We start from the raw sequence: 71,435 nt of genomic DNA, 5'->3' as shown, positions 1-71,435 counted from the left end.
CGAACCCGTGTCCCCTGCATCGGCAGGCGGACTCTCAACCACTGCGCCACCAGGGAAGCCCTCCAGGCAAACTCTTATTGTGACGTTTTGTAGTCACAGGCGGTGAGGCCTGAGGTTTATGTTACACTGAAAAGGACAAAACATGCCTTGTGTTAAACATTTCTAGATATAATCGTACATTTGCTATTGTTAACTAGCAGAAAGTGCTAGAAACCTTGGGAGGCTGAGAGGTTGGGGTTATCTGGGGGCCTCAGGGGTATCTGGGGGCTTTGGGGGGTGTGGCGAATAGCCAAGAAAACCCAGAGAACTTTCCACAGAGCAAGTCCCTTTTCCTCTTTTTATCCAGAGCCTCCAACTAGCCATCTCTTTCAATTACCTGAAAGAAAATGTGCCTGATAAGTTACTTTTGTGTGAATAGGTTGCTTCTAATTTGGAATGTGGTCCAGTTGGTTTTAAAAGTGCATATTTGCTTTATGTGTCTTCTTGCCTGAAGTTTAGAAGTTCGGCATGCTGGACAAAGCATAGGTTCTGGAGTGAATGGCACCGGGTTTGTGTCCCAGCCTTGCCACTCTCTAGCTGTGTGATCTTAGACAAATTTCTGAGCCTCAGTTTCCTCCCCCAGAGAAATGAGACTAATTCCACCTACACCATGAGCAGTCAGTGAGGCACGGAGGAGCTCACGTTTGTCAAGAACCTAGCACAGCGCCTGAGACAAATTCAGCGCTTGGTGAACGTTTGTTCACCTCCCCCTTTTCTTCCTGGAGCCTATTTTATGTACAAATGTGTAAAAACTATTGCACAAAACAATGCAATGAGGGAAAAATTATTGTTTATTTATCCCGCCTTTGGTAGGAGCTAGTTTACATTTAAGTGGAAAGGTGATATTCTTCCCTTGATGTGCCTTGGGCAGGTTCCTCAGTGGGTTGAGGTGTGGTGTCACTACACAGATGGCAAAGGTGGCAGAGGTGTTTCCTAAATGCCTTGTTGAGAAACACATAGAGGAGAGGGTTGATGCAGCAGTGGGTGGTGGCGATGATTTTCATGATCTGGACACTTATGTTCAGGTTGTAACTACTCTCACAGCCATGCAGGGAGAAGTGTTCGTTGAAAGCAGACAGGAAAAGTGCAATATTGTAGGGTCCCCACATCAGAAGGAAAACAACCATTATGGTGAAAACAAGCTTGAAAAGGTCACGGTTCCTCGCCCCACACTTTAGTGTTTTCCTCATTCGCACGTAGCAAAATACGAAAAAAAACAGTGGCAAAAGAAATCCCAAAATGTTCATCTTTAAGGTCAGAAAATGCTTCCAGAATGTCTCATCAGCTGGTAGGAAGTGAGGTCTGGTAAAGAAGCACTTGTATTTCTGGCTTTCCATCTGAGGTTTGTAAAAAGCAAGTTCAGGCAAAGTGACCAGAATGGCTGTGACCCATGCCAGAGCACTTGTGAAGATGCTGCCAGGCACCTTCCTGCAGGCCGAGAAAAGCCTTCTCATGCGGAAAAACTCCTGGTACCTTTGCACAGTCAGAAGGACATTGAAAAATGCCTCACTGTACAGGCCTATGGAGTAGAGTGCCACTAGAATTTTACACAGGGGGTCACCAAGAACCCCCTCATGTGAGGCCGTGTAAACCCAGAACAGCAGGGTGGGCAAGAAACACAAGTTAGAAATTGCCAAGTTGAGGAAATAGATATTTTCCACTTGCTTGAGTCCTTTGTATTTTACCAGGATAAGCACAACCAAGATATTGTCCAGGAGGCCAGCCGTGAACACTATGGTGTAGAGGTAAGGTACCAGCTGGGCCGAGAGAATCTTGGGCTCGTATGGGGTGCATGGTTCTATTTCATTGTTACTCAGATTGTCTTCTATGAGGACATCATAATCATCCTCTGGTGCTGACGTGTAATTAGCCATCTTCAGGCTGCCCTGTGGAGAAATGAAAAATGATTTTCCCTTCATACAGCTGTGTGGTCCTGGAGGAAACGGCACACAGGACTAGAGCCCAGGCAGCCATACTTGCCCTTTTCTGGTGTCTGATTTTAGCCAGAGCAGGTCTACAGCTCAGAAGACTGAAAATAAACATTTCTTTAACACGTCCTATATCCTGAGAGCAGCTGCTATGATTCATCCCTTCATTAAGCACTTAAGTGTTTAGTAGTATGCGAGCTACCACAGGCAGACAAAAGTAAGCATTACCCTTCTTCATATAACTTCATTCTCTTGGTAGAAACAAGGCTTGCCTACCTGAAGCCGTGTAGGAAAAAACACAATTAAAGGGAACCAAGTACCGGGGTTTATCTTCACAAAATTGGTTTCAGTCGCAATTTCTGTGCATTTAAAAAGTTTGCTCACCTCCCGTAACAGCTTCCTGTGACAGGCAGAGAGGTCTGAGTTCTTCTCTTGAAGGATATAAATAAATGTTTGCAAAAGCGAAACCACCCTAAGCATCAACATGGACATAACTGGTTAAATACATCGAAGACTTACCACTGACCGAGCTCCTAGGCGGGGAGGGTATGGCCTCCTGACCTACCATCCGAGTTGCTGTGGGAACCGTCTGGGCCAGTTGAAAGGCTGGCTTCCTTCGGAACAACTGGCCCCTGACCCGTAGGGGCAAGAGAAACCACTGTTTATCCCCCTGGTGGTTGTGTTCCACCGGTCACACATCTCAGGGACTAACCAAAATAAAGCAACTTGAAAGCTCCCCCAGACCCCCAGAGAGTTTCTTAAGCTGCAAAGAGAAACTGGGAAGTTGTTTTCTCCTGCTGCTTCCACCCCCACCCCATACCCCGCCTTTGATTTCCCTGTGGCCATCCTGCTGCCTGCCCTAGATAAGGGAACTAAGTTACTGCTGCTTCTCAGTGATAGGGAGGGATAGGAAAGTGCTCTGACGTGTAACTGAGCAGGTGGTGGCTAGCAGGAGAGGAGAGAAGCGTCACATACGATGACTGTGTGTCCAGGCCCAGGGGCCTGATGCTCCCATGTAGCATTTCATCAGCATTAGCATATGGGGCTTCAAGAACTTGCAGTGAGAACCACTGCTTGGGTTTTCATTGTCCCTTTTGAGAGACGCTGTGTGCTTTGGCTGAGGAATGGGGCCCCAGTAGCGTCCGCTCTGGGGACAGTGGAAGCTACAGAGTGATGTCAGTTGGGAAGGGGGTGGTGCAGAGAGGGAGCCTCAGTACCAGTGCCTGGGGGAAATTGATGTGAGGGAACCAAGGAGTTAGGCAGGGTGTTAGGAGCTGACCCTGCTCCTAGAAGGAGGGCCCAGCACAGGAAAATTCCATGGTGAGGATGCAGAGGCTCCATCAAGTCACGTGCAGAGAATGTGAGGGGAACAAGTTCAACCCCTGTTTGAGGCTGGGATGGGGTGACGTTTAAGGCCAGAGAGAAAGGAAGCTGAGAGTCCAGATTTGGAGTGGTGGGAGGAGGGCGTGGGGAGGAGGAAGGGGATGGGGGCGGTTTGGAAGAAAGATGAACTGAGAAAAAGAACTTGAAATAACTGGAAAATCTGTATGAACTTCTCCTGGATCAACTCTTTGTACCTGTGATGGACCTAATTTGAGGACCAGTCTTGCATGTTGGCTTAGCGTTCATTTCGCTGGCTAAATGACATCTGTTAATGCCGAAGATATGTTTGAGGTGGTAGTCGGTGCAGAATGTGGACCTGCCAAAATAGAAATAGAACTGAGGAAACTATTATGGGAAAGGAAAAATAAACATTAAAAGGACCTGGACAAATATGTGATCGAGCATTAAATTTAACTCAGAGGGAAACTCATGATGTTCCTCCGTATGGAGGGGTTGGGAGGGGTTGGTGCTGGTGGGAACCTGGCTGTGAATGTTTCCCAGCAAGTCTTCCCCCACCGCCCCGCAGTATGGCTTCTGTGAGTGAGTGAGGGCCACCATGCCCTGCTCCTTCCTCCTGGGGCTCAGCCCCCTGCGGCTGGGCTATCTGTAGCCACGCCAGTACCCCCAGAACTTTGACGGAGTAAGTGATGGTGGCTCGTGGTGCTTTATTGCCTGATACTCACTGGTCAGTCCCAGGCAGGGGACTGAGGGTCAAGTCAAACTTTGAAACTTGAAAAACCCCATGAACATACACACTGCATTATATGGTTAAGTGGAGGAAAATGGCAGCAAGCAGGTGCCTCATCTGTGTCACAATCATGTGAAATTTGAAGTTTCCTAAAGAAGGCACTGTTTGGTAAATTCAGGATCACCCTAACTTCCTGATATTTGTATGGCCTTCACTTTCTGAATTATTTTATTTTGGCTTGATTCCCAGCATTCTGCTTATCCACACCCAGACCATGGGATTCTTTTTTTTTTTAATTGAGATAATTGACAAATAACACTGTGTAAGTTTAAGGTGTACCGTATTGATTTGATACATTTATATTGCAATATGATTGCCATGATAGTGTTAGCTAACAAAATTATCAACTTTTCTGGTGGTGGGAACAATTAAGGTCTATTCTTAACAATTTTAATGTTTATAATACAGTTTTGTTGTCTGTAATCACTGTACTGTGTATTAGATCTCTAAGACTGTGGGATTCTTGGAAATTCTAAATTGCTAGGAAGGAATGGTTTAAAGGTCTGAAGTTGAGGCAAGAGGAAAGTTTATTTACCATTCTAATATCTGGAACAGTAATAGGGTCATCATTATTGCTGAAACTTCACCACATGCTGTGGCTTTGGCATGTAGCTCACAAACCTTACCTTTGAGGGTCTGAGTTCCTCTTTATTACTATAATTAAATCCCAGTTTTTTTAAAAAAGTATAGTTGATTTATAATATTATATTAGTTTCAGGTATGTAACATAGTGATTCAGTATTTTTATAGATTACACTCCATTTAAAGTTATTACAAAATAATGGCTATATTTCCCTGTGCTGTACAGTATATCCTTGTTGTTTGTTTATTTTATACATAATAGTTTGTATCTTTTAATCCTTTACCCCTGTCTTGACCTTTCTCCCCTTTCCCTTTTACACTGGTAACCACTAGTTTGTTCTCGACATCCGTGAGTACCTTTCTATTTTGTTATATTCATTAGTTTGTTTTATTTTTTAGATTCCACATATAAGTGATATAGTATTTGTGATAGGATATAGTATTTGTCTTTCTCTGACTTATTTCACTAAGCATAATACTCTCTAGGTCTATCCATGTTGTTGCAAATTGCAAAATTTCATTTTTATGGCTAATACTCCATTGTATGTGTACACACCACATCTTCTTTATCCATTCATCTGTTTATGGACACTTAGGTTGCTTCCACATCTTAGCTAATGTAAATAATGCTGCTATGAACATTGGAGGGCATATATCTTTTCATATTAGTGGTTTCATTTTGTTCTGATATATACCCAGGAGTGTAATTGCTGGGTCATATGAAGTTTTATTTTTAGTTTTTTGAAGAACCTCCATACTCGTTTCCACAGTGGTTGTACCAATTTACATTCCCACCAACAGTGTAGGAGGGTTCCCTTTTCTCCACATCCTCACCAACTTTAGTTTTTTGTCGCCTTTTTGATGATAGCCATTCCGACAGGTGTGAGGTGATGATAATTTTATTGTGGTTTTGATTTGCATTTCTCTGATGATTAATGATGTTGAGCAGCTTTTCATGTGCCTGTTGGCCATCTGTATGTCTTTTTTGGAACAATGTCTATTCAAGTTCAATCCCAGTTTCAGTCTAGGAAACTGTCATGTTATAACTCTCATTCCCCCATACATGTAGATCACGCATTTATTCAATTCATTTATTCAACAAATGTTTGTAAAGTGCCTAGCTTGTGCCCAGCACTGTTCCAGCTGCTGGGGACACATCAGTAGGCAAACATCCTGACCTTCATGGGACTTACATTACAGACGAAAAGAAAATAAGTAAGTAAATTGTAGGGTAGTAGGAGCGAAGTTCTGTGGAGAAAAGCAAAGCAGGGAAGGAGACTAGGAAGGGCCAGGGTGGTTTGGGGGTTCACATTTTACGTAGGATAGTCAGAGAAAGCTGTGCTGACAAGATGAGCTCTGACAAGATGAAGCAGCAAATGATTAGATCCAATAATTTATACTCATTATCTCATTTTTTTGTTGTTACTAAGTTTTTATATTAGGGAGGTTGGAAAACACACTGGGAGATGACTTTATTAATAATTTTACAGGAGATGCAGAAATATTCTTCATGTTACATTGGCCCTCAGTAAAAAAAAACAAGCAAAGGATGCGGTGCACCCATTAGTAGTTTATTGCCTTTCAGCTTCTAACCCACCCTTCCTTGCCTTGCTTTGTGATCCTTGAGCTGAAGCCTATAAACATTTCTCCTTTGTCAGCTGCTGTAGAAGGCTCTGAGAATCACAGGAAGAGGCAGGGGCTTCTCATTCTGGTTCCAGAATTTTGTTATTGTTTTTTTTTTTTTTTTTTTTTTTTTTTTGTGGTACGCGGGCCTCTCACTGTTGTGGCCTCTCCCGTTGCGGAGCACAGGCTCCGGATGCACAGGCTCCGTGGCCATGTCTCACGGGCCCAGCCGCTCTGCGGCATGTGGGATCTTCCCGGACCGGGGCACGAACCCGTGTCCCCTGCATTGGCAGGCGGATTCTCAACCACTGCGCCACCAGGGAAGCCCTGTTTGTTTGTTTTTGCTCCTTGGGATGACCTGACAGTGCTGTGTGGAGACCGAGTGGTGCCCACCCACCTGTGGGTCTCACCGGTACCACTGCAGGCAGTTTCCTGCTTACCAGCCCCCAAGGGCCTCACCTTGGCAAACTTCCTGACCATCCAGTGGGTTGCAGTCACCCTCTATAACAGGTCTGAATCTCAGCCTTGGGAGGGAGGGCCTCTTCCATGTGTGTTCCTTCTTGGGTGCTCTGCCTCAGTCTAGAGGCCACTTCCTACCTCTGCTTCCTACTCCCTTAGACAGTTAATCCCCTTTGACTAGTTAATAATTCTTTGTAGTAAATGCTCTTTGATCAAATTACTGGTATGATTCCTGTCTTTTGACTGGATGCTGATTGATAGATACAACATTAAATTAGTTGAGCGAAGGGATGGGAGGGTGCTAGGATGCTGAATGCTAGCGTGATGACATTTTCAGAGGTCTGACTTTTTATTGAGAAATGGGTATTCAGACTTTAGAATTACAGTAATTTGTCTGTTCCTTAAAATGGCTTCATCAAATATCAGTGTCCTCAGATTATATATCTAACTAATTTTTATTAGCAAATATTACATTACAGAAAATTTGATAAGTATAGGAAAAAAATCTATGATAATGATATTCCCAGATAGCAGCTATTATAATTTTTAAATAGCACTACTTTTTTTAAAACATCTTTATTGAAGTATAATTGCTTTACAATGGTGTGTTAGTTTCTGCTTTATAACAAAGTGAATCAGCTATATGTATACATACATCCCCATATCTCCTCCCTCTTGCCTCTCCCTCCCACCCTCCCCATCCCACCCCCTGACGTGGTCACAAAGCACCGAGCTGATCTCCCTGAATAGCACTACTTCTTAGTGGAAAGTGTGTAAAACCTACTCTTAGAAAACAATTTTCCTCTGGATTCATTGTTTGGTACTGAGCAGTAGATTGAAGGGGCCCATACCTACGTGTTATAATTTTAGGGATTCTGAGAATGTCTCATCCTGCCCCCACATTTTCTCCCACATCTTGGCTAAGCCTAAAATGTCACCTTAGTGCTTAGTCCTCTCAATACCTGGGCTACCTGGGAGGGCAGCGAGGGGGAAATGATACTTCCAAAAAACAATTGTATTGATGACCAACCCTGAAATACAGATTTTATATGTACTTGCTGGAAGAAAAATAGTTAACTATATCCTTAAAAACACTTTCTCAATTCATGTCCGGTTTATTCTGCTTTGTGTTGAAAGGTGTAAAAAAAAGGGGGGGTGGACTTCACTCCAGTAGGTTTGAAAAATAGGTGGACTGAAAATATAAAGCAAGTTTCTTTACTACAGTGCTTCTCAGAACTCTTCAAGTGCTAATAAGCATTAGGAGCCTAGAGAAAGTATGCAGCATTTCCCAAAATGGTTTGATCATGGAATCCCCTTTTAATTCTTACGCAGTTACTTATGGACCAAGGACTCTGCAGGCTGTATTTCAAGAAATGTTGCCTCAGACATACGAATATTACTGTGTTGTGTGGTGGCCATGGGAATGAGCATAACTGACTGAGGGTCCCAACTTCCTCACTCTGAAGTACATCCTTGCATCCATGCTGAGGCCATGCCGGCCACGGGCTGCTCCCAGTCAGTGGCCCTATTAGGGGCACTGGGACAGGCCCATTCCTGGGAGATGGACTGGTGCTTCTCCCTAACCTCACTTCCTCCTTCTCTCCTTCCCTTGTGGTCAGACCTGCGTTGTGATCTGGCAGCTTTCCCAGCTTCTCCCACCTCCCTTTGCAATCTCTCTCAGAGACGTTTCCTCTAATACATTTCTTTTATGCCACGTCCCATCTTAGCGTCTATATTTTGAAGAACTTGGGCTAACACAGCCTTGGAAGGGAGACATCAGTCTTTAGAGAGTCTTGAGTCCTTTGCTTACTGGAGAATGATACGTTCGGCAGCATCTTAATGCTTCTCTCATCTTCTTAACCACCGTCTGCCTGTGGTCTGCTGGGATCAATCTTTTTGGAACACATAAGACCACTTGATGTCATTGTGCCCCCATCCCCACCATCTTCAGTCAGCACCTCAGGTCAGGTACCTTCTCACATTTCTCATTGCCATTCTCCTTTGTGCCTCTTCTGCCCTTACCTCACCTCACTTCCTAATGTTCCTACCATCTGTTGTCCCTTGAGGATGCTCCTTCTCTCTCTCACCTGCCTCACCCTTGGGGATCAGAAGGTGACGTCCCTGGCCCCAGTGCCACTTGGTGACCATTACTGCAATAAGATCTAATAGGTACATATGTAAGAGACTACTGTGGTCTCCAGCCACTACCCTCTACTACACCTCATCATTACCACTGTCTGCCTGATTGCCCCCTTCTTTTATTAAGATTAGTGTATGTGGATAAGGAGCTTCTCTTCACCCCAGTTTTCTCCATCATCCTGGTGACTTAATTGCCCATGTTGACCCCCATGCAGGGCCCAGGGCTTTCAGCTCATTTACTCAGCCTCACTGGCCTTCAGTTTCACTCCACTATCGTCCACACTCGTGGTCAGATTTCAGGTTTGTTAAATTGATCCACCACTGGACTTTCACAATAAAATCGCTCACTCTTCTGATCACAACGTCTCCCTCTTTGGTCTCTCTCAGTCCATTCACTCCTTCCGTAACTGTCGTCATTCTTCATCAAGCCCTCCAGCCTCTGCCTCTCAGCCCCTCCTGTGGTTGCATCCCCCTAATCTAGCTGAGATCTAATAGTCTATCTCATAGTCATTCTCTGGTCAGTACCCTGAGCTCCCTTGACCACCAGCCTTAGATCAATCCATCAATCTGCTACTCCCTGCCATTCTTTCTTTGAGAATGTATTTCTGAGAATAGCTGGTTAAAACCACTTAGCCATGAAGACAAGATCCATCACTCATTTATGGTCTCCCATCTCAACTGGCTTCCAGAGATTTTTCTAGTTTCCCTCGTAACTCTTCTGAATATCCCAAATTGTCACTTTCTCTCATTTTCCATTGGCTACTTTGAGCAATTTAAAACTCTTCCTGTCTCTTCAAATGCCCACTCCCGTCACCTACATTTGTGCTCAGGAGATGAGCTCACCTTCTACATTTTTCAAGCTCTCTCACCTCCCTGGTCCCCAGCTTCAAATTCTCCATTCTTCCTCTTCCACGGACAGAGTTACTCCTCTTATATTGAAGGCTGGCATCTCCTCCTGCACTCTGGATCTCATTCTGTCTAACCTCCGTTAGTTGTTTCCATGTTTTGCTTTAGCTTCTCTTTCTCTATTGGATTCTCCAAAATTCTAAAATGCTCAGGTATCTCCCTTAAATAAAGACTGTAAATCCACCCTTAATCTCACACATTGCTCTAACTACTTACTCTCCCTCTTCCCAGGCAGCCTTCATTAGTTGTCCAGCTGCTTCACGTTGTTTACTCCCTACTGAGTCCCCTCCGGCCTGGCTTCTGTCCCCACCGTTCCCCTGAGATTGGTCTCCCAGGGTCACCAACAACATCGTGTGGTGAAATGTAATCAGTTGCTCTGCTGAGTTGGGGCAAATGCCCCATAAATGAGGTGTCCAGTATCTCCCTTCCGCCCACCTGTAAACACCAACCCCACCAACAGAATTCTGAAGTCAGCATACAAACACAGCTACATCTAGGGCTGCCCAAGTTGAAGCAGTGCTTACCCCTGTAGAATCTCAAAAACAGTGTGGGGCTTTCTAGTAAAGATGGCAGAGTGAAGCAGGGTCAAGGACTCTTCCTCCTCCACTGCCTTGTAAAATGTCTGAAAAATAGTTTCAACAAAAATTCTAAAAATTTGCCAGTAGCGACTGAACAAGAAATAGGGTACAATCTTGTACCACAACTTTGAAATGTGGTACATTTGAACTGTACCTAAACCTAATCCTACTACAGGTATGGTACTGAAGAAAGAAGGGAAATCGTTAAGTCCTGAGAATTATTTCAGTACTCTTCAATTAGGAGACGCGGGGACTCAGAGGGTGAGTATGTATCCCTAGGAAAAGAGAGGGGAAACACCTACTGAGTAAAAGCCCCCATATTCCAGAAGGGTTTCTAGGATTTTTCATACTCTATGACAGTGTGCTGAGTTAGGGCAATAAGACAGATTCTGTTAGAGTGGAGTATACCTTTGTATACACTGAATGGGTTATGGTAATACTATTTTGTTCCTTTTTTAGGATTTTGATTCCTTATAAAAATACTTTTAATCAAATCATGATTTAATCAACTCTTTCAGAGGTCTAATCCTATAGTTGTTAGGCCGGCCAGCTGTCACTCATGGTGGTCCATTTCCTTGTGTGTTTTGTAGTCTCAATGTGAGTTCATCTTCATTGGGGATTATTTTCTCTGCAGCAGCTTTTTCGTGACCTGAAGTGGGAACACTCCCTTCCGGAGGAGTTTTGCATTTGTTTCAGCCAGGAGCACTAAGATATCAATGGCCTGAGATGAGGTTTCCTGGCCTGTTTTGGGGTCTCCCATTTTGAGGGTATTGTAAAATTGAACCTCAGATTTTCATGAGGTGCAGGTTTTGGATTCTCAGAGATTTTCCCCCTACCATGTAGAGCCTAGGCAAAAACAGATAAGCTTACTTATTGTCATCTGCCTCTGGGCAAATTTCTTCTGGTCTACCTTTTCCCAAGCGCTAGCTTTATGTCAGGACTTCTCAGTTCCAGATCCCCATCTCACATAGCCTAAGGCCTTATTGTCTGCCCACAGGTTGGAGTTACACTTAGTGGCCTTTTTATGTGTGCGGCCTTTGATTTGTCTACATGAAGACAGTGATCAGAATGATAAATATCCACTGAGTAGTGTTTCAATGCATATTTGTTGAAAAACATCATTCATTTATTCATTTCCCACGTATTTAGTGTCTGCTATGTCATAAATCTTCTTTTTGCTCTTCGGTATCTACTCTCTGCTTGCTTCCACCTTGATTTATGTCCAGGGAGCCTTATCTTGTAATAGCAGACTTCTCTATCCTCTGAGTTTCAGTTGCGTTTGGCCAATGGGGAGTTTTAGGCAAGAGATTGGAAAGTGAGGTCAAGGGATTTAGCTCCCTGGATCCTTCCTGGTGGGTCTCAGGGGTTACCTTCCTGGCGGGGCTGATGTGTCTCTTGACCTATGAGCAGCTTTTGTCAGACAGCAGCCCCTGCCCCCTCCCTTGCCCTGTGCTCCTTGTTCTAGCAGCAGGAATGGCGGCTTGCTCTCACTAGCATCGGGTACTGCACTATGTCCTGTGGTTTCCCCATCCCCTGTCTAAATCTTTGTAAAGAGTCCTTTTACCAAACTTTCCTCAGTTGCCCTACTTGCGTGTGCCACTTGTTTGCTGCCAGGACCCCACAGGACACATCTCCCAGGTGCCAGGAACTTTGCCAGGTCCCTGGAGAAAATGGCGAGCAAAGTAGACCCCTTTCTGCCCTCGTGGCATTGACTTCCCGGAGGGAGATGGTCAGGTGCATACCTGGTTATAATTCAGGGAGTCATGTGCTGTACTGGGGGAGAACACAGAAGCTGTGGGAGCTGTCAGCAGGGGCACCTGGCCCAGCCAGAGGGACCAGGCAGGGTTTCCCGGGGTGGGAGTCTTCTAAGCCCAAAGTCTGAATGGGAGTTAGCCAGACGAGGCGTGCATAGGCCTCTTCCCCTCTCCTCCCTTTTCCTCCTAGTGTCTTTTTTTTCAGGTCCTTGAGGGACCATCTACTTGAATGTCAGAGATGGAGCAAGGGAAGGGAAAGTAACACAATTCAAGGTGGAGACATTTTATTACTTACTGCCATCTGTGATTGAGTTTCTGTGGAAGAGAAAGTTGAAACCAAGAATCAGACTACCTTAGATTGCGTTCCTGGTAATCCAGAGCTCTCAGGGGTGGAGGTCTTGTTGGGGCGGCTTCCAGGAGACACGCCTGTAAGGGAGTGAGCGAGGCAGGACCAGGCAGAGGGAGGAGCCACCACGATGTGAGTACAGCACACACCTCAGCACAATGTGAGGTCTCAGCTGGTCCTGTGTGGAACTCCGGGGTGGTCCTTGAGCGCCATCCCACAGTGAGAGAAGGGCCCCGGCCTCTGCAGTCCCACATCAGCCAGTCATCGGCCTCACCCACCCCATGGGCAGGCAGGTCCTGGTGGCTGAGGGTGGTTCCCAGTGAGTGGGGAGCAGCCCTATCCCCAGGACTGAAGTGGGCATCTGGGCAGAGCGCTGCACAGGCTGAGGCTTCTGGTTTCCTGCACATTTCAGGAATGACAAGAAATGGAAACTGAAATTTTCAACACCACCATGTCGTAAGACCGTGAAACCCATGGGTACGGTGTACGGAGGAGGAGTCATGGGCACAGCGAGGCTGCACTGCCCACTCACTTCACCTGACCGTTCCCTTGGCTACTCACCGTTGTCATTAGGGTGTGAACAGAAGAGTGGAAGAGGAAGTGGCTCGTCCCTCCTTCCCCCCCCCAACATTCCCTTCTCCTCTTCTCCTTCCCCACCTCACTGGCCACACTGCAGCTTTCGTAGGGTCGGTCGTGTTGGACTGTCACTGATTGGATACTAACTGTATCTTAATTAGATAAGAATTTTTTCTTATAAACAGTGGTAAAAGGTAATAAACTAAGTAGCATCTCACTTTAAAAATAGTTCCTTTGGGGCTTCCCTGGTGGCACAGTGGTTGGGAGTCTGCCTGCCGATGCAGGGGACCCGGGTTCGTGCCCCGGTCCGGGAAGATCCCACATGCCGCGGAGTGGCTGGGCCCGTGAGCCATGGCCGCTGAGCCTGCGCGTCCGGAGCCTGTGCTCCGCAACGGGAGAGGCCACAGCAGTGAGAAGCCCATGTACCACCAAAAAAAAAAAAAAAGTTCCTTTAACAGAATTAGATCATGGCAGATTTTAATTGTAGGACTGGGTTTTCCATTCTTATCTTGCTTGGCAGCATTAGACATCACTGACACTTCCTGTTCCTCCCAGAGCTCTCTTCTCTGCAGTTGGCTTTGCCCTGCCCACTTTCTCTTTCTCTTCCTCTCGGGCTCCTTTGCTGCCTGTGTTCCTCTGGGTTCTGTCTAGAGCCACTTGTCCACCCCCCGTGGTGTTCACTTCCTATGACCCCAAATGTGGATCTCCACCCATTTTGCTCTGCTGGGTTCAAGACCAGCACATCCAGCGTCTCTCGACACTGCCACCTGAATGTCCTCCAGGATTTCTCACTCAACCTGTCCTAAAAATTGAACCCATCATCCCACATCCTGGAGCCAGTGGTCTCCATCCCTTTGGGCTGGGGCCCAAGCCTTGACCTCCACCACTCACTCACTCCCTAAATCCAAATCTTAATGAGTGGTTCTCCCTCGTAGCTTTCAAGTACATTAATTTCTCTCCACACAGAGCTCTTTACCTTGGTAGAGGCCCCCCTTGTGTCCCAGAAAGAGCACTGTCAAAACCTCCGCCTAGGGTCCCTGACTCCCTTCTCGTCTTCTTCCAGCACAACTGCCACTCGCCAGGGCCATTCAGGGTCCAAAGTATGCATTTACTCCCTGGCTTCAAAGCCCCCTCCTCCCCCACTGGTCTACGCTCCTTTAGCAGGGTGTGCAAGGCCCGTACTTATTTGTCCTCTACTCACCAGCCTCCAGTCCCAATTTTTTCCACTCCCTTCTCACTTTCCCCTGTCATGAAACCACTCACCATCTGTTCCCTGAAGCCAACTCTTCTCTGTGCCTCTGTTTTCTCATACACTGTTTCCATTGAAATTTTTCCATTCATCCCACATATATACACTTTTCCCTGTAATTTCTCCTCATATAATAGCCCCCTCCCCCCCCAGCCCCATACGCACACAAACTGGATCACTGAGAAAGATACCTGGAACTGCTGTGTTCTGAGGTCACCTGGCCAAGGGGGCTTGGGGGTGGACAGAGCACACATACTCACTAGGTCTGCACATGCTGTAGGGAAGCTGAGAGCATCTTTGGTGGGACCACTGTGGGCTTGTCCTGCATCATCAGGTGTGGAAAGGCTGTGGAAGTGGTGGAGTGACAGGAATGGGTGCCTGTGGATAGCCTGAGTCTCCTGTGGCCATGCAGAGTGTCCAGAATGTCCCGTGAGTCTGGAGTCAGCTGCAGCAGTCTGTGTGGGGCCTGATCCAGGGTCCTCCTTGCTGAGGCTGGAGGAGGCTTCTCAGCTGTGGCACTGCTGACAGCGGGGGTGGATACAGTTTTGTTGTGGGGGATTGTAGGATGCTGAGCAGCACCCCTAGTCTCTTCCCAAGCTGTAACAACCGGCATGTCTCCAGACGTGGCTGGATGGCCCCTGGAGGAAAGTCATGCCCTGGTTGAGATCCACTACGCTAGAAGAATCAACCATGGGAGTCAGGGGAAAGGGGAAAAATTTTTGGCAACGGAGCACCGAGCAGAAAATGAATTGTATGCATCCTAAATTTAGCTGAAAAATCATGGAGTTGGATTGAACATGCTAGGAAGGGTGGAATGGAACTTTGTGTTCTGAAACAAATGCAGCTCAGAATGAGGAAAAGTATGTCTGGTTATAAAATAGTTTCATTCATGCTTCTGAGCATGGGGCCTGATTTAACCCTGAGTTGTCAGAAGGCCCTCCTTGGTTTTCAGGCTTTCGCTGAGCCATCGTCACTGCCAGGAAGCCAACTCTGACAGCCCAGCACTGGGCTGGGAAGCCCTCCTCGGTACTGGAGCATGCCTCACTCTACGTTGTACAGTTGTCTGTTTATTTCTCTGGCTCCTGTCTCTAGACTCTTCTATCATTCCGTGAACACAGGAACTCGCGCCCCATTGTGAGTCTAGCACCAGCACACTAGTATCTCTATAAGTATTTTTGGATATATAAATGATTAACTTAAAATGCAAATCCCCCGAATTAGTGACACTTTTCCACTGTAATCTGTTAGTTACCCTGCGCTGGGTGAAAAATGGGAGAGGACGTTTTGATAGAGGAGGAAAACTATGTGGTGGGGGACGGCACTTTAAGAGGGGCAGAAGGGTTCACTTTCCAAAAATGGTATTATTTTGTAATTAATATAGATCCCTTAAAAAAGCAGTTTCCAAAAGGACAGAGAAACACTTTGGGGTCTTCCCTGGTGGTCCAGTGGGTAAGGCTCCGCGCTCCTAATGCAGGGGCCCGGGTTCGATCCCTGGTTGGGGAACTAGATCCTGCATGCATGCTGCAACTAAGAGTTCACATGCTGCAACCAAGGAGTCCGCGTGCTGCGACTAAGAGCCTGTGTGCTGCAACTAAGACCCGGCACAGCCAAAATAGATAGATAGATAGATAGATAGATAGAAAGAAACACTTTGTAGCGAAATGCCTGGTGTCTTGGTCACCTTGGGTTGGCTGTAACCAATCACTGTAGATGGGGTGGCTTAAACAACAGGCATTTATTTCTCACACTTCTGGAGGCTGGGAAGTCCAAGATCAAGGTGCCAGCAGATCTGGTGTCTGGTGAAAGCCTCCAGAGGTCCATCTACTCCTCGTATCCTCACAGGGGAAGAGCAGAGAAAGAGCAAGCTCTCTTGTCTCTTTTATGAGGGCACTAATGCCAGTCATGAGGGCTCCACCCTCATGACCTAATTACCTCCCAAAGGCCTCACCTCCAAATACATTGGAGTTAGGATTTCACATTGGGGTTACATTGAGGTTAGAATTTCAACAAATGAATGGGAGGGGGGTGGTGGTGGTCACAGACATTCAGTTCACAATAGCTGGTGAACAAATATCTGTGCATCTGTGGATGAAACCTTCCACTCAACTGGAAAAAGAAGGGAGCCCCTGGAAAGTGTGGTGTGGAGAAGTGCTTCTGCTGCACGTGTGGGAGAAGCAGGGACTTCAACGTCTGCATTGTCTGTATTCCTGAAGGTGCCCTATGTGCAAACAGAGAGCCACTCAGGCTTACCCAGCAATGAAGGGAAGTGCTGGCCGATTCTTGGGGTTGATCACAGGAGAGGAGGAATCGCCAAGCATCTGGCCCTGGGAAAGATGTGACCTGGGGCAGTTCTGTGTTGGGACAGCCTCCGCCTGCACCCCTCACCAAGCAGTTATTGGTACTCTCTCCAGGTCACTGCCTGCTGCTCTGGGGCCCAGTCATAATCATCATCTCTGGGAGCAGGGTCTGACTGGCTCACCTGGGTATCTTACACCCAGACTTCAGTGTAGGCAGGTCGCTTCTCCAATTTGTGTCCACTGCAGTGCCCTTGAAAGACAACCAAAGGCTGGCAGGGGGGCTCTCTGACTGGCTCAATACTGACATCACAGTAATGGTGACAGTGCACCCCCTGTGTGGAGCGATGGAAGAGCTCGCCCCATCCATGAGGTGTCTCCCCAGGGAATCACACCTGCAGCTCAAGAGGCCTCCAGATGTAACAACCAATTTGAAGAAACTACAGGGCACAGAGAAACGTGTTAAATGGCACCCCAGGATGCAGTCATTTAACTGAAAATACAGAAGTAGAGCCAGACATTGAGGGGCATTAAAAATATTAGAGAGATGGCATTTTAAGTTAGTAGGAAAATTATTTAACAAATGAGCTTGGGATGATTGTGTGCTCCTTGGGGGTGGGAAAATGTCTTAGATCTCCTCGTCACTCCATACTCCAAGATAAATCCCAGAGAGAGCAGTAAAAATTATATAAAAAAAAAATGAAACCAAGAAAACACGTAGTCTTTTGCAATCTCAGAGTGCGAAAGGCTTTTCTGAACATGCCACAAAACCCAGAATCCAAAGAAAAAGTAAGTTCACTTGCATACAAATAAAATCTTTCTGAATGGCAAACAACAACAGTAGCTAAAATTCTCTGAGTGACTGTCATGGGACAGTTAGTACATGTCACATATTGCCATATGCCAGTTAATATATTTATTTACTTCTTAGAACAATCTGTGGGGTTGGTATTAATCCCTATTTCACAGATGGAGAAAGTGAGGCACAGAGAGCTTAAGTAAGTTGCCCAAGATCATAAAGTGAAAAGAACCAAGGTGTAGTATATTGTACTAGCATTTGTGTAAAAGTAGGAGATAGGGATGCAGAATTTGCTTATATATGCAGGAAATATCTCCTGAATGATAAGAATCTGGTAACTTCATTGCCTCTAGGATAGGAAACTGGGGAACTGGAGATAGGAGTGGGAAGGAGACTTTTAAATTATTCCCTTTGGTACCTGCAAACTAGAGCAAGAGGAGAGACAGGGAAGTTACAAAACCAGATCCAAGAATTCAGAGAGCCTGGGGCCTTGTCTGCAGGTGCAGACATGTCCCCGCCCCTCCACGACCTGCGCTCAGGGCAGTGATGCTGGACAGTAAGGAATAAGTACATTCTGTTCAGTGTAATCTACTTCAGGAGGCGTAGATACAAGCAGAAGGTGGTAGACAGGCTCTCCTTATAAAATGGCCGTGATAAAAACACTGGCACTAAAAGCAGAGAGCTTTAGATGTCTGGAAATAGCTCTGCTTCCATGGAAACCTCATTCCCTGGGGCCCAAGTGATCCTTGGCTTTTCTCACCCTTCCGCCTCTGGTTTGCGATGCCTACTCCTTCCCTGAGTCTCTCCTTTTGTCCTACAGACAGACTTTTTCTGAAAAGCAAAGCTGATGGGGTCTAATGGTGTCAGGGGTTTCCTGTGGCCAGCAGAAAGGAATCCACACCTGAGAGCTGGACACAGACATTTCACACAGTAGGCACTCAGTAAATGTTGAATTAATGAGTAATTGGGGAATGTGGAATCATAAGTAGCTAATGCACTTGGGTAGTATGTTGGGGAGACTCCCGGCTCCCCATCACCTTGTGTTTTGCTTCTGCTCAAAGGCAGAGGGTTTGCCCAGGGGAAGCCTGGCGGGGACACTCCCGGTCCTGCCCTCTCTGTACTGGCCACCACTCCTGACCTCCCTTGGGAGGAATGCCCACTCCCCCCACACTCACGTAGTCTGTATATCTGTCTATCCATCTACCTATCTCATTGGCTGTGCCACTGGAGGCCCTTGGCCTGTGCCTTGTTCTCGGTCACCTCTGCATACTTGTTCCCTCTCCCATGACCACCTAAGGAGCTCCTCAGCAGCCCTTGCTCAAGTACACATTGCCTCCTGCAGGCTCCCTTCCCCGGGCCCTTGTACTCGGGCTGGGAGAGCTCACTCTCCTCCCTGTACCTCGTTCACAGCGCGCTCTTCAAACACCAGGTCACTTTGTTTATTTGCCTGCCTTTCTCTCTTAACAGCACATCTCCTGAGGACAGACTCCCTTTCGTGGAATGGTTGCTGTCTTGCACGTAGTAGGCCCTCCACAGATGTTTGTTGAATGAAGGAATGACTGAATGTTGAGCTGCAGATGGTTAATGCACAGCTGAATGGTACTAGAGAGACCTCCCTCACTTCCCATTTCCCCAGGTTTCTGCTTCTGCTCCACGGAGGGCAGAGCCTCTGCCCAAGTCCCCTCTCCCTCTCAGGGGAAGGCTGACGGGGACACTTGCCATCCCTCTCCCACCCCTGACTGTCCCAGCTTCCATGGGAGGAGAGTGGGCCAAGGGTCTCTTGATTGCTCCCCTTTCCCTGGGTTCCCCTGGGGGTGAGGTCCCAGATCTAGATGGAGGACAGTGGTGAGAAACCCCATTGCCTTCCTGCCTAAGCCACATCTGCCCATGTTTCTTTGCCAGAGCTCATTGTACATTCAGTACTTACCTAGTTCTTGATTCTCCTTGTGTGTAAGCTTCTGTCAGAATTCCAGAGGCAGGGGAGGGGAGTTGGCCTGCTACCCACACCTCCATCTCCCATTTTGCTTTGAGCTACAGGGTCTGCATCCAGCCAAAATTACATTATCAGGTTAATTACCCTTGAAAGGCTTTTCAAAGGAGATCCATAAGGTCGAATGGATTGAAAACAATGCCATAAAGTTGCGAGGCCCTTTCCATCTATTACTGTAAATCCATGGTGTTTGATTTCACACCCAAAGAGCCCTCTCCGGTCTGCAGTGCTTCTATTCCACAACAGAAAGTGAGCTGGATCGCCCACCATGTTGAAGAGCATTCTTTCGGGGGGGCGGTGGGGCCCTAGTGTAAAGAGCAAACAGCCATTATTAGCAAAGCAGCCGACAGTTACAAGAGGGTCTTTCTGTGCGCCAGGTACTGCGCTAAGCCATTAACGTGCAATTTCTGTTTAATCCTCTGAACCAATCCCTGAGGTAGGTGTTATTATTAGCCACGTATTACAGATGATGAAACAGGCTTAGAAACATTTAGTAATGTGCCTAGGAATTTAAACATAGGAATTCCTGATGCCAGTCCAAGTGTTACCGATATTTACGGGTATCTGTTGTATGCCAGACTTGCACTGTCCATTAATATAGCCATTGGCCATATTAAAATTAAATTAATTAAAATAAAAAACCAAGTTCCACAGTCACATTAGCCACATTTTGCACTCGTCTGGTGGCCGCTGTATTGGACAGTGCAGATACAGAGCATTTCCATCATTACAGAAAATCCTACTGGACAATGCTGGTCTAGACACTATATAATTCACTGGTGGATATTAACAGTACCCCAAATTACAGGAAAGGAATCTGAGATCCAGAGTCTTTAAGTCACTTCCACAAGTTCCCACAGTCTCAAGGCTGGAGCTCAAGTCAGTCTGATTTTTTTTCCCTTGAATATTTATTTATTTATTTATTTGGTTGCATTGGGTCTTAGTTGCAGCAGGCAGGGTCCTTAGTTGTGGCTCACCGGCTTCCTAGTTGCGTCATGTGGGCTCCTTAGTTGCGGCAGGTGGGCTCCTTACTTGTGGCATGCGAACTCTTAGTTGCAGCATGCATGTGGGATCTAGTTCCTGGACCATGGATCAAACCCGGGCCCCCTGCATTGGGAACATGGAGTCTTAACCATTGCACCACCAGGGAAGTCCCAGTCTGATTTTTAAATAACTGCTCTTTCGTCTACCAGGGTCTACTTTGTACCCTGCATGAAGGAGTGAGTTAACCAATCAGCAGAGCCCTGATTTGAATATATGTTAGAAAAAGTCATAATTTTCTTAAAAGGAATTTTTGAAGAATATTAGGTAAGTGGCAGTAAACACAAGTAGAGGAATTTTAGACTAAATAGGAACAATTGCTGTTTTAAAACTGTTGATTTCTCTGCAGAATTATCATTGCCTCACCCAGGGTTGACAGGGACTCCCAGAGTTATCTGGTTCTTCGGGTATAATGCTTTTTACTGGTCATGGTTAAAGGTGGGGCTCACTGGAGGGAGGAGGAAATGGGGGGAGAATTCTTTTGCCAACAGAAGCAAAATCTATGTTCACTTGTAAACCATATCAGACCTTTTGTACATGATGGACTTGTTCTCTGTTGAAATTGAAGCCGTCAAGCTCAGCATGGGCACCAGACATCCCACTTTTATTTACTTTTCACTTGGAATGGATGGGTCAAAACATAATCCAAAACCAGAAATGAAAGCAAAATATTTGGAGCCTCAAATACAAATATTTTATATTGCCAATTAAGTCTAGATTTACACGCTTTTAAAACCAGCTTGGGGGAAGACAGAGTCAATGCACTGTTATGAGAATTGAGGATCTGAATCCAGAGTCTACCGGGCCCACATGCCACCCACTTCCAGGCCAGGCAGCATCCTCCTCAGACATCAGCCGTCTCTCAAACCTGCTTTCGGTTCGACGGGCTGTAAGCAAGTGGTTTTCAAACTTGGTGACACTTAGAATCACCCGGGGAATTTCTGAACGTCAAAACCACAGGCCTCATCGCAGACTGATCAAATCAGAATCCCAGAGATTGGCCAGATCTGTAGGGATTGGCCCTGGGCAGCTGGGACCTTCCCTGCAGGCATCAGTGTGGCCTCCACTGATGCTCCTCTTGTTCTTCACAAATAACAAGAATGAGTTGTGCATCATCCACCCCGAGCTGCTGTGGAAATACTTCTTTTCCACAACAGGAGTGGTGCCAGCGAAGACAGAGATTAAAAGGCTGAGTGTAAAAATGCCCCCTGTCTACATTCTCTGTGGTCAAGGATGGCTGCTGGCCGCCCTGTTGGTTTACTAAGTGGCCACAGGGGGGCAGTATAGCCCAAGGTTCTTAAGGGCTTTGAAGGGCTTCCCATTGAATTTAATGTGAAAAAGATGTTTAAGTGTGTGCTTTAAAAAACTAGTTAACCACTTTAAGAAAGGAGACAAAAATAAGTTCCTGAAACATGACAGAATCACAGTGACACAGAACTTATTCTCAAAGTAGTAACAATATGGAGCCAAATATAAGACTTGTAAATATGCTTACAACAAATTAAGGAAAATGGAAAATGTGGCACAATTATGACATATACATAATGTAAAATATTAAAGTTTGACAGTATTTTGGAAAAATACAAGCAAGACTTTTATAGTGAATTTTATTTAATTGCAGAGGAGCTATGGAAATGCCTCTTTTTGCCTCTTCTGTCCACTCTCACCCCTGAGGGTTATAGGAGCTCTTCGCAAACCCTGAACTGTAGGTAAAAGATATGTTATCAGACTATGAGCCAGAGCAGTTAGGAAGTTCAGGACTTGTTCTCTGGCTCACATCTCACTTCAGTGGTGTCTGATGTCTTCATTAGAAGGGTTAACATTTGAACGTTGATGTTCATGTTGGGGAATCTGTCCTTCCTTCAGATAGAAAGTAAATGACTTATTAATTTAATCAGTAGAAATGCCAGTACGTTTTAGTTTAGTCAGAGCTGCTTCTACTGAGAACCCTTGGAATATAGATGTCAACAGAATCCTAGTTTATGAACTTGCACATTATTGCTCCCGGCTAAGGACGTTTACCTTTTCTTTGACTTTCTCCATGGCACATACAAAACCCCCTCCTTGATGGGGCCTCTGAGTTGAGGCAGTGAATGGAGTCAGAACCTGCAGGCCATAATGAGTTCACACTTGTTTGTCGATCTAGGGGCTGGGCAGAGAAGAGGTGGGCAGTGGAGGGGCCTGCAGAGCAAGGGGCATGGAGGATCCAGGCAAACGAGGGGTGAGCATGGGGTATGCACCCTGGAAAGGCTGCAGACACCTTGGGTAGCTTTTTCTTCATGTTAACATTGGATTCATTTTTTCAGAGGGAAGGAGGATAAGAAGTGCATGTGTATCAGCCATAAAAACGGACACTTTCCAGTCTCCCTGTGGCAGCTACCTTTGCCATATGAAGCAGGCCTCCCTTCTCCCTGGCCCTTCCCTCTGCACTAACCCCAGCCCCCTTCCAGCCTTCATTGGTTCATGCCTCCTTGTAGCCTATGAGACGGAAGGAAGTCTTTCAGGTATTGTTAGGGAGAAGCTGTCCTAAGGACCAGCTCCAGCTGTCCTTATCTGCTGCTCATTTCACAGACCTGCATGTAGGACGCTGGCCAACTGTTGAGTCCACTCTGGAAGGGGAGAGGACAGCAGGGGGAAAACCAGTGTGAATGTGCCCGGCCAGGTCACCTCCACATGGAGCACCTGTCCTTGAGGGTGAGAGACACGTGCACAGAAGTTCACATGGGCACCGTTTCCATTGCTGAAATTACAGCCAAGTTTTGGGGAGAGGTTTTAAATGAAAGAAAAGTAATCTTTATAGCCACCAACCTCTTCCTTCTGCATTATGTATCTGTAACTCAAGACTACAGATAAATGACCAGGTTATGACATTATATGTCTTCTTCATTTTCAAGCATAGACAGCTGGCATGTGCTGAATCACACATTGATTTTCTTTTTAAAGAATATGTCAATTCTTTTGCTTGAGTAGTAGAATTAAGTTTGAAATTTAAAAGTTTTCAGGATCAATTGTTCAGAATCACCACTCTGGGAAGTAGCATCTTTAAAAACAAATTATTCTGGCAATTTGACCCAGGGAGAGGGTCAACTTTTAAAAATAATCAGAAAAAATAATTCTCAATATGTGTGTTTGTGTGTGTGTATGAAATTTTCCAAAACAGCTACACAAAATGCTCTCACAACTTTTATGTGCTATTTTCTAAATGTAAACTTGGCTGAAAAAACAAGAATACAGTCAGTTATTTTACAGGGTTTTTATTAGATACATATTTTCTTCTAAGCAGTTTGTAACTTTCTATATATGTAAGAATGTCATACGCATGTATATGTATATGTGTATATATACATATGTATACGTTTATACATATATACACACACAAAGATATCAGAATGTTTGAATTGACTTATAGGCGAGGGTCATGTGTCATATATGCACTCTCAGCAACCTTAAGGGCAAAAGAAAAGGCCCTTCCAGTCACTTCCCATTGATAGCCACAACCCTCAAGATTCACGTTTTAGAGATGGAGAAAAATCAGTAGTACCTCTTATTTTGACGCTTTAATCTCCTGAGGGATTCTCACTCCTTTACATTTTCCCACCTAATCTTTACAACGATAGTCTTAGCTACCCCTGAATTCCAAACAATCTTAGGCATATACAAAATAGCGTAAGTAGCAACTGCAAAAAAATTTTAATTCTCCCTTTGAAATGAATAAGTCTCTTAGTGTTTGGATATGCTTTGTTTGGAAATGGTGTCTGGAAGGTGTATCTAAAGCCTCCACACTCAGCCTGAAACGCAGAGGTTAGTAAATTGCACGTTTTGTGGCTTATAAAGCTTGAGGCAGCCTGTTTCCAAATGAGTGTGTCCTTCTTCCCTTTGTCTATTGATAGTTAAATCCGGAAAACCGTAAATAGTGGTGCGCCTGGCAGGCAGAAACAGTCATTCAGGCTTCCTGCAGCTCTTGGGGACCTCTTTACTCAGTGCTTGTAAAGCTCTGGATTTTCATTAGCTATGTAATCAGTCCTCACCTAGATGTCATATCTGACCTAAAAGTGTTCCTGGACCTCAGGCTCATGCATTCATAAATCTGGTGTTTCAAAGCCCCCTGGAGATGCCTCATGATTCAAGCCTGGATGGGACGGACTGCTGTGGGGGCAGGAGCAGTCAGTGACAGACAGCCCAGGGTCTGTGTGCCTAGGGCTGTGTTCAGCTCACAGACCACCAACTTTCTCTTCCATCAACTCCTGTTTTGACCTAAACCTCCTCCTCCTTCTTGGTGTCTCTTTTAGGGCATCTCTGATGCTCGTGTGGAATCTAGGGGTTCACTCTGACTCTTCTCTGCTCCTCACCGCCAAGCCAAATCCGCCCCAACTATTGCAGACTCTCATCCTAAATGCTGTGAGAATGCACCCCTCCTTCCCATCTCCTGCGCCTCGACCTAAGTGGAGCCTCCTCACTCGATCAGATTGTTTTGATCTCCTTGCCCTGAATGCTCACCTTTCCAGGCCATCCTTTGGCTGTGGAATGAGCCTTCTGCAACACTGGCAAGGGCTCCCTGCTCTGCTCTTGGACTTTGATGAGCAGCGCTGTCCAGGTTCCTCATGCTCTCACCTCATCCTTCCTCCCCTGGGGCTCCCCCAACCAGCGCACGTCTCCCCACGGCCAGTCTTTGCCAGTGCGGTGCCTGCAGCCTGGAGCTCATCTTCCCTCTCCACCAACAGACCATCCACCTCCAATCCTTTGTCTGTGAAGAAGCCTTCCCAGCTCTCAACAGGCCACAGGGCTCTCCCCTGGTGTGAATGTCTGTGGAACTTATTAACCACACCTTGGAGGGGAGATCCCACATGGAAGTTGTCATTTCTTAACTGATCACGGGCATGTCTTTTCTCCCCATGGCAAGAGAAAGATCTGTTTTAAGCACATTTGCAACCTGGATGTTGCCCTACACCGATAAGAAGCTATACAATACTTTCCTCAGTTCATTGTGTTATTCCCGTTCCGGTAACCAAACTCAGGAATTAGCAATTCTCTGAGGATTTTTTTTTTTTTATATTGAACTTTTGCAGTGAAGGGAGAGTTTGCCAATAAATTGATGTGTGTGGAGGGGAGGTGAGAAGGTTGCTATTTCATCACATATTTTGATTTGGCTTTCTAGAACTGATGAGCTTGAAATATCTAATATACTTAGAGCTGATGCCAAATAAATGGATGAAACTTAGACCCTCTATGACAGTAACTTCCTCTTTAAAAGAACCGCTCCCGCCCCTAGTCTGCATATAAAAACTGAGTCAGGTCAGAAGCCAACAGAGATTTCCTGCTCCCCCGTGGATCGTGTATAAACGGAGCTCGCTCGCTCTGGAGCGTCTCCCTGGAAGACTGGACAGCCTTTGCAGAAGCATCTGGCAACGTGCTTTCGGAAGAACTGTAAGAGATAGCTTCGGAACTTCTCCCCGACGAAGGCGTAGATGATGGGGTTGATGCAGCAGTGTGTCATCCCTAGGGTCTCTGTCACCTGCATGGCTTGGTCCAGCCTATTAGAGTCACTGCAGTTATTCAGGCCAAAGAATTCCTGGAAGGTGCTCAGAAGAAGGACGATGTTGTAGGGAGCCCAGAAGAGAAAGTAGACAATCATGACGGCAAAGATGAGCCTCACGGCCTTGTGCCTCTTCTTCTCGTTGCGACACCGAAGCAGGGTTTTTAGGATTCCCGAGTAGCAGACGATCATGACAAGCAGTGGCAGCACCAGGCCCAAGATGACTATCTTTAAAGTTTGGAAATTCTTCCAGAAATGATACTGACTGGATGGAAAATGAGGGCTGCATGTATAACGAGAACCCTCTTTTTGGGATTTGGTAAAGATGATTCCTGGGAGAGAGGCGAACACAGCCACCACCCAGGTGACCCCACTTGTCACCACCCCAAAGGTGACTGTCCTGGCTTTCAAAGCAAACACAGCATGGACGATAGCCAGGTACCTATCGATTGTCAAGAGGATGATGAAGAAGATTCCAGAGAAAAAGCCAATGAAATAGAATCCCGTGAAGAACTGGCACATGATATTTCCAAAGTCCCACTGGTCTGCAGCATAGTGAGCCCAGAACGGGATGGTGATGATGAAAAGGAGGTCAGAGATGGCCAAGTTGAGCAGGTAGATGTCAGTCATGGTCTTCAGCTTTTTGCAGTTGATCAGGATGAGGACGACCAGAATGTTACCCACAAAACCAAAGATGAACACCAGCGAGTAGAGCAGGGGCAGGAGCTGGGCTGCAGTTTGTCTCACATTGACTTTTTGGCAGGGCTCTGACATCCCATAATCAATGTCGTAGAGGGGACTTGATGTTTGATAATCCATTTTGCTCGACTCTGTGAATAAAGAAGAGATCTTTTTTTTTTTTTTTTTTTTTTTTGCGGTACGCGGGCCTCTCACTGTTGTGGCCCCTCCCGTTGCGGAGCACAGGCTCTGGACGCTCAGGCTCAGCGGCCATGGCTCACGGGCCCAGCCACTCCGCGGCATGTGGGATCCTCCCAGACCGGGGCACGAACCCGTGTCCCCTGCATCGGCAGGCGGACTCTCAACCACTGCGCCACCAGGGAAGCCCAGAAGAGATCTTTTATAAAGTCCTAGAATGTCCTTAACAGTCCGTCATGAATGCAAACTATCTTAAACACCAATAGATTTTAAAAGTTGATACATAGATTTCTACATTTAACTGAAGACACTTTTTTGGTCAAACAGTGAACTTCTGTAGTAAGGGATGTTTGTTGCCTGCTTCTCTGCTTACTAGATGGAGAGCATCATCTCACCAAATAAAATCTGATATTGCATAGCCACGTGGAGTGAATGAAGCTGTGATAACAATGTCCAGAAACCAGGTCAGGCACCGTCCGACACTGTCTTACAATCTGTTCTGAAGCTGCCATTCCTGGGAGTTAGCTTACACACAGCATCATTACGAGCGTGCTGGTGGTAATGAACAGTTCCCAGGGCACTCTGCCTGCCAAACACTGTTCCAAGCTTCACTTCCATTCATTCAGTTAATCCTCAAGGTGACCCAGTGAGGCAGGTCAGGTTATTGTCCCCGTTTTGCAAACAAGGACCTCAGAGCACAGAGAGGTTGAGTAACTTCGCCAAAGACACACAGTGAGGAAGCAACTAATTTTGAACGCAGGCAGCCTGTACTCTTATCCGTCGTGGTCCCCTATCTTTCACTCTTTGGTGAGAGAACTAAAAACAGGACTGTCAGCCTGGTGCCTCAGTATAGTCAAAATGAAACAAGCTGATGCCTGAGTCCCCTGAGAAGGTCATAGGAACCAGCAGCCAGTTGTGAAATCCAGACTGCCATTCTCACATTTTCTCTGAAGTTTGTGTTTGTAGTTTCTGAGCTGCTATGATTAAGAGCTCCCACACATACATAAGAAACGGCCAAGTGGACAGTGTTTCATCTCCCATCATACATCCTGGGTTAGCTCAGTCCCTTCACAACCCGCTGACTTGCCTGGTCTATTTAAGTTCCACTGCTTGATTGAGAGTTTTCCCTAATTAGTCCTTGTGAATCTCTAGCCCCTGGTACCTCAGATTAGGCAGCTGAGAGAAGCACACAGAAAATCTCACCTTTAAATTCTGAGCCAGAAAAAGAATCATACACTGAATATGCTGTGAAATTTCATTTGATATTTGCAACTTGTTATTAATTTGGACAATTTTCAGGCTTCCTTCTTTTCTTGGCCAAAAAAAAAAAAAAAAAAGAACAAGACTTAGACGCAACTTCTGGTTAGGCATGTGTTCAGAGGGCATCCCGATGAGGAGGTTTTAGTTCTCCTTACCAGAAGATAATAATCTCTGTCAAGGTTTTGGCCAATAATCATCATCTCTCTGAAAAATCTTTCTTATGAAAGGTGAGGGCTTTTAAAAATAATATTGCTCCCTTTAAAGTCTTTCATTCATAATCACGTTTTGTATCTTTGATGTTATCACAGTCTGAAACCATTCTGAATTCTAACTTTGTCTGTAAAGATAACATTTTAAGATAGTTCAGCAAGCGCCTGGTGTTTTTCTAATGTCTTCCATGGTTTCCTGCAAAGGCTTTTACTCATCACACAAGCTGAGCTAAGTAATAGGCAAAGTGGCTGAGAGGTGACTTACCGGGAGAGATTCTCACAGGGGGACAGATGTCTCAGTTCCTCTGACCAGCTGAGCTGTGCAAATCAAACATACAGCATAAAAGTAGGAAATGCACAGTTTCTTCTGAATTGGGGGCGGAGTTTTAATGAGTAAGTATGTGGCAGTGCAGAAAATCATCAGAGAACAGTCCTTTTTTCTGAAAAAAAAAAAAAAGAAAAATTGAGCTTGAAATAGACTAGAAAATAGCTGGTCTGAAAGCTTATTCTTGGGCTTCCCTGATTACACAGTTTCTTTTTGGTTCTCAGTTCATCCAACCACACAGTCTGTTAGAAAACAGAAAGAATTGAAGGGTAATAGAACTAGAAGAACATTCATGTCCATCTAGTCAAAAGCCCTCATTTTACTGAAAGAAACTGCTGTCCAAGAAGCAAATGATTAGGAGGGCTTAAGACCGCAGGGCTTATCAGTGGGGAGGCTCAAAGGGTGAGAGATTCTGACCCCCTTGCCCTTTGTCTTCCATGAAAGCCAGCTGAAACCAACTTTGAAGTGAAGGGAACATCTCACCTTAACCCCGTGCTCCCCTTTATCTGCTCTCCCCTCACCCCCCTTGCCTGCCACAATTCACACGCATATGCTCACCACCCGATACTGTTTTCCTCTGCAACTAAAATAACTGGTTGCTTAAGGGCTTTTACTGTACCTTTACCTGTGAGCTAAACATGTTGCCCATCTCTCTCCAGATCAAGCATCTTGGGAGCATGTCATTATGAATTTTCACTCTCCCTATCCACTGTTTTGCAGCCCTCCAAGCCAGCAGGCATTTGTGAGTGCCTGTATTCTGCCAGGGATGTAGGCAGCAGAGTTCCTCACTCCAAGAATACAGTCTTATCTGGAATTTCTGTGAGAAGTTTTCAACATGCAACAGGCAACAAATGGCAGAAGAATAGGGTCAAGGTCAAGATTCTATTTCAATATTATATGCAGTCACCCCAGGCTTCCTTGGTGGTTGGTTGCTTATCCATAAACCTTAATTGTAGACCACAAAACCAAGAACATAGTGGAGAGCCAGTCCCGAGCCACACGAGCGCCCTCTGGGGGCTTCTGTTTCCTCTGCCACAGAATAAGGAGCACTGGCTTGTGATCTGAGGAGACCCCAAACCTGTGGAAGTGGCCTCTACAGTCAGGTTGCCTGAGCTCGAAGCCTCGCCCTACCCTCAGCTTTCTTATCTGTGGAGTGGGCTGAATAATGGTAGTTGCTTCATAGGTTTGTTGGGAGGATTACATGAGGCATCCATATGTCCAGAATTTAGCACGCAGTATACACTCAATAAACATCAGACTCTTAGTTACTCATTCAGTGATCCTTTCTTAGAGAGATTTATTATATAAAACTCTAAAAAAAATTGGTTCCCTGTGGGGTACTTGTCTAGAACATATTAGTATAAGCAAAATAGAAGCTGAAAGGGAGAAGCTAATGGCTGGTGCTTACAGAATGGAGGGATATGACTGCTGGGAAAAGCCAGAAAAGCACAGAAGGACCCAGCAACTGGTAATCACAACCGGGACAGTGCGTTATGAAGATGTTCAAGTTCATACAAGAGGCAGCAATTGAGAACTGGACTCTAGTCATGAGGCTGGACTTAACACCCAGCTTCACTCTCTACTACTTAATTTGTACAAGTTACTGAAACTCTTCAGGCCTTAGTTTTCTTAACCTGTATAATGGGGGGAAAAAGCCCCAAACACAAACCTACTCGACAGATCTGTGGTTGAGATCAAATGACAGAACGAGTTGTAGAGTCTTTTGTAGGTACCGGCTCTCTGTGGGCTAGTTAAGCAGCGACGTACAAAGTATGCTTGAGAAAGCGTTCACAAAATGTGTAGCAAATAAATTAATACAGAATTTCACAGGAAATGGGGAATATAGTTTTGGCTGGTTGAAGAGAAGCCTTATGTTCACCGGTAACACACTGGGTAGAACTCTCAGATGCTGCCAGACAGATGTTGCTTTTCTGTGTGTGGCATTGGTTGCTTTGTATTGTATTGATACTTCACCATGTGGAGCTGGGGCTTTGCCCTGGGTTCTGTGGGTCTTGTCATCGGGGTGGCTGTGGAGTTGAGGGCACGCTCACCCCCCAGAGGGCAGCGTGGAGTAGTGGAGCAGGCTCGAAGTTGCCCATACTGTGCCGCTGGCTCGCTGTGTGCCCTTGGCAAGATACTTCCCCTCTTTGAGCTTCTATTTCCCCATTCTGTGAAATGATGTGCTAGACTTGGGGGCCCCAAGGGACCTCTCCCCTTAAATTCAAAATGACTCCATGGCCAAGTTGGTTTGGAAAATACCACATCTGGGCAATACAGGGTGAGGATTCACAGGCTGAAACAAGGAAGCACAGCTTAGCAGGGTGCGTGACCCCCTTTTAGGGGGACATTGAGGTCACCTCTTGGGGTAGGGGTTCATCCCAGGGATGCACAAGGAAGGGAGGACCCATGCTTCCGTCTTCAGCATTTAATCAATGAAACATTGCTCTGGATACAATAGCAACAGTAAACCAGCAGTTTCTCATTCTGTGACTTAGTTTTGCCATCTCCGCTTCTTTTTTTACCTTGGCCCTCCCAGTTTCCCAGTTTGCAGGGCTCTGGTTCTGTTATGTATGGCCTTCAGACTCTCCATGAGAAATGATCTTCTGACTGGTTTGCTGCTCTGGACTTGACGCCCAGCCCTCCTTGTGGGGTGCTGGCCAGGCTTCCAGTAGCTGCTCCACTTTGAGTCATTACTCCCGAGTTCCGAGGGCCGCTTCTCTCTCTGGACTCAGAGCTTCATCCACAAGATGGGGAGGACATTGAATCTCTTCCTTGAGTTCAAAGGGCCAACTGCATGAGCTCAATGAGCTGAAACCCTGCCACACAGCAGCTCACACGAGCAGACAGGGGCTCACGCTGACTCTAGGTCAATGTCAACAGTGAGATGGGCTGAAAAAATAGCAAATGAATCTTTTAGTTTTTAAAACAGGTGTCTAATTCTAAAACCAGCACATGCTTATTGTATCAAGTTAGGAAAAACAGAAAAATAGAAAGTATGGGAACAATTAGACATTCTCACAATCTCAAAACAGTCCCTCTTATCACATGATGTGTTTTAATCCACACCTTTTCCCATGCATACTTTCTGATTAATCGTTCTCACACACATTCCAGTTCTTTATGCTGCTTTTTTTTTTGCTAAAGATTACAGTATAGGCATGTCCTCATGTTATTAAAAATTCTTTACAAATGCAGCTCTTTAATTCTTATTTTTATTGAGGTATAACTTACGTGCAGCAAAGCGCACTAGACCTAGGTGTACATCTTGGTGAAGTTTTGATACGCATACACCCTGTAGCCAGATGATAGGGAGTAGCTTTGTCACCCCAGAGCGTGCCCTTGTACCCCACCCAGAGGCAGGGGCCACTCTGACTTCTGTGCCTGGATTAGATGTGCCTCTTCTTTAACTTCATATAAATGGCATCACAGACTCTGTCCTCTTTCTGGTTTCTTTCGTTTAACAGAATGCAGTAACTACATGTGACAGAGCTCTGTTAATAGACGGTTGAGCCCTTTCCGTGGTTCACTCACATGGACAGCATGTTTTGAGTGTTGCTGCCAGTGCTCTGGTATCTCCACCAAGGAGGAAGCTCCCAGTGTCCCCAATGCCCCCTTCACCAGGAGAGCCAGAGAATCCCCACAGTCCTCGAAGAAGTAGGAAGAATCCCTCCCCCCACCAACCAGTGTTACATTTTGCACTCATGTGCCTCAGCAGTGATGCTGGGGTCCCATGACTCCCAGCGCCCCTTCACCTTCGACCCCAGACACCCTTCGTGGCGAGCAGGGCTGGGAGGCCACCATGCTGTTCTCTCCACTCCCACTGTGTCTGTTCACTAGACCCTTCCCAGTATGACCCCTTTTCCCAGCCCATGCACCACGTCCCCCTCACCCTGTGCAAATCATCAAACCAAGTAGACACTTACAGGCTGTCCACCTCATCGCTTTATTAGATATGTCCAGACCTGGTGGAAACCCCTTAACTCTGCTGGGAAGTCTGCTCTATGCATTTTGGGTATTTCTTTCAGATCACTGCCCAGACATGGCGCTGATGTAACCTTATGTGCAGTAACAGAAGTCTAAGATGCTGATTAAGGTGTATACTAGACCCGCTGTGGTCTTCAGTGGGTCAGGTCATACCTGCAGCGATGTGTTCAGCTCTGTACATAACAGGATATGTGGGACCTTTCCTGTTGTCCCAGAGCTGGCAACTATGGCCTGAGGCTGAGGGCAAAGAGGTGTTAAGTACCCGGCAGTTCTACAAAAAAACCACTGACACCTACGATCACACACCTCCCCCAGGGCGTACTAAGAGTAACAGAATCAGCCCTGTGCCCTTAGTCACCATGACAACCCTTCTCACCCCATCCTGTGTAAGGAGACAAGTTTGGGCAGGAAAGGGCTGTAGAAGTGGGTGGGGTTGATGGGAAGGAGGGTGGGGTTCCTCTCCCCAAAGCCAAAGGAGGGGCCTCTGAAAGAACCATGTGAGGAATGGGGGCTTGCAGGAAGGGGAGGCCAGTGCCTCATTCCTGGGTGGGGCATCCACTGGGCAGCAAACCAGCTGAGCAGGGAAGAGGAGATTGGAGACAGGTGATGGTGGAGATGGTGTGGCTGTGAGGCAGCAAGGATATCCCAAGGATGTCAAGTTATAAACATGGTGCTAGATGGGTGGCGTCTGGAGAAATTTCCAATCTCAGTCACTCACCACACCCAGGGCCAGCCTTCCCCTGAATTCGTGGGCTGCCTTGTAGAGGTCAGCTCACCAGCCCAGACACCTCTTCGCTCGTGTTGAGTTTCCTCTTGGTAGCCCTTGGTGGCCTTTGCTGCTGGCTAATCTCACCTGAGGCCATTTCAGTTTGTCGGAAATTTTAAACTTTAAAAAAAAAAAATATTTATTTGGTTGCATCAGGTCTCAGTTGCAGCAGGTGGGCTCCTTAGTTGCAGCTCGAGGGATCCTTAGTTGTGGCTCGTGGGCTCCTTAGTTGGGCATGCAAACTCTTAGTTGTGGCATGCATGTGGGATCTAGTCCCCAGACCAGGGATCAAATTCCCAGGGAAATTTTAATAATGAGAAAAAGTGAAAGTGGAAAGATAGGGTCTTGATGGCTTACTCCCAGGAAACTACAGGGCCTGTCTGAAAAAGTGCTCAAACTGCCCCAGTTGCCACAGATTGAAGAGGACGGCATGGGGTGGACTGTGTCAAGCCCCAGCTCCACCAAAAGTCTTAAGATACCCGTCCCCTGGAATGATCATCTTTCCTGACATCTGCTGAACTCAGCCCACTTCGAGCGTTCTCCCTAGAATAAAGGAGACTTGAGGTTTCTTCCACTTCTAGATATGGAGATGATTGGCAACTTTCAAGTGGCAGTTTCTTTGGTGGCAATGAAATCCTACTGTAGCTATTATAACTGTGATGCAGGACCGTCACCGGGTTAGTCACCTTCTCCTCGGGGCTCTCAACAAACTACACGTGCACCTCTGTTTCTGTGCTTTGCACAGTGCATTGTGATTATTAATACTCTGTTCTCCCCCGCGCCTCCCCATCAGCCATCCCCGGACTAGGAGGTCTAAGGGCGTGGGAATAACATATCCGTCGTTATGAACCCGCGCCAGTCTGGCGCATGGTAGATCCTCAGGTGTGCTCGTCACATTGAATTCCATGATGGAAAAACAAATAGACACTTTTCCACATTTTACCTCTGAGGGCACCAGCTGCCGTATGCATCCATTACCTTTTCTGCTTCTTAGCAGGCAACCCCCACGAGTCAGGGGCGTACCACAGCGAACATGGACCTCTTACTCCTGTGACATGGGGCCGCTGTGTGGCCGGGGCCCTGGCTCTGCTCTCTGCGTCTTCCCGCTCACTCACCAGGAACCTGGGCTGAACTTGTGTTCTGGGACGGGCCTTCCTGTGGCTGAGCAGGGAGAGCCAGAGGCTCCACCCGGTCACCCGACACTGTCAGTTCTGCTCACTTTCTATTGGCTGAGCTGGCTGTGGCTTGCGGGGGGGCGGGGGGGGGCGGGAAGGGGTCCCTCCTGTAGGGTGCGCTGCAAGTCACACGGCAAGGACTGGCATGTGTAATGACAGGGGGAAGGGAGTGAAAAGCTGTGAACCGTAAGACAGTCTCTCGCACCACAGCATAACAAAGCAGGCAATTTAAAGATTTTTTTATTGTGGTAGGAATACAGTATGAGATTTACCCTTTTAACAGATCTTTAAGTGTACAATACAGTATTATAGGCACACTGTTGTAAAACAGATATTTAGAACTTATACATCCTGTATAACTGAAATTCTTTGCATGTTGATAAATGGATAAAGAAAATGTGGTCAGTACGTCTAAGGAATCTTATTTCACCTTAAGAAAGAGGGAAATCCTGCAGTATGCAACAACATGGATGTACCTGGAGGACAGGATGCTAAGTGAAATAAGTCAATCACAGAAAGATAACTGCATAATTCCACTTATATGAGGAATCTAAAATCATCAGACTCATAGATGGAAAGAATAGAATGGTGGTTGTCAGAATTTTGGGAGAAGAAGGACCAGGGTAGTTGGCAATCAGACAGTTTTTCTTTTAAAACAATATAGTTAGAGTATTGATTCATTTTCCAAGTCATAGTTTTTTAAAACAATATTTATGTTTCATCATCGTCAAAACGAAATTTAATGCATTCATTAAGATAATATAAATATCTGCAGGTGAAGCACTCCCCCCGCCCCCCCCCCCCCCCGCAACATACACACATCTTTCTGAAACCTTCTGTAGCCATGAGGCAAGATGAAGCACCCCCCCCGCCCCCCCCCCCCCGCAACATACACACATCTTTCTGAAACCTTCTGTAGCCATGAGGCAAGAAAGTAAAACCTTAGTAACTTCCAGCTCCCCAGTTGCCAGGTTCCAGGAGCCTTGTGTTTCTTGCCTGCATCAGATAGGAAATGCACTAACATATATTTGTATTCTTAGCTCAGCCAAGATGAAAATCTTTGCTTATTTAAGTGAGCTTCTCCAAGTCCTCATCTTTACAAATAGGATTTAAAAGCTTTGATTAGGAGTCAGCTTGAATTAGAAGTTCCCACCGGCCAAAGAGGGGACCAGTTGAGCATCAATAAGGACACTGGCAAAGCATGAAGCATTCAAATAGGATTAAATCCACGACTTCCTAGACTTCCTAACGAGGCAAAAAAGATTTTTGGTAGCAAGTCAGAGAGAGTAAAGACAGTTGAGATGACAGTTGTGGAGGGTGTGATGTGATCCGACTGAGATTATTTAGATGCTACATCACCGTAAGCTAGTAAATCCACAGATCAGAGACCTCCAACTCCCTAATCAACATTTATTTATGAACCGGTGGTCTCCCAAACATACCACGTGCTCCACCAACACCAGAATTGTCTCTATGACTAATACAGTATTTTTAGGCATGGCATAATAGTAACTCTTAAAATGATACTTTACCACAATTGCAAGTTGCAGTTTTCAGCTTTTATTAAATTTTTACTTTACATTTAAAAAAATGTGTGTGTGTATATCTGAACTGTTTGCCTGTATGCAAAAATGAGGTGCTGGAAGGTAATTTGGAAGACATTTTTTTTCCACCCTATCTAGCGTCTTCCTCATCTAGGCCTGCCCTGCCTGGTAATAGACCCTGAGGTTACAGGCCAATGTTTAATTTCCAAGACAGGCCCCTTCTCTGCTCTGAGCACACACCCCAGTATCCTCACCGATTGTCTTCCCTCTCCCGGGCCCAACAGGGGGTTCTTGTTGCACAGTTTCCTTCACATTCTCCCCAAAGCTACTCTCCTGGACCTCTACAAACCGGCTTTTGGAGTAGGGTAATCCTCCAGGCAGAGTTATGTGATAAAGGCTGCAGGGGGACAGGTGGGCAGCGGCAGCAGGAAAGCAGGAAGAGCCACAAGGAAACAGACACCATCAGATCCAGAGACACGAGGCCTACTAAGTGTCCTGACGCATCCTTCCTGGCTTCTGCTCTTAGCTGATTCTGGAAACATTCCTGCACATCCTGCTGCGAGCTTGCCCCTCCACTCCTGATGGAGGAACTTACTAGTGCCTAACCCTTTCTCATAATCACGACCTCCAACCCTCCCGTTTCCAAGTGAGGGCTTTTATTTTTTCATCTCGTTAAAGATTATGCATATTTTTATAAACAAACACTTTAGTAAATTTTTAAAAAAGATTTATTTATTCATTTTATATTTTATTATTGCTGCGTTGGGTCTTTGTTGCTGCACACGGGCTTTCTCTAGTTGTGGTGAGCGGGAGCTACTCTTCGTTGCAGTGTGTGGACTTCACATCGCGGTTGCTTCTCGTTGCAGAGCACGGGCTCTAGGCGCGCAGGCTTCAGTAGTTGTGGCTTGTGGGCTCTAGAGCGCAGGCTTAGTAGTTGTGGCGCATGGGCTTAGTTGCTCCGCGGCATGTGGGATCTTCCCGGACCAGGGCTTGAACCCATGTCCCCTGCGTTGGCAGGCAGATTCTTAACCACTGCGCCACCAGGGAAGTCCTTTAGTAAATTTTTGTATAGGGGAATGAGGCCTAAGAAGCATATGAACAATGGGGCAAGATACTGAATACATTTCAAATGTAGGGTGCGTGGTTGTCATAGCTAAACCATAGTAAAGCAGAAATGTGTCATGCACTTAGCAGAAGGGGGATCATGGACCCAACCAAAGCTTCCAGGAAGTTCTTACAGTTCCTAAGCTCTCCATGAGCTGGGGAAGCCTCCAAAGTTAAATACAGTAGGAGATGGCGCTAAGGGAGAGCGAAGCCCTTACCTGCATCCTCGTCCAGGCTCACCCTTGTTGATGCTTCCTCCTCCTTCTCCTTGGTCCTGACCCCACTCCCCCTTGTTCCATTCACCTGTGCCTGTCTCGTTCTCTTCCCCACCTCCAGCTGATTAAAGAGATTGATGGAATCAGAGAGCAAAGTGGTGACGAGGGGGGAAAGAGCAAAAGCATAAGGCAAAGTGACGTTTTCCAGGAACTGCGATGAGCTCATTGGAGAGTCCAGGTCTCTGCCCACAGTTGTTCTGGAATACTCCCTGAGCACATGTTGGCTCTACAGGGAATGACACAAGTCTGTCTTGGTTCACACAACCCTGAGGTTCCTGGGCACTTGCTTTAGAGACTTAAGAGTCCTCTATTCAACAAACCGTGGAGGCTTATCATCATATATAGATTGCTGTCTCCCTTTGAAAATAGCAAGCGAACTGCTACTCCTCTACAAAACAGCCGAGACTTCCTGCTCCCCAGTGGAAGGGGTATATGTTGAACTCACTCGATCTCCTGTCTCCCTGTAGAAAACTGGGCATTGTTTGCAGAGGTGTTTGGCAACGTGCTTTCGGAAAAACACAGAGAGATACCTTCTGAACTTCTCCCCGACGAAGGCATAGATGATGGGGTTGATGCAGCAGTGTGTCATCCCTAGGGTCTCGGTCACCTGCATGGCTTGGTCCAGCTGACTGCTGTTCGTACAGTTACTCAGGCCAAAGAATACCTGGAAGGTGCTCAGAAGAAGGACGATGTTGTAGGGAGCCCAGAAAAGAAAGTAGACAATCATGATCACGAAGATGAGCCTCACGGCCTTGTGCCTCTTCTTCTCGTTGCGACACCGAAGCAGGGTTTTTAGGATTCCCGAGTAGCAGACGATCATGACAAGCAGTGGCAGCACCAGGCCCAAGATGCTTCTCATTATTGTATGGAAGTTCTTCCATCCTAGTGGAAAATAAGGGGCGCAGGCATAACCAGAATGTTCTTCTTGGGATTTGATAAAGATGATTCCTGGGAGAGAGGCGAACACAGCCACCACCCAGGTGACCCCACTTGTCACCACCCCAAAGGTGACCGTCCTGGCTTTTAAAGCAAACACAGCATGGACAATAGCCAGGTACCTGTCGATTGTCAAGAGGATGATGAAGAAGATTCCACCAAAATAACCAATGTGATACAGCCCTGTGAAAAATTTACACATCACGTTCCCAAAGACCCACTGGTCTGCAGCATAGTGAGCCCAGAACGGGATGGTGATGATGAAAAGGAGGTCAGAGATGGCCAAGTTGAGCAGGTAGATGTCAGTCATGCTTTTCAGCTTTTTGCAGTTGATCAGGATGAGGACGACCAGCAAGTTGCCCACAAAACCAAAGATGAACACCAGCGAGTAGAGCGGGGGCAGGAGCCGGGCTTCAGTTTGTCCCACGGCGGTCTTTTGGCAGGGCTCACTGTAATCATAGTCATAACTAGTGGTGGGTTCTTCATCGTTCCCCTTGATATTCGTTGTAAACAGAGAATGAGATGTGGAAAGCACATTGTGGCTGAACTGGGGAAACGTATCATTGCCATCCATCTTCCTTTGTCCTGTAAACAAGAGGACTAGATGATGACACACAACACAACGGCTGCAATCCCCAATCTTACCAAGGTCCCTGCTCCACTTAAGCAACGTCCTAGTCTTTGTCTTTGCTTCACAGCCATCTCCTTGAAAGCGTGTGTGCTAGTTCACCACTTCCCCTTATTCCTGGTTGCAGACACCAGTCATCTCCGCACAGCTGTTTCCCAACACCCTTGGCCTTCCCAGAGAGCCTGACTCTCATGATAAGGCTGACCATATTGGACACTTGCTTCCTCTAGCTCCTCTGCAGTGACACAAGGCCTGTGACCCATTCCTGGATGATAGTATTTAAGGGGACTCCGCTGGGGGCTTCTGGGGATGCTCATAATGAGCCACTATGAGTCGCACTTTCTGTTACCTGCCACCCAGAGTGTTCTGATTTCTCTCAACTTTCTGTCTCCATCAGAAAACTTCTCTTGCCAGGGTTGCAATGCCAACCTGGTTTTTAAACACGCTGGCTTTCAGTTTTGTTTTCATCAAGCGTTTGATCCTTCTGCTGACTTCTTCCATTTAAGACTTTTGGCTTGGGAATTCCCTGGCTGTCCAGTGGTTAGGACTCCATGCTTTCACTGTTGAGGGCGTGGGTTCGATCCCTGGTCAGGGAACTAAGATCAAAATATCTTGATATTACAGTGAATATCAAGACCAAAAAAAAAAAAAGTTAAAAAACAAACAAACAGAAAAACTTTTGGCTTCCAGGAGAAAAAGTGGCTTACCACTTCTTTTTCATTTTCTTTGTTGGTGTCTCTTCCCTCTGCCACACTGTAAGAGTCCCAGGCAGCATCCTTGGCTCCCACTTCTCTACCATTTACCTCTTTACCCTTGCTCCAAAGTTCTTCCTGAATTGTGTTGTCTGATCTCAAGGTTCTAAGTTTCCTGTAGGCTAATGCTTCCCAAAGCTCTGCCTTCCAGTCCCACCTCAGAGTTGAATTTTCCATTGCCGACTGCATATCTCCCCATGGATTTATTCATTTAACCAATATTTGTTGAGCACCGGCCAGAAGCCATACTCTATTTTAGGCACTGGAGATACAGCAGAGAGCAAAGTGGGTCTCATATAGCTATGCCTCAAATTCAACCCACCCCAAACTGAACACCCCTGGAAAGTTGCTTCAACTTGTGGATTCCTTATCTTGGCTATTGTCATTTACTCCATTTCTTAAGAAGTAAGATTTGACATTGTCCTGGGTCCCTTCTTCTTCAGAAGATTAGGAGCCAGGCCTTTGGAGCCAAAAAGACCTAGATTTGAGTCCTGCTTCCAAACTACAGTTGTGTAATTCGGGGCTAATTACTTCTTCAACTATCAGTTTCTTCATGTATAAAATAATAACTAAGCTGAGTTGCTGTGGAAACAAAGACGTAGTGCAGCATCTGATACAGAGAAATGCTTTGTCTTATTATAACTAAGTCTTATGAATTCTCCCTCCTAAACACCTCTGAGTCATCCCCTCTGCACCTCTTGCAACTGCCACTCTCTTGCCTCCTATACTTCTCACTTCTGGCTTTGCTGAGCTTTTTCATTTGTTCATGCCTTATTCTTAGCCATGCTCCCATTCAGTCTGTCTTCTCTGAAGCTGAAATTGGATCATGCACTTCTCAGTTTAAAACTGGAGTAGCCCCACGATTTGTATGTGGCGGGGCCTCAAAGGCAATGCCCAGACTACTCATCATGGCTTTTCTAAGCTCACTTCTTCTCAGCTTCATCTCTAATGACTTCTCAAATCCCAGATCCTGTGCTCCAGCCATACCCATCTTTTTTCCATTTCCCCCAGACTCATCATTTCCTTCAGGCTTTAGTGGTTTTGCACATGCTTGCCCCTCTGCTTAAAATGGCTAGTGAGCTCCTATTCATCCTGCAATACATCCTGCTCAAATTCCCCTTCTCCTTGAAGCCCAACCCACCTCCTCTGTCAAATCATTCTTATCTCATAACACTGTGTGTGCCTCTAAATAAGCACATTATCTTCTACACATTGTGTGCTCCTTGAGAGCAAGAACTAGGTCATGTTTCTGTCTTCAGCTCTTATGATGGCACCTGGCTAATGGAGGCACCAATAAATGTTCATGGACAAAATACGCAAAACTTGTAATAAGTGTGACAACTAACATCATTAGAATTGGTTCTCAAGAATATTCATTTTTTCCTGGCAATGACTGTGACTTTGTTTTTATCTGTGTATACACCTTATTCTTCAGTTTCTCTTGTGATTGATACATTTCACAGATTTTGAATTTCACGGCACTGAACTAGATTCTTTAAATCAGCAGCAACTAAATAACACCTCTGATCAAACTTGGGGAAAAAAATGTATCCACCTAAATAATTAAAACTATAGTAAATAATTGAGTGTTCCTTAAGCTCCAAGTGCTATGCTAAATACTTTGGGTACATTAATTAATTTAATCCTCGCAACAGTTTTGTGAGATCAGTATACATTTTACAAGTGAAGAAATAGAAGCATGGGTGGATTAAATGGTTTTTCCCAAACTCACAAAGCAAGTTATGGCCGAGCTGGAATTTGAACCTTGGACTATACAATTTCAAAGGCCCTCAGGGGTTTTCATCTTCAGGCTCTGAGAGCAGAGATGAATGTAGAAGAACAAGTAACAGATTTTCTAGTTATTCTTCCATGCCTTGAACAGAACTTCTTTGGCATTTTAGCCTTAAAATCCACACACTTTCCCATACAAGCGTGCCCAACCCATACATACACAAGCGCACACACACACACGCACACACACACTCGGAGACATTTCCGCCAGAAGATAAGCTCCATGAGGGCAGAGAGATTTGTTTTGCATTGAGCTATCTTGGTGCCCTAGAACCCAGCCTAGCACACAGAAGCTGCTAAATAAATGTCAATTGAAAAAGTGAATAACAGCGAACTAGCAGGCTACAAGCTTCTGAGACACAAAGGGCTACCCTGTGGACTAGACTTCCAGGTAATCCAGTGGGAGATCTTATAAAGACTAAAATATTGGAGATCCTTGCACACAGCCTTTTAGCTGCAGCAAGCCCTCTGGGCTGTTCTGTAGGTTAGTCTCCTCATCTGTACAGGAAAGTGTGGACTGGATCAGTGATTCTGAAATGCTGGCTTTCAATAACACACAGGAAGCCTGTCAGTCAGAGATATACAGCCCAGACCCTCACTCTGGTGATTCAGATTGTGGGTGAACTGCCCCAGCCACATCCACCGTGTGTTTCCTATGCTTTGCTCTTCACCTGCCCTGGCCTCTCAAATGCCAGCCACCTTCTCCTTTTTATTACCTATTCCCATGTCACCCCAGTACACCTAGCTCCTACCACAGCTGACACGAAGCAAGGGTGCAGAAGGGCACTGGTTAATGTGTCACTTTCAGGTGTCAAGACACATCATCCAGAATTGATTAAAAGCTGCCTCCCAGAAAAGTGAATCCCTCACTTCAGCCTCTGAATTGAGGCAAGAGGTGCATTTTGGTGCAGGGCCTGGACCATCACATATATGGACTAGAGGGGGGAAAATCTGAGGTAGAAAGCTCCAGCTCTTCACAGTCCTTGGCGGCTGGGAGGGGCAGAGTGAGAGGAGCAGTAGTTGAGAAACCTGATTGTCCTACTTTCTTAATTGTCTTCTTTTAGCCCACTCTGTCCTACCACCTGAGCTCTGAGGGGGGTCTCCGCTTTGTGCTTCCTCACTGCCATTGGGGTCTCTCTGACATTCCTGGTACAGATGCTGCCCTCCACCCATTTCTCCTATCTTGATCATCTCCCAAGTTCCTGGGCTGTGGAGACCCCCAGGGTGCTCCCAGTCCCTGCATCTCTAGCACTGAGGTGCTTCGAGCCTTTGGTTCATAAAGTGATAGAAAAAGCACCCCCAACTCACCGGTAGATGGCTTCTTCCAAGTGGCACTGGTGTGTCAGGCTTCTCAGCAACTGAACCAAACAGATCTGGAGGTAGAAACTTGGTGTGCAGAGTAGGAAATAAAGTTTCCTGCAGAAAGAGAAGGCGGAGATACAAGGGCAAGTAATGGTAAAGATTTGAAAAAAAAGAATGATATAGTTCTTCTTTTCCAGCCAAGAACATTGTATACTAGGTTGAAGTCTCCAGAGTAGAATTAATTTTGAAATCTTGCTTATGCAACCTTGAGCGTAAGTTAGGCACACCCTGTGTCTGCTCCTGGGTCTAACAGCTCTGGGCTTCTTTATCTTGTGGGTCTCTATATCTGGAAATCTTCCACTCTCTTCTGCCAGTAATAATTTGCATGAAACGAGCACATCAGAATTTCATTTCCCAAGAAGATAAATGCTAATGGGGGCTGTTGGTGATGGTGGAGGAAATATAATTACGTTTTGTGTGACCATATGCACTGATTTCAGTGGCATCAAGGATTTGGGACTTCGTTAGAAATGTTATTTAGATACAGCTTCTTAATGAAAAGGGAAGGCTAAGTGGTCTCTTGTGTCAGGGATGTCCTTAGTAAGAAGGTGCTTAGCTGTTATAGGTTCCACTCCTCAGAAAGAAGTTTTGCTAAAAGAAAACACCGTTGAGATTCTGGGAAGATGGTGTTGTAGGAAGTACCAGCAATCTCTCTCCTCACCTAGACAGCAATTCTACTCTGATCTAACTCTTTTGGAACTCTGGAGTCTATTTTTTTTTTAATTTATTTATTTATTTTTGGTTGGGTCTTCGTTGCTGTGGGCAGACTTTCTCTAGTTGCGGGGAGTGGGGGCCACTCTTCCTTGCAGTGCGCGGGCTTCTCATTGCAGTGGCTTCTCTTGTTGCGGAGCACAGGCTCTAGGCGTTCAGGCTCCAGTAGTTGTGGCTCACGGGCTCCAGTAGTTGTGGCTCACGGGCTCTAGAGCGCAGGCTCAGTAGGCTCCAGTAGTTGTGGCTCACGGGCTCCAGTAGTTGTGGCTCACGGGCTCCAGTAGTTGTGGCTCACGGGCTCCAGTAGTTGTGGCTCACGGGCTCCAGTAGTTGTGGCTCACGGGCTCCAGTAGTTGTGGCTCACGGGCTCCAGTAGTTGTGGCTCACGGGCTCCAGTAGTTGTGGCTCACGGGCTCCAGTAGTTGTGGCTCACGGGCTCCAGTAGTTGTGGCTCACGGGCTCCAGTAGTTGTGGCTCACGGGCTCCAGTAGTTGTGGCTCACGGGCTCCAGTAGTTGTGGCTCACGGGCTCTAGAGCGCAGGCTCAGTAGTTGTGGCACACGGGCTTAGTTGTTCTGTGGCTTGTGGGCTCGAACCCGTGTCCCCTACATTGGCAGGTGGATTCTTAACCACTGTGCCACCAGGGAAGTCCAAGAACTCTGGAGTCTATTGAGGGTCTGCAACTTTTAGGGGAAGGCTTGGATGACCAATTGCAGTAAACTTTGGCCAATTTCAGCTCTTAGCACAGTAGCAGCCACCCATCCCCCACCCCAGGCACCTTGGCAGGCAGCTGTGCACATGTTCCTGGAGCAGCTTGCACATAGCTTGCAGGAGCCAGGGTGGGTACAAATTGAACCCTGTCCTCCAAATATCAGGGATCTGTGCTCTGATCACAGATGACTACTTCTAATCTTAGAAGTGCAGACAAAGAGAAGGGCAGCCATTGTTGTTGCATTTCCCCCCATTGTTGCAAGCCCCTACCCCTCTGGCTGAAGTGACTTTCAGGGAATTTAAAGAGCCAATGCCCTTTATTTTTCTCCCTTTCATTTTTCTCTTTTTCCTTTTTTGGAAGCCACACATTAAAGACTGGGACCTTCAAAAGCAGGTGCATTTCCAGGGAAAATTAGAAAGTGACCACACATACCCAGGGAAAAGCACAGGCTCAGAAACGACCTCCTAAGAAGACCTTAAGTTCACACTTCAGGCTGATGCTTGGCACAGAGAGAGATTATAGAAATCAAAACAAAAACAAACAAACAAAAAACAATTATATAAGAAAAACAGAAAACCCTGGAGAAGGGGGAGAATCTGATTTCCAGAATTATCATGTTATTAGACTCAAATGTCGAGCAGGAAAGTATGGTCCCTTCAAAGGGAAAAAATAAATCAACAGAAACTGTTCCTGAAAAAGATGTGATGGCAGATTTATTAGATAAAGACTTAAAGATTCTCAAAGACTTAAAGGGAGAGGTGGAGAAAATCAAGAAAACCATGTATGATCAAAATGCAGATATCAATAAAGAGATAGAAAACCTAAAAAGAAGTCAAAAATAAATCCTGGAACTGAAAAATACAATAACTGAAATGCAGAATTCAGTAAAGGGATTCAAAGGTAGATGTGAACAGGCAGGAGGAAGAATCAACAAACTTGAAAATAGAACAATGGAAGTTGTTGAGTCTGAGGAACAGAAAGAAAAGACTGAAGAAAAATGAGCAGAGTTTAAGGGACTTGTGGGAGTCCCAGGAGAAAAGAGAGAGAGAAAGGGGCAGAGAGAATAATTAAAGAAATAATATCTGAAAACTTCCCAAATTTGAAGAAAGACGTTAATATAAACATCCAAGAAGCTCAATGAACTCCAAGTAAGATAAATTCAAACCCACACCAGGACACATTATAATCAAACTTTCAAAAAGGAAAGATACAGAGAGGATCTTGAAAGCAGGAGAGAAGCAAATTGTCACATACAAGGGATTCTCAATAAGATAAATGTTTTTCCTATAACCAGCAAAACTATGCTTCAAGAGTGAGGGAGAAATTAGGACATTGCCAGATAAAAGAGTTTTTGTATGTTACTGAAGTTAAGCTATATATTTAAATTAAAACTTTGGGAGGTTAAATGTGACCCTCATTGTACCCACAAAGAAAATAGCTATAGAACATATACAAAAGAAAATAAAAAACAATATAAACATTCCACTACAAAAAAAATCAGCTAAACACAAAGAAAGTAATGCAGGAAATGAAGGACAAAAAAGCTATAAGGCACATAGAAAACAAATAGCAAAATGACAGAATGAAGTCCTTCCTTATCAGTAACTACTTGAAATGTAAGTGGATTAAACCCTCCAGTCAAAAGATAGAGAATGAAAGAATGAACTGACAAAACAAAAACATGGTCTAACTATACACTGTCAATAAGAGACTTTAGATCCAAAGACAAAAATAGATTGACAGTGAAGGATATTCCATGCAAATCTTAACCAAAAGAGAGCAGAGGTAGCTATGCTAATATCAGACAAAATAGACATTAAGTTTGCAGGAGATAATGTTTGCAAGAGATAATGAAGAAGGACACTATATATTAATAAAAGGTTCTGTACAGCAAGAAGATATAACAGTTATAAACATTTACACCTAATGACAGATCATCAAAATATATGAAGCCAAAACTGACAGAACTAAAGACAGTTGTACAGTAATCATTGGCAACTTCAATACCCCACTTTCAGTAATGGATAAAACAACCATATAGAAGTAAGGAAATAGAGCACTTGAACGACACAATGAACCAACCAGATTTAACAGATGTATATACACAACTCTACCAAACAACTGCATACGTGTTCTTCCCAAATGCACATGGGACATTTTCCAGGATAGGCCATATAGAAAGAAGGATCTCATGCTGTAGGCTAGGCAAATTTCTAAGCTTTGATTTCCCTAGCTATGAAACAAACAATAAGGCCTCTGGGGTCTGTGAGGTTTAAATAAATGTAAAGCAGCTAGTACAGTGCCTGTTGTATAGTGGACTCTCAGTAAATCATAGTGAATAACAATAAAACACTCAGGGAAGTTCAGGTGTCCTTTCTAGATTTCAGTAAGTTGTGACCATGTATCCTGCATAAGACCTGTTTTTCGTGCTAAGCAAAAGGGCCTCAGGTTGTTCCTTAGAAGCAATTCCTTGCTTGAACAGGAACAGGGAAAGTTCCCCAATTATCTCCTAATGCGGTCTCTGGGCAGGGATCAGAAGGGTCTTTCTGAGGTTTCAATGACAAAATGGGTGATACTCACCCCAGCGTTACTGGGTCCACTTCCACTTAGGGAATCTCCTGATTCCAGCATCTCTCTGCTAGTTCCTTTGAGTCAGTCTGGGATGGGGAAGGTCAAGACCCAGGAGTTTTGCTGTTGCTGATTAGGACTACTCTACATTTCTGTCTACATACAAGACATCATTGATTTCAGCTCTGTAATTTTATAAACAGAGAGATGCATAGAGGCAGTTAGTGGTAGAGCCAGGATTCAAATCTTTGTCTTATCTCTAGGGCAGGGAACAGAAGACACACTCAGCTGGCTGAGATTTTGAAGACTCGATAAGGATGAGAATGTGTACAGAGGGGTTGGCGGGGTTAAAAGGACCAACAGGGGTGTTGAGGTGCCCAGAGATGCTAGCAAAAGTGGGAGCTGTTAAGAGTCAAAAGAAAAAGCAGTATCACCTGAGCCCTGTTGATAGCTGAAGATTGAAGGATACAGGCCCTACTAGAAGTTAAGCTAGGCAGGAGAGCAGGATCAGAAAGTACCCTAACCTCCTGCTCCCACTATGATCTCCTGCCAGTGCTTCCTGGTGATTGAACCCAGCTGGAAGAGGGAGCAGCAGGGAGTCTAGGTGATGTAACCCATAGAAGTCAGCTTCCCAGGGCCCAGTGGATCTGGGGAGAATGGCAAACACCCACACAGCTATTGAGTCAAACATTTTTTTTCTTGTCACTTTGTTTTCACATGGTCCATGTAGACAGTCATAAAACTGGAAACTGAAGTAAGTGCACCTTAGAATTCTTTAGGCATGTGGAAAGAATTAGGAAAGATACTTTTCCTTGAGCTTGAGAACCCCACATCTACTTGTTGGCACTGGGTTCATGGTTTCTGACATTCTCAGTCTGGCAAAGGAGTATGACCTTTTGAGCAGACTTCGGGGAAAACACACCACCAGCCTCCTGTCTCTAGTGTGACTGCTGACTAAGCAGGGTCACATAGAAGGCATGGCCGTGGTCATCTCAGGGTGACCTGGGCCAGCGATGGAGAGATGCTCAATTCTTCTGTAAACCAATGAAATAAAAATAGTTCGGGACTTCCCTGGTGGCACAGTGGTTAAGAATCCGCCTGCCAGTGCAGGGGACACGGGTTCTATCCCTGGTCCGGGAAGATCCCACATGCCATGGAGCAACTAAGCCTGTGCACAACGACTGAGCCTGCGCTCTAGAGCCCGCGAGCCATAACTACGGAGCCTGTGTGCCTAGAGCCCGTGCTCTGCAATGAAGAGTAGACCCCGCTCGCCGCAACTAGAGAAAGCCCATGTGCAGCAGCGAAGACCCAATGCAACCAAAAATAAATAAATAAATAAATTTATTTATTAAAAACAAAAAAAATAGTTCATTCTCCCTGAATGAAGAGGGAAGAACCAGACCAACACTGGCCATGAGAAGTTTAAGATTCTTGTTTATTCATACTCTGAAGGTCAGCAGCTGAGTTGGGGGTTAGACCATTGAAGCTGAAAGTTAGGTGTGTTCCAAGAGCCTCTCTGCCCCTCCATGGATGGCATTACTCAACCAAATGAAAACATGGGGAAAAGCATGGCTGGAGAGAATGCTGCTGGGGCAAGGAGATAGGAAAGGTTTATCAGCAACCTGAGGGAACTTTGAGGATGCCCCCTTGACATCGTCAGTTGGATTTGTTCAGTTGACACCTTTAGAAGGTAAACTTTTGCTGGTTTTTCAACAACGATGCTTTTGGTTGATTGTGGTTTCTATAGTTTGCCTGCTTCCTGTGACCTACTAAAATAGATTAGTGAGTTCTAGGATTTTACATCTCAGTTTGGTTAAAAACAATCATCTGGACTAATAACCATAGAGGAAGCACAGTTATATGTTCCTACATGTTCTGGTCATGTCTTCATAATAAAAATTGTGCAAACTTTTTCTACTGTTTTTGTTCCAAGTGACAAAGCAACACAACAGGGCATATAGTCACAGCAGGAAAGCCCAGAAACTACACATGATTTTTGGAAAGGAAAAGTGTCAAGTAACAGACAGAGGCGAGACATGAATTTCTCCTTCGTTCTCCAAGTTCACTACTGTCTCCAAGTGAACCAAGAACAGACTAGAATATGTGATGAAAAATAGAAATAAAAATGACATCAAAAATGGTAATTTAAGTCTTTATTAATTTAAGAGTGTAAAGGTAGCAGATTGGATGTTTCCATACCTTCAGGCCAAATAAACTTTGGGGAAATAGATGTGAAGTCAGAATCTTTAATACATTCACTTGCTGTGAAGCCCCCTCAAGTGACTTAAGGTGATGTCACTTGAACCGTGTAGTAGGAAGATAATGCTGTGTTCTTCCGTAGCCCAGATACTTGAACTACTCTGTGACTAGAATCAGATCTTAGTCTAGATGCCTCAGAAGTGGCCTGCTCTGGAGAGGAAGCCTTGGCTGGGGATGGGTCAGAACAGAGTACTTAGAAGGCATTTTTAGCCGCCTCTCAGTACATGACAGCAGTGGGTTGGGGGCTGGTTCTAGGGAATGAGAAGCTAGAATTCACTCTCACCACCATTACCTGCCCCCCACCCCAAGGCATGGTGAGTAGGAGGAGGATGGGGCGAGTACCTACAGAATGAGGTTTCATACATGGCATTAAGGGCCATAGCTACTCCTCTCCTACCTCTGACATCATCTACTATTTGCCTGTGTCTTCTGAGGTGTCCCAGGGAAGGGCATTATGCTGTACCCAACTGCAAGAAACCCAGATAATGCTCTTTGCAGGCACAAGTGGCATGAGAAGAAACCCATAAAGCTGGACGTGGCAGATTCTGATTAGAGGACATGACTGAGGCCTCATCCTGGGTTGCTGGGTGGGCAGTGGCTGATGGAAGATAGTAAGAGAGACCCTGATCAAGTGTGGGATAGTTGGAGATACATACATATCTATGCTTTCTGCATTATATATATATATGTATATATATATATGTATATATATATATAGCATGCTGAAAGCAAAAGTTGGTTCTTTGAAAAGATCAACAAAGTTGACAAACCTCTAGCAACACTGATTAAAAAGAAAAGATACAAATAACTAAAATCAGGTGAAAGTGTTTATTACTATCAACTTTACAGAAATAAAAAAAGATTATAAGAGAAAACTATGAGCAACGTCCACCAATAAATTAAATAACCTAGATAAAATGGAAAAATTTCTAGAAGCACATAATTACCCAAGACTGACTCAAGAAGAAATAGAAAATCTGAAAAGGTCTTTTAAAAAATAAACAGATTGAATCAGAAATAAAAAAACCTCCCAACAGAAAACATCCAGGACCAGGTGGCTTCACTGGTGAGCTCTACCAAACGTTTCAAGAAAAATTAACATCAATCCTTCTCAAACTCTTCCTAAAAATAGAAGAGGAGGGAACATTTTCTAATTTATACTGTGAAACCAGTATTACCGTGATAGCAAAGCCAGACAGAGAGACCACAAGGAAACTGCAAGTCAATATCCCTTATGAATACAAATGCAAAACTCACAACGAAATACTAGCAAACTGAATTCAACAGCACGTTAAAAAGATTGTACTCTGTTGTCAACTGGGATTTATCCAAAGAATGCAAGCATGGTTCAATAAAAGAAAATCAACCAGTGTAATACACAACATTAACAGAATGAGAGAAAAAAATATGATCATCTCAATTAACCCAGCAAAAGCATTTGGCAAAATCCAACACCCTTTCATAACAAAAACACTCAAAAAAGTACAAATAATGAGGAAACTTCCTCAACGTGATAAATGGCATATGTGAAACCTCACAGGTAGTATCATACTCAGTGATAAAAGACTAAAAGCTTTCTTTCTAAGGTCAAAAACAAGACAAGAACACCCACTTTCACTACTGCTATTCAGCAACATACTGAAAGTTCTAGCCAGAGCAATCAGGCAAGAAAAGGAAATAAAAGTAATCCAAATTGGAAAGAAAGAAGTAAAACTATCTCTATTCACAGATGACATGATCCTATATACAGAAAACCCAGAAGAATTCACAAAAACCCTGCTAGGGCTAATAAACAAATTTAACAAAGTTGCAGGAAACAAAGTTAGTGCACAAAATCAGTTATGTTTTTATATACCAGCAGTGAACAATCCGAAAAGGAAATTAAGAAAACAGTTCTACTTATAATAGCATAAAAAAGAATAAAATACCTAGGAGTAAATGTAACTAAGGAGGTGAAAGATTTGTACACCCTAACTACAAAGCACTGTTGAAAGAAATTAAAGAAGATCTAAATAAATGGAAGGATGGCACATGTCCATGTATTGGAAGACTTAAATTGTTGAGATGGCAGTATTGCCCAGAGCTATCTAAAGATTTAATGCAATCCCTGTCAAAATTCCAGTGGCATTTTGCAGAAATGGAAAAACTGATCCTCAGACTCATGTGAAATTGCAAGGGACACTGAATAGTCAAAACAATCGAAACAGCAACAGCAACAACAAAGCAACTTTGGAGGACTTCAGCTTCCCAATTTCATAACTTACTGCAAAGCTACAGTAATTTATGCCAGTTTATCCTGGCATAAGAATAAACATATAGATCAATGGACTATAATTGAGAGTCTAGAAATAAACTTCTACACCTATTGTCAACTGATTTTCAACAAAGGTGCCAAGACTATGGAATGAAGAAAGAATATTCTCTTCAACAAATGGTGCTGGGACAACTGTATATCCACATGCAAAAGAATGAAGTTGGACCTCTTCTGCTCTTCATTTATAAAAGTTAAAGCAAATGAATCAGTAATGTAAATATAAGAGCTAAAACAATAAAATTCTTAGAAGAAAATATAGAGGTAAGTCTTTATGACCTTTGATTTTGAATGAAATCTTAGATATGACACCAAAAGCAAGAGTAACAAATGAAAAAAATAGATACATTGGACTTCATCAAAATTTAAAACATTTGTGTGTCAAAAAGACATTACCAGTAAAGTGAAAAGACAGCCTATAGAAAAAGAGAAAATATTTGCAAATCATGTATCTGTTAAGGGTCTAGTGTCCAGAAAATATAAAAAGTGCCTACATCTCAACAACAAAGAGGCAAACAACCCAATTTAAAAATGGACAAAGCACTTGAAGACACATTTCTCCAAAGATATACAAATGCTCAACAAGCACATGAAAAGGTACTCAATATCATTAGTTATGAAGGAAATGCAAATCAAAACTACACTGAGGGGCTTCCCTGGTGGCGCAGTGGTTGAGAATCTGCCTGCCAATGCAGGGGACACGGGTTCGAGCCCTGGTCTGGGAAGATCCCACATGCCGCGGAGCAGCTGGGCCCGTGAGCCACACTACTGAGCCTGCGCGTCTGGAGCTTGTGCTCTGCAACAAGAGAGGCCGTGACAGTGAGAGCCCGCGCACTGTGATGAAGAGTGGCCCCCGCTCGCCGCAACTAGAGAAAGCCCTCACACAGAAACGAAGACCCAACACAGCCAAAAATAAATAGATAAAATTTAAAAAAAAACCCAACAAACTACACTGAGATACCACTTTACACCTACTAAGATGGCTATAATTTTTTTTTTTAAGGAAATAATATGTGTTGGTGAGGATGTGGAGAAATTGGAACTCAACGTTGCTGTTGTGAATGTGTAATGATACATATCAGATTTGGAAAGCAGTTTGACAATTCCTAAAAAAAAATACTAAACATAGAATTATCATATGACCCTGTGATTCCAGTCCTAGATATATACCCCACCCCGCAAATGAAAACATAATCAAATGCTAGTACATGAATGTTCATAGCAGCACTATTTACAATAACCAAAAGATGGAAACAACCCAAATGTTCATCAAAGGATGGACAGATAAATAAATTGTGGCTTATACATATAATTATCCATAAAAGGAGTGGAGTACTGATACATGTTACAATGTAGATGGACCTCACTAGCATCATGCTAAGTGAAGGAAACCAGACATAGCAAGTCCCATATTGTGTCATTTATATGGAATGTCCAGGATAAGTAAATCCATAGAGACAGAAAACAAATTGGTGGTGGCTGGGGCTGGGGGAGGGGAGAATTAGGAGTAACAACCTAATGGGCACAGGGTTTTATTTGGTGGTGTTGAAAATGTTTTGGAAGTAGATAAAGGTGGTGATTTCACAGCAAAGTGAATGTACATCTCCCCTCTTTTTCCCCAATTTATAGGTTTGTTGTTATTTGTATGGCATTGTAGTCATCATATTTATACTTTTGTACCTTTTAGTTTTTCCACTAAGCAAGCCAGAAGTTTTTCCGTGTTGTAAATCCTTCATAAACATAATTTCAATGGCTGCATACTGGTCAAATGGTAAAATGATTCATGTATTTATTCATGTAACAAGTAGTCAGAATCTATACTGTTATTATTCATTGTACAGCCTAGACTGGACATGTATATAAAAAAGTGAATAAAACATACCCAGCCTTGGCCCTCAAGAACTTTTGTGTTCAAATGTGGTAGAGAGATGTTAAACAAATTAAAACACGTATAAATATGTAACTATAAATTCTAATAAGTGCATGGTCAAAAAAGGACAGGGTCCTGTGAATTCTAATTTATATTGTAGAGTCAGGGTAGACTTCTTTGAAAAGTAATATTTTAACGGACACCTAAAATATGAAGGACAAATGGGAGTTGACTAGACAAAGACATTTAATAGTGATGGTGGTGATGATGGTGATGATGATAGTAATATTGGTGATGGTGGTGATGGTAGTGGCAGACATTTATTAAATGCTTGTAGGCACTGTTATAGTGCTTTACATATACTGGCCACATTTAATCCTTATAACAACCCTATGAGGTCAATACTATTATTATACCCAATTTTCAAAGGAGAAATTGAGGAACTAAGAGGTTAAGAATCTCCCTAAATCAACTCAGCACTGGGACTCAAGCCCAGGCAGTCTGACTCTTTCCCCCACTCTCAACCACCGCATAAAGAATTCACGCAGAGGGAGCCATACTGGTAAAGGCCAGAAAGTAGAAAAGAGCTAGTTAAAAAAATTACATGTGTGTTCTTATTTTTTTAATGGACTTTTAAATATACAGAAATATTCAAAAAAATGATAGAAAGGTTGTGTACTTACTGCCCAAATTTAACAGATCTTATTTTGCCATATTCAGTCTGCTTTTAAAAAGTAAAAATTTAGAGCTACAACTGAAATTACTTTATCTTCCCATAGTCCCCATTTATCTTTCTCTCTCTTTCCCTTCCCAGTGTCAACACTGTTCTGAATTGGGTGATTATTATTCTCGTGCATAATTTATTTATTTTTACCATATAGGTAGTATTGTTTTATACATTTTAAAATTTAAAAATGATATACTGCTTGAATTGTCTGCAGCTTACTTTATGATTTTAAGATTTATCTCACTTGTATAATTGTCTCTTTCGGGCAAATTGCCAAAAGTAGGGTTCACAAGATCAAAGAATATGTTCACTTTAAATTTTCATGCGTAATAGAGAAACTCAGTATTCAGACCATGGTTGGAATGATCTTAGTGCAGAAGGTTTTCATCTGGTGAAATAAAACACCAATTAATTCATGAAATATTCCATTGCATGAATAAACCACAATTAAAAAAAATCTTCTCCTGCTGTTGGATATATTAACTGATTTCAGTTTTTCACTATTCAAGCAATGCAACAATGAACCCTCTTTGGATATTTAGCAGAATTCTCTAGGCAACATGCCCAGGAATGGAATTGTTGGGCCAGCTCAGTACCAGGTGTTATCAGACTGAAATGTACTTGCCAGTCTGATGGGGCGTAGTGTTTCACTGTGGTTTTTATTTGCATTTCCCAGATTACTAGTAAAGTTTGTTGGAGATGTTTACAAATTCTGGATACTAATCTTTTTGTTTTTTATTATCAGTGGCAAATATATTCTTACAGTTTGTGGTTTTAATTTTATTCATGGTGTCTTTCGATGGACAGAGGTTTTTAATTGTAATGCAACTTATTAAAATATTTCTTGGTGAGTAGTGTTTTTTGGTATCTTGTCAGAAAAATCCTTTTCTACCTTAAAGTCATAAAGCTTATCTTTGAAAAGCATTAAATTTTTGCTTTTCACATTTAGGTAATATGATTCACCTGAAATTTATTTTATTTTATTTTACTTTACTTTACTTTACTTTTACTTTACGTAACTTTACGCCGCGCGGCATGTGGGATCTTAGTTCCTCAGACCAGGGATCGAACCCGCAACCCCTGTGTTGGCAGCACAGAGTCTTAACCACTGGACTGCCAGGAAAGTCCCTGAAATTTATTTTTGTATATAGTGTGCACTAAGGATCTAATATTTTCCTGTATGCTAATCAGTTAACTGTGTCATTAATGAATAGTCCATTTCCCCTGACTTTTAAAAACAGTTTTATTGAGATATAATTCACAAACCATAAAATCTACCCATTTAAAGTGTAAATTTAATTTCTTTTAGTATATTCACAGTTGTGCAACCATCACCATAAGCTAATTTTAAAATATTTTCATCACTCCAAAAAGAAACCCTGTACCCATTATCAGTCACTCTCCATTAGCTCTCCCACTCCCTGTCCCTCTGCCATGCCCAGAACTAGGCAAACTTCTGTTTCTATAAATTTGTCTCTTCTGGACATTTCATTTGAATGGAATCATACAATATGTGGTTTTTCATGACTGGCTTCTTTCACATAGCATAATGTTTTCAAGCTTCATCCATGTTGTAGTATGTATCAGTACTTCATACCTTTTGTGGCTGAATAGTATTGTATAGATCAACCACATTTTATTTATCCACTCATTAGTTGACATATTTGGGTTGTTTTCACTTTTTGGCTATTATGAATAAAGCTGTTATGAACATTTGTATACAAGTTTTTTGTGTGGACATATGTTTTCATTTCCCTTGCATATATACCTAGGAGTTGGATGGCTAGCTCATAGAGCAACTCTGTGTTTAAGTTTTTGAGAAGCTGCCAAACTGTTTTCAAAGCTGCTGCTGTACATGTTACATTCCTACCAGCAATGTATTAGAGTTTCAATTTCTCTGCATCCTTGCTGACAATAGTTATCTGTGTTTTTGATTATAACCACACGGGTAAGTGTGAATTGGTATCACATTTTGGTTGTGATTTGCATTTCCCCAATAGATAATGATGTTGAGCATCTTTTCATGTGCTTGTTGGCCATGTTTATATCTTCTTTGGAAGAATGTCTATTCATATCCTTGGCCTACTTTTTGGTTGGGTTATTTATGTTTTCAGTATTGAGTTGTAAGCATTCTTTGTGTATTCTGGATACAAGTCTCTTATTAGATATATTTTGTGCTAATATTTTCTCCCATTCTGTGGGTTGTTTTTCCACTTTCTTGATGGCATCGTTTTTAGCACAAAGGTTCTTTTAATTTTGATGAAGTCCAATTCATCTGTTTTTTCTTTTGTTCTTGGTGCTTTTGGTGTCATATCTAAGAAGCCATTGCCTAACCCAAGGTCATGAAGATTTACTCTGTTTTCTTCTAGGAGTTTTATGTGTTACATTTAGTTTGGGTTAATTTTTGCATATAGTATGAGATAAGCATTCAAATTTATTTGTTTTTTGAGGGGAGATTTGTAAACTGTCACATTGCTGGCACAGCCCTGGGTAACAGAGCATCAGTAGTCTCACTGGACCCACAGCCCAGTTGGCTGCAGGTTGGGGCTCAGATTCATTCTTTTGCATGTGGCTACTCAATTATCCCAGCAGCATTTGTTGCAAAGACTATTCTTTCCCCCACTGAATGATCTTGGCACCCTTGTTGAAAATCAATTGACCATAAATAAAAAGTTTTATTTCTAGACTCTCAATTCCATTCCATAGATCTATATGTCTATTCTTATACCAGTAACTCACTGTCTTGATTACTGTAGCTTTGTAATAAGTTTTGAAATCAGCAAGTATGAACCTTCCAACTTTGTTTATTCTTTTCAAGATTGTTTTGGCCATTCTGGGTCCCTTGCATTTCCATATCGATTTTATGATCAGTGTGTCAGTTTCTGCAAAAACCAGCTGGAATTTAATAGGGATTGAGTTGAATCTGTAGATCGGTTTGGGGAATATTGCCATCTTAACAATATCGAGGCTTATTATTACCTCTGTTTTTGCTACCCCACCATCTCTAGTACAGAACTGCTATCCTCAAGGTCAGTTCGTGGTCTAAAACGACCCCAGCTATCTTGTCCACATTCAGACAGCAGAAAAGAGCAAGTGAGGAAGAAAAAAATAGGAACTCATCGCTTTGCTTTTAAGGTTAATTTGCAGAAGTTCTTCGCAACAGTTCTGTTCACTTCTCATTGGCCAAAACTCAGTGATACTTAGTAGCAAGGGAAGCTGAGAAAAGTCATCTTTTGACTGGCTATAATTGCCTTGTGCAGGATTTTGTTACTCAGTAGGATAGGGTACTATGAAAGAAGAGCTATTAGAAGGCAACCAGTAGTCTCTATTAGAGTCAGACATTTGGATGTATTTCTACCTCCTCCCCTATCCTTCTGTCAGGCATGGCAGAACCCTGTTCTCTGACTTAAGAGACTCTTACAACAGAGAATCCTCTGACTTCAAGCTTTGAGCATTGGGTGTGTTAATTACCATTTGATTTCTTTACAAACTGTGGAATTTTGACTTGTAGTCTCATTTTGAATAACAGAACATTTGGTCTTCTTCCTCCTTTTATGCTTCTCTCTCCCTATCCAGCTATTTTGTGGTTGTCTTTGTCTAGTTCCCCAAGCCAGAACCAGGCTTCATGCGTTGGTTCAGAGTGCTTGCCCTGAGAGGATATTGTGGCTATAACAGCAGGTGACGTGGTTCGTGCCCAGTTTCCAAGTGATGTCTGGGTCCTCTTGCCTCCGTAGGCCTGCCGCTCTGTATAAGCTGTGCACCTGGGAAAGGGCGGCAACAGCTGCCAGGCTTCGTTCAGGAGTTGTAGAAACTCATCCTGCCTTTGATTTTAAGACTCAGCCTGGCTCCAATCTCCATCTCAAGCATGCATTTTTTTAGTATCTATTACCCATCAGATGCCGTACTCCTGGCTGCCATCACCCACTTTTGGACCTGGGCTCATGGTTTAGTTCTACTCACCGCAATGGTTTTCTGCTCCACTTCTGGTTCCAAGATGCTTGTTTTAGAACTGGGATTTGTCATATATATATTTTTTTCTTTCTTTTTTTTTTTTAACCACTGCCATATCTTCACAATAGAAACAGCAAAACCAAAGATGAAGTTACTAAGCCATAGATGAAAAAATCAGTGTTTTCAAGGAACTGAAAGAAGGCCAGTGTGGCCAGAGCACAGTCAGTCTGGTAGAATATGTGTGAATGTTTATGGGGTTAGAAGCAACCAGACTGTATAATGCTTTGTTAAGGAGTTTAAGTATAATATAAGATAGTAAAGGCTTTGGATCAGGAGCGTATAGAAGGGAAGCAAGAAACTACATTTTCCGGAATCCCTCTCCTTGTATGAACTTTACATGGCTTCCCTTCTTTGTATGGTTAGAGGTCTCCAGTGAGAAGAATTTACTTATGGTTTGGAAGGCAGAAGGGAGGAAAGGACATTATCTCAGAAGTTTGTGGTAGCCAGATACAAGGGTTATTCAGACTTCTCTCTCATTTCTTGCTTTACTGTCAAGCACTTTTACTGTTCATGAAATATTATCATAGGGCCTCAGTTTATTACCTGGGGCTCTAGGGATTGTGGGGGCTTTTCATTATATTTTACTGTCTTTTCCTCTAGACTCAATAACTTGGCCAATATTTAGCTGGCTTCAGGTAGATGAGCATTGCAATGTGTAATGATTAGCCCTTAGAATTTTTCAATAAATTGTCCTTAATGTTTGTTAATGAATTTGCACTGACCTTTCTTATTTATTCTTTAGATCCCTATGAGGGGAAACTGACGGTTCACTTGAAATATATACAAATACGACTAGAAACAGAACATATGCGTTCATTCATCAAATGCTGACTGAGCGCCAGAAGTGTTTTGGGTACTGTACTGATGAAATACAAAGATGCATAAAGCATAATAAAGTGTCTTCCCTTAAGCGAATGACAATGTGGCAAGATGGAGAAATTTTAATACAAGGCAACATAAGATAATGGCCACCAGTGTACACCTCTGTGTTTTAGAGACCTCAGAGGAGAAAGAACCTCCCGCTGGGGGTTTCCACGAAAGACTTCATAAAAGGAAGGTCATTTGAGATGAGCTCTGAAGAATTTAAATCTGGGGAGATGGTGAGGGAGAACATTTCCAGTAGAGGAGATGGCATAAACAAATTTAGAAAGAGTGAAGTTAGAAAGTATGTGGTGAAGACATGTCACTGGAGGTAAAGCTAAAATGTTAGGTTGACTCATGGAAGTCATGGAAAACCTGAAATGATAAGTTCAGGAGTTTTAGGCCTTACATGAATTGATTGGTGCTCTGACAAGGTAAATCTGATGGAAGTGGGCAGTATGGATTGAGGCCAAAGAAACCTACTGGTTGGTGAGCTAGGAGGCCATTATAAGAGTTACCTGGTGTGAGGTAACTGGACAGAAGGCAATGGAAGGGAAAGGAGGGATGGATGTAGATGAGAAGCTAAAGGGAAAATGCATGGGATTGTGTGTACGTTACTGATTAGGACTGGCAGTGAAGATATTAGACTCAGAACTTTGGTTCTTATTCATTTGCTGCATCAGCCTGATCACTCTTCAAGTTAAGGTGTCTAGAGCCTCTCTACTCCAAGTGTGGTCCACAGACTGGCAGCATCAGCATTACCTGGGAGCTTGTTAGAAGTACAGATCCGGGCTTCCCTGGTGGCGCAGTGGTTGAGAGTCCGCCTGCAGATGCAGGGAACACGGGTTCGTGCCCCGGTCCGGGAAGATCCCACATGCCGCGGAGCGGCTGGGCCCGTGAGCCATGGCCGCTGAGCCTGTGTGTCCGGAGCCTGTGCTCCGCAATGGGAGAGGCCACAACAGTGAGAGGCCCGCCTAGCGCGCGCGCGCGCGCGCGCACGCACGCACGCACACACGCACACACACACACACACACACACAGAAGTACAGATCCATTGGCCCCACTCCAGCCTATGCAATCAGAAGCTCTTGGGGTGGAGTAATCTGTGTTTAAACCAGCCTCACATTCTTCTGATGGACGTTATGTTTGAAAGCCATTGCTCTAGGGAGAAGAGGTTTTCTGTAGGTAGACAGGGCACTGTATATGCAGTTGAGAGCATTGAGTGTGGGGCCAGTGCTGACCCCTAATTCTCTGGATGACCAAGTACAATCCATGTGGCCTATGTGGGCAGGCAGGCTCTAGAGACAAACACCTACATTCTGATGCCAGCTCTTCCGGGCCCACCTGGTGATCCGAGTGGACAATGTCTTTCTGAGAGTCTGCTTCCTACCTGACAGGATCCTATATAAGTCCTCAGGAAATGGGAGCACTTAGTATTATCATTTCCTCATCTGTACCATGACACAATTGACCTAGCATTCTGTGCTTCTGAGAATGTTCTAAAAGGTGGCCTTAGTTGACACCATTTTATCTAGAAGTGATAAGTTCTAAGTGATAAGTAGTAAGTTTTATCTAGGAGTGCCTTGGGGCAACTATGCTGATTTTTCAAGGCAGAAGACTCCCTTGCAGTTTTGGCCCTATCCTCTCTAGACCAGCCACCTCAGCACCACTTACCCTCCTTTAACTTCACCTTTGAGATCATAAAATAGGTGTGTCAGTACCTAACTTTCTATTGTCACAGAGATTTTTAAGAGGCGATCTCTCCCGAAAACCAAAATAAGAAAGAATGCATGTTAAAAGCTCTTCTGTAAATTGTGAAGTACATGTTCATTATTATGCATGTTATTATAATGAATAAAAGTGATTTATTTCTTGGACCAGGGGTTCTCAAACTTTAATGCATCAGAAATTCCCATTGGGCTTGTTGAGACTGGTCCCTACTCCCAGAGTTTCTGATTCCATAGGTCTGGATTGGGGCTGAGAATGTTCATTTCTGACAAGTTCTCAGGTGATGCTAGTGCTGCTGACAGGGGACCCTAACTCTGAGAACCACAGACTTAAATGTAAACCTGGTCCTGAGGAAAGGTCAAGGGAGAGATTCCAGTTCAGTGAGTATATCAAATTGCTATGGGTGTCCAGAGAAAAGAGCACAGGACAATGTCAGAAAATGACTTTCCAGCCTGTCTCTGACCCTAGTTAGTTAGCTCTGTGACCCTGGGAGAGATCAGAGGCTTCTTAGCCTCAGTTCCTTCTCTGAGGTGGGAGGGATGGATGTTTTTAAGAAAAGCCCTTTCAGTTCAAACACACCTTTAGTCAAGAAATTGCCCAACTCTTCAGTTCAGGTTGTTTGAATTCTCAACTGTAATGGTGCAGAGACTTATTTTTCTCAGAGCTGTTTCCCATTGACTATTTTTTCCCCTTTTTTGATGGAGTAGTCAGGGAGGAGGGGGAAGCTTCTGGACTGTCTTTGTAAGAAAATTCAATTTCCATTCCTCTTTTTTTGTAAGTAGAATTTTACCTTCCTCTTTTTGTTTCTTGCTCCTTCTCTGAAATGTTTCAGTTCCCTCTCTTGTATTTTTAGACAAACTTACCATCTTTCAATAAATGTGGCCGGGGTTGTTTATGCATAGCTTGTTAGGGGCCAGGACCCCAGAGGGAGACCCCTTCAGGCCCTTCTGGAATAGACATGGAGTGGTCCCCCAATTCTTTCTTCATTCTTTCAAGGCTTCTGGTTTTAGGTGCTGGGTTTGTTGTTGTTGTCTGTTTGTTTGTTTAGCTTACAATCAAGGCTGGAGTCTTCTTGGGAAGTCATTCATGGAAATAAAGGCAAAGCCATTTCATTTAGTGATGCTTAGTCAACTTTAAGACTTTTGCCTCTCCTACTATGTTGCTTCATTTTTCATTCTTTCTTTTGCAATCTGTTTAATACCTTTGGAAAATTAGAAGTATATGCAGCCCACTCAACCCTTTATACTCACCAGATACTTCTCACCCCTTCTCTTTCTTTTCTGATCTCTCAGCATTGTTGCCCATTGGGTTAATAAAGTGGTCTCTTACTTAGCAAACTTTTGAAGTTCATTAACCCCAAGAATAGATTAAGGGCAGTGGCGCAGTGGATGAGAATCTGCCTGCCAATGAAGGGGACACGGGTTCGAGCCCTGGTCTGGGAAGATCCCACATGCCACGGAGCAACTAAGCCCGTGTGCCACAACTACTGAGCCTGCACTCTACAGCCCACGAGCCACAACTGCTGAGCCCGTGTGCTGCAACTACTGGAGCCCGCGCGCCTAGAGACGGTGCTTCGCAACAAGAGAAGCCACTGCAATGAGAAGCCCGCGCACCACAACAAAGAGTAGCCCGCGCTCGCCGCAACTAGAGAAAGCCTGCGTGCAGCAACGAAGACCCAACGCAGCTAAAAAAAAAAACTCTCTCAGACCATGAAAGACCACAATCTTTCCCTCCAGGATCAGGGATGAGACAAGGATGCCTGTTTTCACCACTTCTATTCAACATGTAGTGGAAGACCTAGCCAGGGAAATTAGACAAGGAAAAGAAATAAAAGCATCACAACTGGAAAGAAAGAAGTAAAATTATCTCTGTTTGCAGATGACATGATCTTATGTGTGGAAAATTCCAAAGATTCTACCAAAAAATCTGTTGGAACTAATAAATGAATTCAGCAAAGTTGCAGGATACAAAATCAATACGTGAAAATCAGTTACATTTCTACACACTAATAATGAGGAAAACAGAAAGGAAATTAAGAAAATAATGCCATTTAAAATAGCATCAGAAAGAATAAAATACTTAGGAGTGAACTTAACCAAGGAGGTGAAAAACGTGTACACTGAAAGTACAAAACACTGCTGAAAGAAATTAAAGAAGACAAAAATAAATGAAAGATTCTGTATTCATGGATTGGACGACTTAATTTTGTTAAGATGTCAGTATTTACTAAAGTGATCTGCAGATTCAATGCAATCCTCATAAAAATCCCAGCAACATTTTTTTTTTTTTTGCAGAAAAAGAAAAATCCATCCTAAAATTCATATGGACTTTCAGAGGATCCTAAATAGTCAAATAATCTTAAAAGAGAACAAAATTAAAGGTCTCACATTTCCTGATTTCAAACTTATATAAAGCTACAGTAATCAAAACAGTGGTTCTGGCATAAAAACAAATAAATGGAATAAAATAGAGAGCTCAAAAATAAACCCTCACATATGTGGTCAAATGATTTTTGACAAGGGCTCCGAGATCATTCAATAGGGAAAGGGACACTATTTTCAGCATGGTGTTGGGAAAACTGGATATCCAAGTGCAAAAGAATTAAGTTGGACCCTTATGGTACCCCATATACAAAGATTAACTCAAAATGGATCAAAGACCCAAATGTAAGAGCTAAAACTGTAAAAATCTTAGAGGAAAACATTAGGGGGAAAGCCTCATGACATTGGATTTGGCAGTGACTTCTTGGAACTGACACCAAAGAAACAGGCGACAAAAGTAAAAATAGACAGATTAGACTTCATCAAAATTAAAAACATCTGTTCATCAAAGGATACTATCAACAGAATGAAAAAGCACCCCACTGAATGGAAAACAATTTGTCAATCATATATCTGATAAGGGATTAATATCTAAAATATATAAAGAACTCCTACAGCTGAACAATGAAAAAGCAAACAACCCAATTCAAAAATGGGCAAAGGGCTTGAATAGCTTAAAAGTCCAAAGAAGAAAATGGCCTATAAGCACATGAAAAGCTGTTCCACATTACTAATCATTAGGAAAATATAAATCAAAATCACAATGAGATACCACTCCACACCCATTAGGATGGTATTATCAAAAAGCCAGAAAATAAGAGGTGTTGATGAAGTTTGGGGAAATTGGAACCCATGTGCATTGCTTGTGGGAATGTTAAATGCTGTAGTAGCCACTGTGGAAAACAGTTTTGGCAGTGCCTCAAAAAATTAAATATAGAATTACCATATGATCCAGTGGTTCCACTTCTAGGTATATTCTCAAAAGAATTGAAAGTAGGACTTTCCCTAAACATATGTTTGTACACCCATCTTTATAGTAGCGTTATTCTCAATAGCCAAAGGTAGAAGCAACCCAAGTGTTTGTCAAGAGATGAATAGATGAACAAAATGTGATATATACATTCAATAGAAGGAAATTCTGACACAAGCTTCAGTAAGGATGAACCTTGAAGGCATTATGTTAAGTGAAATAAGCCAGTCACAAATGAATAAATACTCTATGATTCCACTTGTATGAGGTACTAGAATAGTCAAATTCATAGAGCCAGAAAGCAGAATAGTGGTTGCCAGGGGCTGGGAGGAGGAGAAAATGGGGAGTTAGTGTTTAATGGGTGCAGAGTTTCAGCTGAGTAGGATAAAAATGTTCTGAAGATGAATCGTGGCGGTGATGGTTGCACAACAATGTGGATGTACTTCATAACACTGAACTGTATACTTTAAAATGGTAAATTTTACATTATGTGTATTTTACCACAATTAAAAAAAAATCAGGCTAAATTTCACCACATCATGAGCTTGTAGCGCTGAGAATGATCTTTCTGGTTATGTGGTGCAAACCGCCCATGTTACAGATGAAGGGACTGAGGCCTTGGGAAATGTCATGACTCAGTGGAGGCTGCATAGCAACAAGCAGCAGAACCAAGTCATGACAGTTGTCTTTCTGTCACTCTGCATAAGGCTTCTCTAACTAGCCTTCTTGCACTCGACTCTCATGCCCTCAGCCCCACCCCCATCTTACCACACATCCTCTGCAAAACGTCCAGACTCCTCATTTGAGACTCAAGTTCAGATCTGCATTCCCAGTTAAAATCTCCATACTGCCCTCCTGCACCCCTTTATGTGATTAAGACCAACTTCTCTAGTGTGGCATAGCTGATTTCTGAAATCTGGCCCTCTGCCTAACCATCCTCTCCTCCTGATGCCACCCTGCACAAGCTCCAGCCACACTAAATTCAGTCTAGTTCCCCGAAGGTGTTATGAAGCTTCACACCGTGTCTCCTGCCTGCGTATCTTTCTTCCTCTCATCTACCTACAAAACATTTCAGCTGCTCTCTCCTTCAGCCAGCCTCCTGGATGTCCTGTCCAGGATCAGCCCACCCATGTTGATGTCAACACTCTACTGAGTACCGCAGCTCCCACCTCATGCTGTCATTGCCTTCACACCCTGCTTGGCTGGGCCATGAGTGTCCAGAAGACAGGGGTCGTGTCTCTGATCTTGTTAACAAGTGTTTCTCAGTCATGGCTGTGCATCAGCTTTACAAAAATACGTTGCTCAGGCCTCTTCCTAGACCTGATGAAACAGATTCCAGCAGCAAAGCGCTTGGCACATTTAAAGGACGGTCCATCTTCAGGGATTGGTAGGTCTATATAGGAAAATTCTGAGAGATAGGCCAACAAATAAAGAAGGTTGGCACCCTGAGAGCATCTGGTCCAAGGGAGTCACACTGAAATACACATTCTGAGGTTAGTCTGGTGCAGTAGGCAGTGTGAATTGGGAGGACGAGAGGCTGTGGGCAGAGGCTTGAGCAACAATCTGAAGTGTTGTTTCACATTTGTATTTGTGGTGCCTGCTACAAAATCGATGCTCAATGAATGAATGAGTGAATGAATGAACTAGAGTCATGATAGCAGGAATGGAGCAGAAAACTGTCCTGGATATATCTCAGCTGCAGAGAGTGAGCTCAAGGGTCAGTACAAAATTTCCTTCAGCATCTTTTAGAATTTTGACTATTTTTCTTTTTTTAAACATCTAAGATAGCGTCCATTACGCTCTGGCTCAATGGTGCTCTGACAGGAATGGAACAACATGTACACTACCTGCCCACCCACCGCCTCCCGTTGTCCTCAAGTATAAATAGTGGTTGTAGCTGAGCTCAGCAGATTTCTGCCCCACTTCCCCTGCTTCTCTGAGTCAACCACAGGGAGGGAAGAGTCATGCCTTTTTCTGGACACACATAGGTTTTGTTTAGGTCAGAGAGGAGTTGGAGTTCAAGGTTAGGGTTGTTAAAACCAGTGTTTCTCAGTCTTTCATTGGCACACAAATCTTCTGGAGGTCTTGTTAGAATGCTGCTTCAGGGGTCTGGGGAGGGCCTGAGATATGCATTTTTAACAAGCTCTTGGTTGATGCTGAAGCTGTTTGTCCCCAGACCACTGTTTGAATATCAGGGTTCTGCAGAGTGTTCCAACTGGTGTTTCCAGTGAATGAAAAGATCTTTGGTGGGCCAAGAGTTTGAGTTCCCTGGCTACAAGTAGCTTCACCTTGTTTACTCCAGTATGCTCAATACGTATCATGCTCTGTGATGGTTCAACTTGAAAAAGGTTGATAAGCACTGCATAAAAGCATTAGTTCTCCAGTTTGGTTTGGTATTAGAATCACCTGGGGAACTTAGTAAAACTACAAAGGCCTAGGCCCTATGGCACATCAAAGAACCTGGGCCTCTAGGTGATTCTGATACACACCAATTTGAGAACCACCACACTAATAGATAACTTTTGATGCCCCAGGCGTTGAGCTCTAGGCTGCAGGAAAATAGTAAAGCAACTGATCCGCTGTCAGAAACAGGGAGGCTCATTCCCCCGCTCCCCAGCTTTATTGAGGTATAATTGATAAATAAAATTTAGGGAGGCTCTTGTTGTTCATTCATGCACACGTGCATTCAAATCATTCAGCAAACTCATACTGAGTGCTTACTCTGTTTTGAATACAGGGAGCAGGGGGGACCAAGATAAGTCAGACACGGATTTCACTCTCAGGAAGTTCACAGTTCAGTGAGGGAGACAGGTGCTCAACAGATCATAGGAATACTGTTATCCGTACCTGGAGCTTATACTCTGGAAGAAATAGGATGAGACATGCATGTTTATAATTCACCAAACCTTGAGGGAACAGCTCTTCCGGGTCAGTTGCTAAGGTTACAGAATGAATAGGACAGAGTCTTGCCACCCCCCCACCCCCTTCCAGAAACTCCTAGGCTAGTGGCAAAAAAAGGAATCCAGAAAGGTTAATGTGTTGGGGTTCCTTGGAGTCCTGGACAATAACTTGGAGAAGACAAGGACTCTTCTGACTCATGGATTTTTAGAATCAATACCCAGTGGGTCACCATGGAAATAGGATGGGTCCTCATTCAGAGAAGCTAGCTCTCACAAACATTTTTAAATGCCTAGTTGATAATATTTTCTCCAGCTCCATCCCAGTTATGCTCCATCAATGATCGTAATCCACATCCCACAGGGCACTGGAAGAGGGGAGGGTTTTGATGTTTAATCTTACCAGGGTTTCACCTTTTGACATTCCATGGCCTACCACACCACCAGTGTTGTCCCCAACCACTCCGGCTCCAATGCTTGATATTTCAAATCCATATAGGTCCTAAGTCCTAAATTATACAGACTTTACATACTAGGAAAGGGAGATGTGCATCTTGCTTTTTTTCATTAGAAGCCTGCAACTTGCGTCAAGCAGAAATGAGTCACTTCCTCCGGCCTTCCTCTGCTTTGATGTTAAGGTCCAGAACTACAAGGCCAAAGTCAAGACTGTGAGAAAAGTTCTTCTGGTAGGACCTGGTGTCTTCAGCTGTAATCACTCTTGTGTTGAGCCCAGGAGAAATGTCATGCACCTGAAATAGAATGTGTTTGCATCTCAGCCTTTGAATTGTTTCACCAAATATAATCAAATGAAGAGAGGAAAGTATCATCTCCAGCCTTAGGAGTGAGGAGCCAGTGTATAGTTTGCATTCAATAAAGCATTACCATCAAAAATTGGAATAGTGGTCATTTTAAAAAAAAGAATGAAATTATTGCATTTGTGTGTACCAATGACACTATTTCACATACTCCTTCTTTTCACATGTGTAATTTTCCCTTGGCCCCATCTGTACAAAACCCACAAGAATTTCCTCTCTCTTCTCTTGTACAAAAATCCCTTTCTCCTCTTGTTTTTTCTCTGAAATAATTTGTGGATGTACTCAATGTCTTATCTGTGTAGTGATGGGTCAGCAAGTGCGGAGGACCATGGGAGGTGCTGTGAGGAGACAAATGTTGAGGCTTCTGTCCTCAAGAAGGATGCCTTCTGATGAAAAAGGCAGGACATAACAGACCTGGAAGGGCAGCCAACATTGCTGAATTGCTTGTATTTGTAGGACAGTGTGAAGTCTTAATTTATGCATGGGGTAGCTTGTATCTCATTTATGTTCATGGAGGATATGGACCTGTTGTTTTCTTACACTGTCTTTGTATGATTTTGGTGTCAGGGTAATGCTAGTCTCATAAAATGAGTTGGGAAGTATTTTTTCCTTTCAATTTTTTTTCAGTTTTATAAAAGAGTTTGTTAGAAATGGTATTGTTTCTTCTTTAAATGTCTAGTAGAATTGAAGCCATCTGGAGTTTTCTTTATGGGTTTTTTTTTTTTAACCTACAATTTCAATTTCTCTAATAGCTCTTGGGCTATTCAGTTTATCCTTTTCTTTTGGGGGTGATCTTGGTTGTGTCTTTCAAGTAATTTGTTTTATTTTAACTGCCCAATTTATTTGTATAAAATTGTTCCTAATATTCCCTTAGTGTCTTTAGGATCTGTAGTGATGTTATCTTCCTCACTTTTGGTAATTTGTGTCTTCTTCCTTTATTTGACTTTTTGACAGTCTGGCTAGATTTTATTAATTTTATTGATCTCCAAGAACTAGCTTTTCATTGATTTTCTCTATTTTTTTTAGTTTGTTGTTTTCTGTTGTATTGATTTATGCTCTTATTTTTATTATTTTCTTATGTTTACTTTGGGTTTAGGTTGTCCTCCTTTTTCTAGTTTTTTAAAGCATAGGCTGAGGTCATTGATTTGTGACTTTTTTTCTTTTTTAATATAGGAGTTTAGGGCTATCAACTTCCCTCTAAGCATTGTTAGCTGCATCCCACAAATAGATTGCAATGTAGAGCAAAGCAAAATCTAAATAAAAGCAAAAAAACGTTATTGAAAATCCTTAGAAAGACTACAAAGAAAAACTCCTGTTTTTCCTGTACTCTGCTCATAACACTTCAACTAAAGGAAAACCCTGTTTCCTCCCCCCACAGAATACTTCTGACACCAAATAATGTGGGAGTTTTCCCCACATCAGCCAATCATCAATATATATATTCTCATCATATCACAGTATTGTGGAAGACAAACGTAGGAGACTGACGACTTGTTGGTAAGTACAGCACAGCCATTCAGGACCCGTGAGAATGGTGTGATTGGGGTGCTGTTGGGTGCTGAGATGCAGCCCAGCCTGTGCTCTAACTGAATATGCCAAATGTGGCTCCTTAGAAGGAATACCTTTTTCTAATTTTTCTGAAGGTGCCGTGTAGCTGCTCCGCCAGTGTTTTCCTTCACTGTTGGAACGGGTCAGCGGTTTGTTTGTCTTAGGTTGGCTTAAGATGAAGTATTTGTCTTGCTTTGAGGAGCCATGTGGGGTCAAATAAAGAGATATCCTTATGTGGAGGTGCTCTTATCATATGAGGCTAAATGATAATCTTTGGCCTGTAAAATGTAGTAACTATTTACTTCTGCTTTGTTGCCTGTATTTTTTATTTTTAACTTGGTTTATTGTGTCCAGCTGTTTTCATTTATTGCTGTGATTTTGTGTTTTATTTAGTAAGGGCTTCCCTATCCCAAAGGAATAAAAATATTCTCCTATATTTTCTTCTAGTCCGTATGGAGGTTTTTTTTTTTTTTTGCATTTATATATTTAATCCATCTAGAGTCTATTTTTTACATATAGTATGAAGAGTTTATTTTTTTCCAATGTAGAATCAATTTTTCCAACAGCATTTATTGAATAACCTATCTTTTCTCACCTGATCTGAAATGCCGCCTTTATTATATACTAAATCCCTATATACACATGAGTTTGTTTTGACTATTTCATTTCATTCATTTCCCTACTTCTGCACCGGTATCCCACATTTTAATTACAGTTGCTTCATAATGTGTTTTGATCTCTGAATGGATGAGACTTTATTCTTCTGTTTCAGATATTGTTTGGGGTCTCACATTTTCTTTGTAAACTTGGAATCACTTTGTCCAGTTTAAAAAAAAACTCTTAAATTGTACTGAATTTCTAGTTTAACTTGAGGAAAATGGGCATCTTTATAACAGTAGTCTCTCTATCCGGGAAGGTGTTAGGACTCTACACTTACTCAAGCCCTGTTCTGTGTCCTTCATGTAGGAAGCATTTCAGATACACTGTGCCATTTTGAGTTTTTGCAACAACGCTATGAGGTTAAATGATGGTATTCCCATTTTAAAGATGAGGAACTCAAGGCTCAAATCGTTTATGTAATTGGTCTGAGGCCAAATACTATCAGAAGCAAGGTACCAATACACTTTCCATTATCAGTCATTTCTCCATACTAAAAATATTAATCAGATACTCTCCTGAATGTAGGTTTTGATCTGGAGAGAAAGAAGAGAATGTGACCTCATTTGAGCCTTTAAGAGAAAGGAGAATGTGTAATTGGTGGGGTAGAATGAGCATATATTATTTTGGCTGCCCGGTATGAAAACACTCTTCCTATTTTCAGAAATAACCCAGATAAGGAGGGGGCAGCTCTGCTTTCCACTTTGGAAGCCAAAGCAGGGGAGAAATGCCCCCGTCTCACTTTCTGACACCTGTGGCTGAGCATGTGATCTAGGCCTGACCATTTGCTGCCCTCTGGAAATTTTCATCTGGAGGGAGTGGTGGTCAGGTTAGAGCTCATTCACAGTGGCTGTGGTGTCATTGATTGACCAGTGTTGGGTGACAGCGTCTTCAGCAATAGCAGAAGTAGAACATTTATGTCACCAGGATAATGGATGTGCCTTAGTTTATGCCCAAACCTAGATCCTTAGTCTCCTCATCAATTATGGCAGCTACTGATACCCTTCCAATAAAATTATTTGCTCCTATATCAATTAGAATTGTTTCTATTGCTCACACTAAGAACCTTGATCAAGTAGAAGTTGGTATCTAGAGGAGCACAGACCACAGACCCTCAGGGAAATGAGGGGACTGGGATTGATTCCCTGGCCTGGTTGGGGCTAAAGCTGATGAAAATCCAGCTGGTATTAAGGTATGGGCTTTTGAAACAGCTAATGAAAGTACCACCTGTGGTCACCTGTAATAAAATGCTATTGTGTTGTCTGGAATTTAATTTAAAACACTTCAGTTTTAAACATGTAATATAGAGGTGTTATTTAGTTTTAATCCATATCCTGGGAGCACTAGTTAACATTTGAAATACCTCAATCAAGAATATACCCTCCTGTATGACGACATATACTACCAAATGTAAAATAGATAGCTAGTGGGAAGCGGCCACATAGCACAGGGAGATCAGCTCGGTGCTTTGTGACCACCTAGAGGGGTGGGATAAGGAGGGTGGGAGGGAGGGAGA

General features: G+C 43.7%; 3 protein-coding genes across 3 annotated transcripts; all 3 read right to left on the bottom strand.

The window, feature by feature from the left end:
* Positions 1-817: 817 nt before the first annotated feature.
* CCRL2 (C-C motif chemokine receptor like 2) lies at positions 818-2,754 on the bottom strand. The gene is made up of 2 exons (XM_007126095.4): positions 2,487-2,754; positions 818-1,925 (listed from the first exon to the last, which is right to left on the bottom strand). Exon 2 carries the CDS (start codon positions 1,911-1,913, stop codon positions 867-869), a length of 1,047 nt encoding a protein of 348 aa, XP_007126157.1. The 5' UTR covers positions 1,914-1,925; positions 2,487-2,754; the 3' UTR covers positions 818-866.
* Positions 2,755-25,485: 22,731 nt separating this feature from the next.
* Positions 25,486-28,853, bottom strand: CCR5 (C-C motif chemokine receptor 5). Its single transcript, XM_024123986.2, has 2 exons — positions 28,578-28,853; positions 25,486-26,797 (listed from the first exon to the last, which is right to left on the bottom strand). Exon 2 carries the CDS (start codon positions 26,784-26,786, stop codon positions 25,728-25,730), a length of 1,059 nt encoding a protein of 352 aa, XP_023979754.1. The 5' UTR covers positions 26,787-26,797; positions 28,578-28,853; the 3' UTR covers positions 25,486-25,727.
* Positions 28,854-37,808: 8,955 nt separating this feature from the next.
* Positions 37,809-38,997, bottom strand: LOC102984380 (C-C chemokine receptor type 2). The gene has a single exon (XM_024123981.1). It carries the CDS (start codon positions 38,993-38,995, stop codon positions 37,874-37,876), a length of 1,122 nt encoding a protein of 373 aa, XP_023979749.1. The 5' UTR covers positions 38,996-38,997; the 3' UTR covers positions 37,809-37,873.
* Positions 38,998-71,435: the final 32,438 nt, after the last annotated feature.

The sequence above is a fragment of the Physeter macrocephalus genome, chromosome 18 (assembly GCF_002837175.3).
Source record: "Physeter macrocephalus isolate SW-GA chromosome 18, ASM283717v5, whole genome shotgun sequence".
Taxonomy (NCBI): Eukaryota; Metazoa; Chordata; class Mammalia; order Artiodactyla; family Physeteridae; genus Physeter; species Physeter macrocephalus.
This window is presented reverse-complemented; position numbering and strand designations above follow the sequence as displayed.

Excerpts from the sequence above, each read along its gene's own strand:
- LOC102984380 (XM_024123981.1), bottom strand. The coding sequence starts at position 38,995 with ATGGATGGCAATGATACGTTTCCCCAGTTCAGCCACAATGTGCTTTCC.
- CCR5 (XM_024123986.2), bottom strand. The coding sequence starts at position 26,786 with ATGGATTATCAAACATCAAGTCCCCTCTACGACATTGATTATGGGATG.
- CCRL2 (XM_007126095.4), bottom strand. The coding sequence starts at position 1,913 with ATGGCTAATTACACGTCAGCACCAGAGGATGATTATGATGTCCTCATA.